The 57529-nt window shown below is 35.7% G+C and overlaps 1 protein-coding gene and 1 pseudogene across 1 annotated transcript; one reads left to right on the top strand and one right to left on the bottom strand.

Annotated features, from left to right (window-relative positions):
* Positions 1-12836: 12836 nt before the first annotated feature.
* On the bottom strand, positions 12837-13659 carry LOC101976086 (large ribosomal subunit protein eL30 pseudogene; annotated as a pseudogene).
* Positions 13660-18255: 4596 nt separating this feature from the next.
* On the top strand, positions 18256-35780 carry LOC101976375 (cytochrome P450 2C21). The gene is made up of 9 exons (XM_005335297.4): positions 18256-18455; positions 19763-19925; positions 22001-22150; positions 25182-25342; positions 27018-27191; positions 28295-28436; positions 30474-30661; positions 34126-34267; positions 35368-35780. The coding sequence occupies exons 1-9, from the start codon at positions 18288-18290 to the stop codon at positions 35547-35549; spliced, it is 1470 nt and encodes a 489-aa protein (XP_005335354.2). The 5' UTR covers positions 18256-18287; the 3' UTR covers positions 35550-35780.
* Positions 35781-57529: the final 21749 nt, after the last annotated feature.

The raw sequence follows: 57529 nt of genomic DNA on the forward strand, positions 1-57529 counted from the left end.
CCCCTTAAGTTTTTTTTTTTGCCATTTGCTGAGACATAATTTATATGTACACTGTTATAGATCCCAAAATGGATGGATGGATCATTTATTGATGCTTTTTTCTTATCTGCTATTACCTTCTCCCTTGTAAGAAACCTATATTTAATTAACTTTGTACCATCCTTGTTCCTTCTGGAACAACTGCCCCTGCAGGAATTGCCCAGGATATTCCTGACTAAATGGGTCTTTTCACCTTTGGCACACAGATTGCTTGGAAACCAAACCTTACCTTCTCTACAAGAACTTGCTTGTATCAGATATGTACACCACTGATATTGCACTATTGGATTAGGATTGTTGATCATTGCTTATCACAAAACTATTCTTCCAAACATGAATGCTCTGTAATACCTGCTGTAATTTATTCTGTTGATGTATGACTCCCCCTTCACTCAATGCTTGATGAAGAGTCAGGGGTGGACTGATATGAGTACCAGAAAATATTATAGGATTATTGACTGTGGATTATATTAATTAGTGTGTGTGTTAGATAAGAATGGTAAGCATTATAGTAATGTTGTAATGTAAACTGCAAAAGTTAAATAAACTGCAGAACTTAGATAGACTTAAGTTAGTGATGTAAGACCATACACTTGGGCATAGATCCTAGAGCTCACCCAGTTATCAGCTGTAAGCACAACTGAACTAGAATTTAAAAACCCAGACTTCTGGGGTGGTGGTGGGGCGATAGGACTAACAGGACCCAGACAGACAGATGGAGGCCTCTGTCCCTGTTGTGCCCCTGTACCAGACTCCTTTGGCCCAGGTAAAGTTCCAGCAACCCGGATTTAAGACATATCACAGGTGAGCATCTGAGACCGCTGAGTGTAGACTCAATTAGGACTTAGAATTTAGGATGTGTGCCTGAAGTGTGATGAGCATCAATAAAATAGATTTAATTGAAACTAACTGCACCTGAGACTGAGTCTGTAGGAACTGCCTGTGACAAAACTCCTGCATCTTTGGCAACAACTGTCTGTACTTAATTTTTCACAGGTTGATAAAAGATAATTCACAGCCCCACCAACAAGTTTCTCTGAGGAATTTTCTTTATAGCTATAGTGCTAAGGAAGAGTTGCAAAAAGGATTGTAACATTAACAAGAGATGTTCTACTTATTTCTAATACATTAATTTTTTTAGGGATATTATGAAAAGTTAATCTGACAATTATGAAAACAAAGCCGACAATCTGAAATATTTTATTTCACAACATTCTTATAATTTCTAGATTTTTATTTTTCTGATTTATAAATGTGTATACACAATGATTATATTTACATTATAACTGTATTACATGATATCAAAGTTAACATAAGTGAGTGCACTCACAATCTAAAAATAAATATTTTTAATTCATGTGATTTGATAAGATTTAATTCAAATTGGGTAACTGAATAAAAATAAACAATATCTTCAATATTATTAATACTACTTTTTCTAGCTGGTTAAATGATCTATATATTTTCTAATTTCTATAATAACTAACACTTATATCTATTTATTCTAACAGTTTTCTTCAACAGAAAAATCATAACTAATATCATTATTTACATTTACCTGATGCCCTGACTATTAAATTTAGGGTAAATGACTTTAATTATATAAATATTCATTACAGGAGATACTTATTGATTTACAAAGTCAAGATGTTAACCATTAGGCAAAACGTCAAATAATCTTAACTCCTTAAATTTTATGGGGTAAAACACATTATTGGTGTTTTCATAAATTGGTAAATAAACAAAGGATTTAAAATTACTAAAAACAAGGTTACTAAGAATTAAGTCCCAACAGGTATAATTGTATCTACTTAAACATTGTTACACAAAACTGTCCAAAAGTATTGACTACATCTCAACTGAAATATTTTCTCTTATTAAAATATAATAATTTATCTAGATTTAGAGATTTAAAGGGTATGTTCCAAAATGTAAGCAACAACAACAAAAAAGATTCTACAGATGAGAAAGAAAGGCTGAAAAATTCTAGCAGGGAAGAAAGAAATGCTTCTGCTGAGAGGGAAGAAAAACTGGAGAGTTCTAGAAGGCAGAAAGAAAATGTTTCTTTATATTTGGAGACTTTAATGGTAGGAAGAAAAAGATTTTCCTGAATGGGAAAATTTTTGTATGGTTATATACAGGAAGATCTAAATAAATGATAAAGAATGTTTAGGTATGTAAAGAACAAATTTGTATGTAACTAAGTTGTTTATGAATATATGGAAAATCAATTAAAAATATTTAACACTTTTCCCCAAGATCAAATATTAATATGCAAATGTAAACAATATAGATTAATTTCTTATGCCTGGTAAGTTTTACTATCTAAAAAAGAGCTAACTTTAAAGAAATTAAGATTTGTACATTTTGATTAGATAAAACTATTATTTTTAAATACCACCTTATTCCAAATTTCAAGGTTTTTTTAAACAGGTAAACTTGATTGACTTAAAAACATCAATGTAACTGATAATTATTGTTAAGTTTTATTTATCAAAGTATAAGGTTTAAGAGAACATCTTACTAAGCTGATGCTCTCCAAACTAAAGTTTTATAAAATGGTCTCTCACAAACTTATAAAATAATAACAAATAATTGGAAATTTAATTCTATCATTTAATCTTTTATAATTATATAAATATTTTATAAAACTTTTATGTTACTCTCTACACTGAGAAGTAAACTAAGCTATATTTTTAAAAGACAATAAAGAGACACTAGCTTATTTATAGGGTAGCAAAATGAGGTATAAAAGTGTTTTAACACCTTTCCTCAAGAAGGGGTTAAGAGTTCTCTTAACTCGTCTGTTTTATGTTTTGGATATGACATTAAATTATATGGAATAGTTTATATTGATTCAAAAAATTATAGTCAAAAGTTTATAAAGTAATATCCAAATAAGAAACTAAGATTAACTTCAATATTAAAACACCTAACCTAATTTTTGCCAAGTGACCCATTGTTATAAAACTTAAGAAGTATACATGAGAATCTCCTAAAAGTCTACTTACTGTCAATAGATAACTGCTGTTAATATCTCAACTGTTTTCTATACATAAAGGTATACATATTTTATAAATATGATATCATTGATATTTTCAAAACAAAATCATTTTAAATTATACATAATTAGTGTTCATTTACAATGTTGTTTTTAATGCCAAATTTTGAATCTTATAATTCCTTTATCCAAAACCTTATATTAGACATTTACATCATTTTTACTACCTTAAAAACAGTTATTAAAGGTATTCATGCAGCTATGTCTTTATACATAAAAATATTGATAATTTGACAAAAGTCTCTTAAGATATCATTGCAAAATCAATGCTATATAAAATTCTAAGTTTTAAAAATAATTTATTAAATCACTATCCTAAACAATACTAATGATTCTCTTCTACCCATAAATATTCAAAGTATTAGATCAACATAAGATTTGATAATAATAAAATTTTTTCTTAAATTGGTAAATAAAAGGCTATTCATTCTTCTATTTCACTTTTTATTATTAGTAATAGATAAAAGAATTTTTTTTCCTATGCTCACTGAACATAGATATTTCTTATTCTGGAAATGTGTCTATTCATATCTTCTGTGTCCTTTATAAAGGTCATATCTCCTAAGTTAAAACTGTCACTTCATGCCAAGATACCATTCAAGTTCATTTAAAGTTAGATTCAAAGGATAAATTTTTATTATACAAATTTCTCTCTCTCTTTCTCTCTCTCTCTCTCTCTCTCTCTCTCTCTCTCTCTCTCTCTCTCTCTGTGTGTGAAATATACATTATATTCCTTAATTCATAACTATTATAATAATTAAATGTTTTTACTTTTGTCAATTTCATATTGTATTTCCCTTACAAAACTTGACAATCATTGTTTGTTTATAATTTACAGCGGTACCAATTCTAATATAGCAACTTAAGTTATTTTAAGATAATAAGGCCATTACCTATAAAACAAATTGTAAAACTGTCATTCAACATCTATATTGATTCCATTTTATAATTTTGTTGCTCAGCCCATTAATAGAGACAAAAATCAAGTCATACATTTGGTAAAAATAAGCTTTCTTTTACTGAATGCCCTTTTCAGCTCAATAATATTGACTTTAATGATTTTCACATGCCTAACGAGTAACTTTTGCCAATTTTCTTGGGCACATAAAAATATTTATTGAGTCATTTCTTATTATTTAAATACTTGTGCTATAATAGGCCATTGTCTGCAATTTAAGGCTAATAATATTCTGACTTATATCAACTTTTTTCTTTGATTTAAAATAATAATAAAGGAGGAAAACAGAACCCTACATGTCCCCACTAAATCTGGTAAAATTATTTTAGAAAAAAAATTTCTTTAAATTGTGATAGTAAAAGTCTCACTGCTGCTGAGCAACACATGGAGCCATAGAATGAATCAAATTCCATCAGGTAGAGTCTATACATATTTATTTTCAGAAAAAAATCAACCTGTCAGTGTGGAAACAATGAAAACACCTGACACTTCAGGTTGGACAAACAGTTCAACAATGGAGAGATAATAAGACTTCAACTACAATGTTTATAGCCATGCTGGCTTTGAGCTGTCAGGTAAGTAGAATCCATGGAGAGACTTCAGTAGACCCGTTCCCAAGATCCACCTTTAATGTACCTAGTGGTGTGAATTCATCCAAGTGTTTACTAATGACACTTACATGATGGGAGATTTTACAGATAAACATTACACTTATTCATGCTGCTGGATTTAATTATACTGGCTACAGTGGGAACCTACCTATATGTTGGTTCCATGATGAGTATGCTAGCTATTTAAAGGTAACTTTTGAGGAAAAAAAAACGCGTAAGAAGAACCTAAACCAGCCTACCATACTGGTCCTTGGAACTTAAGGTTATATGTCTGGACTGTTATTAAAATGGGATGATTATTGAAATGGAATTTTCTCATAACAATCCAGTTATTTCCATAGAAAATCCACCAATATTTTACTGCCCTAATTATTCTGCAATAAAATTTGCTATCTTTCCTAAATGAGTGAAATCTACAAATGCTTTTCCAGTGCAACATAAAATCTCTAGAGGTGATAGATATGTTTTGGATTGATCTTCAAAAAATTAATAAAAGACAATCATATCAACATTCCAATTCTTACAGAAAACTCAAAGCCAAGAAGGCTTAACATGGAAGCAATTCTACTAAGTGCGTTTTATTTTTACTTCTTAAAAAAAAATTGCAAGCAACCATGTTTAATTTGGATTCTTAATTTAGTAAAAGATAGAAGCTAAAAGTATAATTGAGTTATCTGGAACTATTTTCAGAATATAAAAATGAGATTGAATATACAATCATTCTGATTCTTTAAAACTTCATGTGATTTAGATTACTCCCTATTGTTTAGGTATTACTTTGCAACCATGAAATGAAGAATAAATTAGAGCCTGGAAAAACTGATTGATGTTATGCTAAATACATCACTAATTCACATTTGGGTTTATAACAGTTATTTCTTATGTGATGATAATTTGGGTCTTATATATATCTTAATGTATCCTTTCAGGTTTCTATTCTCATATTGACTATATTTATGGACATACTCCATTCTCTCATGATGCTATGATTCCTGGAAATTTCATTGGTAATATTCTAACTTTCAGGGAGGATGATATTTAAAAAGATCTCTGGCATTTAATTACAGCCTCAGATATTCTACATTATACAGATGGCTCCATACCTAACTTTATAGGCAGAAACTACAATCAGGGTTCCTGCTATGGCCTTTAAGCCCATATTTAATCCTCTTATGTGTAAGTAAAACAAAAGGAGGCAGAAGCCAGGTGCAGAGGCAGAATGGCAGAATGGAAGAGAAGCTGAAAGGCAGAATGCCTCCTCATCCAAGCTTCCAACTTTATAACAATAGGTTACTTTAGGTCACTGGCATCATCAGTACACTATTGTTCATTGTGTCATTAGGCAGATTACAGAGTTAGCAACTTTATGCAGCTTATTCCTCAGTTACATACTACAGTTGCAATGTGCAATGTTAGGAGCTTTGTGTAGCTCTCAAGAAAGTCCATTGTTTAAAGTTAATATTAAGTGGACAGGTTCAGACTCAGCAGAGCTTGATGAAGCATTGTGGTTGTCTAACAAGAGAGTTTCTTTCTTCCCAGGAGCTGTGTGTCTGAGATCAAGGTCAAGGCTGTTAAGACTCTAGCATAGAGCCTCTTCATGCAGGGCATTGCTAGAGCAGCTAGGCATCCTGTATTCTTGTACAGAAAACTTTCCCAGACACCAAGTATGCCACAGCCATGAAGTTATCAGAGACTCTAATCCCAAACACAGAACCCTTACACTTATGTTTTAGTTATTGGAAATGTAATAATAAGAAAACGTAGATGATAAATATCCTGTAAGTTATAAAAAAAGTAACCAAAGCTCATTTTCTTAATAATATGGTTCAAAATATTCCCAAAGTCCTATAGAATTAGGTAAGTATTGATAAAGAAATTGAGAGTGAATTATACTCTAAAAACTATTGTTACAAATATTGATAATGAGCTTTATACTCTAAAAGCTATTGTTACAAATATTAATAATGAAAAATGTTTTTTTTCAAACAAAGGATTAAATGCCATGCTAACTATGTGTGTTACTGAAGCCAAATATCATACTTCCCAATGAAATTCAAAAGAAATTAGAAATCATCTAATGGATGTTTGGCATAACAATAATAATGGCTTAAACCTCATGGGGATACATTAGAGCACCCAGAATATTTAGAATATTTTGACCCTGCATCTCTGGCTGATCAAATACTTTATAAATTAATTGACTCCCATTCTGGAAACACGTTGAAACATTCTACATGATATATTATTGAAATGATATGTTTGATACTAATTCTTTTTTATATCATAATAATAGATTGTGATGCCCTCAGATCAGGGATCCAGTGACTTGAAGTAAGCACCTCCCCCATTTGCATTTAAAAATTACAAATGGGGAGATATCAAGAGCCATCCTTGGGCTATGTGTGAACCAAATGTCAGCATCACAGCCAGTGAATAGGAGAATCTGGTGTCTGGAAGCTTCCAGTGGAAATTTTCTCTGGCTAAGACTGACCAGACACATGTGAGCCCTATTCAGCTCTGCCCCAGGTTCCACACAGCACTGGACATAGGGTGACCTACTGTAGCCACATAATTTCTCAGAAATGAGTGTAACCTGCCAAGATGCCAATCAACCTGCTCACTTCAAGACATCAGGAAGGAGACTCCACCCCTGAAACCTTATCCCTGCATTTGATGTACCCCTTAAATAAACCACAGGAGGAATTATCTAATTGTTCAGCCACAGTTCCCCCGTGGACTGATCTATCAGGCGCTCTGCTTCAAAACTATAATTCTGACTCTGTTTCTTATCTCTTCACTATTTCTGACTTATCTTATCTGGGGGCTTATATACTCCTGGGTACAAGAAGGAACCCCTAACAAGGTGCTGGTTGCCTCTCCATAATGACCTATATGGTGCTTGCTTGGACAAGGGATGTACATGATGACTCTGAATGTCATCTTACATTTCAGGTTTTCTCCACATTATTTGAGGCTTTTGAAAAAATCTAAATGAGTGCAGAAATCAAGTGAAAAATTGTTTTTTAGCCTGACCATCATAACAGTTTATTTTGCAGATGTATCTATCAAATTTTTTTCTCATTCCTAATAAGCTTGTCTTTAAAATAAAAAATTGAGTTAAATTATGGCCAAATTTGAGAACATAGGAAAACTCACAGCTTTATGTGGCAATATGTTAGGATTCAACAAGATGGTCTGCATTCCCTTATGAAAACAGAACTTTGAAACTGAGTGGGTGAGACTCTCTAGAAAGCAGACTTGCTTTTTGTTTCATTGAAAGGAAGAAATAAGATCTTTCCCACCTTCATTCTTTACACATGATTGCAGTTTGAAAAACTTATTTTCTTTTAATGCAAAATGTGAAAAACTCGCTTTTAGTAACATCTATTCATTTGTTTGTTTAGTTTTTCTTCTGGAGCAATATGTACAATGTTTTCTTACCTGTAATCTTCAACTCTCTGGACAGCATTTCTTTCTCTTTCTCTGTATTCTCTCTAATCCTGCACATAGTTATTAATAGTTCAGTGTATAAAAGGGTTTTATGAGTCTGAATTCTCATGTTCTTTCCTATATCAGTGCTTAATGACCTCAAGGATTTGCATACAGCTGATCTGAGCTGATTGCTGTAATTAGCATGTATAATGCTTTATTTAAGAGTGGTCTCTTTTCATGATTTTTTGTTCTCCTTGCTGAAAGTATCCAGTTCCAGAATAGTGTAATCATGCAGCTGTGTGAATGAGCATTTGGAAGACCATTTGTAAAGGAGACAGAATGAAACCATTAATTCAGGTTTGAGGGAAAGGTGATTGATGAATACACGTTAATTTTCTAGTAATATGGCATTCTTTTGATTTATTCAGAGCTTTTACAAGTTAACATCGATCTCAAAGATAGCATTACAGTGCATGCTTTATTGTTTTTAAAAATGATTTCCTACTATGGGCATACTTCAGAAGCATTGTGGATTCAGTTTAAGATCTCTGAAGTAAAGTGAGTCACATGAACATTTTTTCCCAAAGCATATTAAAGTTTTATTGGCCATATATTGGAGTCAATATATTAAGTGTGTAATTGCATTATACCTAAAAATGTACATGTTTTAATTAAGAATACTTAATTATAGACCACAAAGCAACTCTTGGCAAGTACATCTTACCAGATCATAATGGAATGAAATTAGAAATCAATACCAAAAAACCCGAAGAAACTATATGAACACATGGAGATTGAACAATAACCTTGAATGAGGAATGGGTGTTAGAAGAAATCAGGGGAGAAATTAAAAAATTCTTAGACTCAAATGAAGATAGAGGTACAACATACCAGAATATCTGGAACACTATTAAGGTCATATGAAGAAAGAAGTTTAAATTTATGAGTAACTATATAAAAAAGTCAGAATGATCCCAAATAAACAACATTTAATGATGCATCTCAGCATTCTTGAAAGAGAAGAATCAGTTCCAAAAACAGTAGAAGGAAGGAAATAATTAATCAGAGCCAAAATCAATAAAATTGAGAAGGAAAAATCAATACAAAGGATCAGTGAAACGTCTGTTTTTTTTGAAATGATAAATAAGATTGATAAGCCCTTAGCCAAACTAAACAAAAGAAAGAGAAAATTCAAATTAATAAATTTAGTGGTGAAAAAGAAGAAATCACCACAGAACATCACAGAAATCCAGAGGATCATTAGGCAATGTTTTGAAAACTTATACTCCAATGAATTGGAAAACCTAGAAGAAATGGACACATTTCTAGATACATACAACCTGCCAACACTGAATCAAGAGGACATCAGAAACCTAAACAGACCACTAACTTGTAGTGAGACACAAATAGTAATACAAAACCTCCCAGTAAAGAAAAGCTCAGGACCTGATAGGTTCTCAACGGAATTAAACCAAATCTTTAAAGAAGAACTAATGCCACTTCTTTTCAAATTATTCCATGAAATAGAAAGGAATGGGACACTTCAAAATTCATTCTGCGAAGCTCGTATAACGTTTATACCAAAAACCAGATAAGACCACATCAAGGAAAGAAAACTTCAGATGAAATAGCCCTGATAAACTTACATTCAAAAAATCCTTAATAAAATGTTGCAAATCATATTTGACAACATATTAAGAAGATTATTGCCAAATCTTTAACATAGATGAGATGCAAGGATGGTTTAACTTATACAAATCAATAAATAGAATTCATCACGTAAGTAGAATTAAGTACAAGAATCACCTAGTTATCTCAATAGTTGCAGAGAAGGCTTTTGACAAAATTCAGCACCAATTCATGATAAAAACATTGAAGAAACTAGGAATAGGAAGAACCTACTTTAACATCATAAAGTCTACATATGAAAACCCCAAAGCCAACATCAGGGTAATGTGAAAGAAGTGAAATCATTTCCTTTAAAATCCAAAACAATGATATTCACTCTCATCATTTCTATTTGATATAATGCTAGAAATTTTAGCCAGAGCATTAGGCAAGAGAAGGAAATAAAAGAGATAAAAATAGAAAAGGAAGAAGTCAAATTATCGCTGTTTGCAGACGATACTATACTATACTTAGAATATCCAAAAACTTCTAGAACCAATAAACAAGTTCAGGAAAGTAGCAGGTTACAAAATCAACATACAAAATTCAATAGCTTTCTAATATACCAAAAATGAATTTGCTGAGAAAGAAATCAGAACACTCCCATTCACAATAGCCTCAAAACCACAAACAAACAAACAAACAAAACCTTATAAATAAACCTAAACAAGGAAATGAAAGACCTCTACAAAGAAAACTACAGAACACTGAGGGAAATTGAAGAAGACACAACAGTAAAGTCTTCCCATGTTCATGGCTATGCAGAATCAATGTTGTTAAAATTGCCATACTACCAAAAGCAATACACAGATTTATTGTAAAATGCCAATGACATTCTCCATAGAACTAGATAAAAATGTCCAAAGTTAATTTGAAAGAATGAAAGATCCAAAATAGCCCAAAACAATTCTAGACCAAAAAAGGTAATGCTAGACATATACCTGACTCAAATTATACTACAGAGCTATAGTAACCAAAACTGCATGGTACTGGCATAAAAACAGATATATAGAACAATGGTGAAAATAGAAGATACAGAGATAAACCCACACATATAGTCATCTGGATCCTTGACATAGGTGCCAAAAGTATACTTTGGAGAATAGAGAGCCTTTTTTAACAAATGGTGCTGGGAAAACTGGTTAGATACATGTAGAAGTATGAGACTAAGTCCTCATTCTAAGGGTCTAATGTACCATTAAAAAAAGTGTGGAAAAAATAATTTACTGCTAAAAACTGCTAATGAACCCCTGAACCTTTGGCAAATCATAATATTTTTTTGTTGGCAAAGGGTTTTCTTTAACAGTTGATGGCTGCTGATAATTACTCAAGATTAAGATGGCTGTGGAAATTTCTTAAAACAACAGTGAAGTTTGGTGCATCAATTGACTCTTCCTTTCATGAGAACTTTCTCTGTGTAGCATGTGATGTTGTTTGATAACATTTTATTCACAATAGAACTTCTGTAAAATTGGAAAAAAATTCTTGCAGACACTGCCACTGCTTTTTGAGGTAAATTCTAAATGCTTTGTTGTCATTTTGTCATTTTTGGGGAAAATCCAAATAAGCTCTCTAGCTTCACTTGTTGTTAGTTGTCTTTTAAAATCACCAGTTCTGGAAGTGACGAAACTCAACAATCTGTACCTTAATCTTTGGGTCAAATTTCTGTTCAGTTCTACATGTAGATGTGTTAATTATTCAAGGACTGTTTGTCTGAGACTGTTGATATGTGGTTGGTTATTCTTAAATTACCTAATCTTTCTCTCCTCCCCCTTCTAGGCTAGAGATGCCAAAGTAACCAAAATGTTTTCAAGATTCATAGCAACGTCATTGTCATCCGATTACCAACCACCAGATCTCAAAATATCTTATTCCCTACCACCAGAGCAGCATTAGAAGTCGCCAGTCATCAATTCTTTCCTAATCTAACCCTACCTTCTCTTTCCCCCTCACTAGGGATAAAAGAAACTTACAGCCCAGGATGAGTTAAGATTCTTTGAGGATGCTGAAAACTACAAAATGGTCATGGTAATTAAAAAATCTAAATAATGGAGGACACATATCATGTTCATGGATTGGACAACTCCACAAAGGAAATGTCAATTCCTCCTAAAGTGATATGCAGGTTTAATGTAATACCTGTCAAAATCTCATCATCAGTTTTTTTGTAGATACAGAAAAGATTATTCCAAAATTTATCTGAGAGTAAAAGGAAGTAGGATATCTAAAACATTTTGAAAAATTAGTAAGGGGAAATCTAATATTGCCTCAATTTTCAAGACAAAAAGTGTTAATAATAGATATGTAGATCAACAGAACAGAATAGATTAAAAGTAGACCACACAAATATGCCTAACTGCTTTTTGAGAGATGGTAAGCCCAATTTGTTAAAGACTGAATAATAATAACACTTTTTTTTTAAAGGTCACTCATCTTAATGAGTTGTTCCCTCATGACAACATCTAAACCTAATTATTCCCAGTGCCTTACTTACAAATACTGCTATTTTGGAGTTAAGGTTTCAACATATGAGTTTTAGGGAGACACAATGATTCATCCCATAACACATAGATATGCCTCTCTAGGTGCTGAAGAACTTTGAGCTTCTTAAAGTCTTCCAGGGAAGGTTCTTTCAAAGGCACTTTGTATTCTGGTGAGTATAGGCCAATAGGTCTCTAGTTATTTGCCTTAATATAACTAGTTAATACTGAGGATGAGTTGGAGGGGTCCCTCAGAGCCCCAGCCAACATGGTGCATTTCTTTCTTTGAATCCTTAAAAAGCACAGCATGATCGAGGGAGTCTGAGGTCACCACCCTCATCGAGGGCAAATTGTGATAGAAAATATCTTCTTGTATTTCCTGAACTAACTTAAAAGTGCTTCACCCTCCTCACCATTGGCTTACCCCTTCCATGGGAATTACTCTTGACCTTGTTGCTTACTGTGGACTTGTATGTTTGCCCTCAATTACCTTTTCTCTTGTTCCAAAAGCAAATTAGAATCACCAAAGGAGAAAAGGAGTTTTAAACAAGCTCTGACAAGTTTTATTAAAGAAAAATGTTGCAGATTTACTTTTCACCAGTTTATTCTGGCACACTTCTAAGGATATCCAAATCACCTGGATCAATGACAGACAGTGTGTATCCTCTGTAGTATTTTTCCCATGCTGTGCCCCGTTCAATAGCATTACCACTGTAGTGATGGATGCCTATTTTGGCCAACATGGCATAAAACTCTCTTTCAAATTTCCTTAAAATTGCACAGTTGGCGAGAATGACAACTTTTGCTTTTCCCACACTGATTGTCTTCAACACAACAGCACATACTTTCCACCTTTCAAAACTAGCTGGAGCCTAAAGTTAATTAACTTTAGAGACTTTTTTTGTTTTTTTTCTTTTTGGCTACCATCATCTTGTCTTAGGTGAAGGATGGCCCCCAACCTAGAGCAGCTATCAAATGGCTGGAGAGCTATAACGGCTATCGGAAATTTAAATAAACAAAAATAAAACATCAGTGGTGGTAATCAAATATAACTCAAATATAACTAGTTCACACTTAATGTGTAATCTTAATGTGTAATCTTCCAGTATGTTTTTTGTGCACTTATATATATAATCTTTAGGAAGGAGAATATATTTTACATAGTGTTTTCTATTTTCTCTTTTACTTAAAAATTAAATCACAAGTATACTTTTTATAAAAAAAATATTTTTTAGTTGTTGATGGACCTTTATTTTATTTACTTACTTATATGTGGTGCTGAGAATCGAACCCAGTGCCACACACATGCAAGGCAAGTGCTCTACTGCTAGTTTATGACTCCAGCCCCATGAGTATACTTTTTTATAATTAAATATTCTTTTAAACCCCCACAAGGTACTGTAGACGCATACGTGTAGAAATGTCACTTAGGCAGAGCCAGGATGCAAGCTCCTTAGGCAAAGGGACTGATTTTAAGACAGTGACTTGTGTGTGTGTAAAGAATATATGTAATATAGATATGCTATTTATTATACCATAACTCTAATATAATAATCATACATAACTTTATGGGTATATGTATTTATATTGATAGATACATATAGATATGTGATTGTTTTAAAATCTGCTCTTTTTCCAGAACCAGATATGTGCTGGGGCAGTATATGGTGTTGAACATCTAGTAACTGCACTTTCTTGGATGTTTTTGAATTTTGTCATTCCAAAGTTTCAAAGATTACAAAAGACAAACTTCTTTGAACTCTCATTTTTATTTGTTCATAGGGAAATTATTGATCTGGCAACTGTTTAATTTCATAAGGATTAAGATTCTAAGAGGTTGTTGGTACATAATAATTAACTAATACTTGTGAAATATCTTTGAATTGAAATTCTTTCCAATGTAGAGTTCACAAGTTATAAAACAAGCATGGGAGTTTTACTTTGCCTTAGCAGTGGAAGTGAATTTTCTTGGTTGTAATTTTCATTTTTCTCATATGTAATATAGTAGATAAAATAGCTACCTGTTTCATGGGTTGATTATAAAATAATTACAAAGTCCTTCATGAGTTTCACAGACTCTACAAAAAAGATTTTTTTTTTAAATTTGGAAAAGCAATTTATTTTGTTTTTAAATACCTTAAAATCCTGCTTTAGGGCTGGGGCTATACCTCAATTTGTAGAGTGCTTGCCTTACATGCACAATGCCCTGGGTTCAATTCCCAGCATCAACACACACACACACACAAAACAAAAAACAAAAAACAACAACAAAAAAAAGCACCAACAACCAAGACACAAATCTACTTTAAAAATTCTATATTCTTTATTTAAAAATCTAATAGTAGCACTGCAGAAGACTGTTTCTAAATTAGGAAAATTAGATATCCACATGCAGACAAATGAAAACTAGACCCTCTGTGTCACCAATTACACATAGCAACTCAGAATGGCTTAAAGACTTAAATATAGGCAAGTGCAGTGGTGTACACCTTTCATGCCAGTGGCTTAGGAGGCCGAAGCAGGAGGATTGTAAATTCAAAGGCATGCTTCAGCAACTTAGCGAGGCCCTAAGCAACCTAGCAAGACTCTCAAAATAAAAAATAAAAAGGACCAGGGACTATTGTTATGTTTAACTAAAAAGAACAAATAAAATAAAGGATTGAAGATGTGGCTTAGTGGTTAAGTGCCCTTGGGTCAATCCCTGGTAAGAAAGAAAAGAAAGAAAGAAAGAAAGAAAGGAAGGAAGGAAGGAAGGAAGGAAGGAAGGAAGGAAGGAAGGAAGGAAGGAAGGAAGGAAGGAAGGAGGGAGGGAGGGAGACTCACACGTAAGCCCTTAATTTTCTAATCTAATTAAATAAAACAGGGCAATTGCTTCAGGACATAGTACTGGGCAAAGAATTTTTGATATGACCCTAAGTGCACAGGCAACAAAAATAAAAACTTACAAATGGATTACATTGAAGTAAAAAGCTTCTGTGTAGCAGAGGAAACAATCAACAGAGCAGTAGATGATATCTGTAAGCTATACATCTGACAAGTGGTTAAAATCCAGAATAGATAAAGAACTCAAAAAATAGCAAAAATAAAACAAAACAAAAACAAACAAACCAAAAAAATAACTCAATTAAAAAGTGGGCTAAATATTTGAATAGACATTTCTCAAAAGAAGATATACAAATTACTACCAGATATATGAAGAAAAACCTCAATATCATTAATCATCAGGCAAATATAAATGAAAACCACACCTTACCCTAGTTAAAAAGGTCATTATCAAAAAGGGAAAAAATAGCAAATACTAGTAAAGATGTGGAGAAAGAAGAACTGTTAGAACACTGTTGGTAGAAATGTAAATTAGTACAGCCATGTGAAAGCAGTATGGAGGTTCTTCAATAAACTAAAAATGGATGACAGAATCCAGTCATTTCATTATTGGGTATAGCCCCAAAGAAACACAAACAACATGTCAAAAAGATATCTGCACTCGCATGTTTATAGCAGTACTATTTACAAGAGCCAGGGTATGGAATCAACGTCCATCAATGGATGCATGCATTATATATATATATACACACATACATATACACACACACTATTCAACCATAAAACCATGGAATCCTGCCATTCTCAACAGCATGGATGAACCTGAAGGAATGTTAAGTGAAATAAGTCAGGCACAGAAAGGCAAACATGGGATGATCTCACTAGTAAGTGAAATCTAAAAAAACTGAGATTGTAGAAGTCAATTAGAACCAGGTGCAGTGGTGCACACTTGTAATCCCAATGGCTCCGGAGGCTGAGGAAGGAGAATCCCAAGTTCAAAGCTAGCCTCAGCAAAAATGAAACACTAAGCAACTCAGTGAGGCCCTGTCCCTAAATAAAATACAAAATAGGACTCGGGGTGTGGCTCAGTGGTCAAATCCGGATGAGTTCAATCCCCAGTACCCCTCCCCTGCAAAATTGAAGTCCATAGTAGTTACCAGGGACTGGGGAGAATAAAAGGAAAGAGGCTTGGGGAGAAGTCAGTCGTTGGGTACAATGTTTTAGTCTGGTAGGAGGAATAAGTTCGGGTGTTCTATGGCACAGAAAGGTGAATATAATTAACAATAAAGCATTATGCATCTCAATATTGTTAGAGAAAATTTGAACATGCTTGCCATAAAGCGATGATACAACTTTAAGGAATAGATATGCTGAGTTGATCACTACCCAATGTATACAAAATGAATCAAAACATCACACTGTAACTCAAAAATATATAAAAATACATATTAAAATATTTCCTTTACAGAAGTGGTATGAAGAGTGGCATTTTGACTTTATTTCATTTAGCTCCTGATCTAATCTATATCATGTTTTTATCTGTGGAATCTGGACATGGTGGTCTTTCTAGAGGATGGCATTTTGATGTGGTGAGGTCCCCAATCCTTGGTGTCCTGTATGGGGCTCTGTGTGTTCATGGCCAATTCTGGGGTCTTCTTCCTTTTTGGGCTGCTTCTTAAATTATAATTGGCAGATATGATGTGTCAGCAATCCTTCTAGTTCAAATGGTCATTCTTTGTGTATCTTGGCCAAAACATTGCTATTACAATATGACTTGTTTGTTTGGTACTGGGGATTGAACCAAAGACTTCTTTCATCCTGACAAGCACTTTACCACTAAACTATAGACTCAACATTTTAAAAAATATTTATTTTAAGACAGGCTATCTTGCTAAATTGCCCAGGTTGGCCTCAGACTAGCAATCCTCTTGCATCAGCCTCTGGAGTAGCTGGGATTACAGGTATATACCACTGCATGGGGACACAAAGTGATTTTTGAAGATTAAATGATCCAATCAGATGGAAAATGTCTGGTGCAGAAGACCCACTGAAAGCCACTTTAATTTTATGGTGTTGATTATATGCTTATTATATATTGAAGTAGCAGTGCTGTGAAATCAAGCTACTCAAACCTTTCAAAAACATATTTTGGATTAATAGATGATTGATGTTTGCTAACAGTATAGAAACTTCTAGAATATTGCCCATAGTACATAACTTTGTAGTTTTCATCACTGTTATTTTGAATTTCATTTTAGATATACAGAATTCTCTTTTACTCTTCGTATTTATTTGGTCTATAGTGAGCATTGAGCGGAAAGTGCACACTATACATGCTTTGAAATATACTGGATCCTTAACATTTCCAAAAAATTCATGTTAACGAAAAATAACATATTTAAAGAAATTCTGTGAATCTTAAAGGTTTTTTCATATCTGCAAGTTTCTAGACACTTTTAAATATTTGCAGGGTTGAATAACTGGAGTCTATTTCTTCCCCAGGGAAGAGCAGGCAATGCAGGCTAGGACTACAGGACCCTGACGGGAATGGATATTCAAGGAAACTGAGGAGGGGCACAGCCAGGGGGCTTTCCTCTGTTGTGTTCAGGCAGTTTCTTTCCATTACGGGGTTACGGGGTAGATTCCCATCAATTGTCTATCTGGTATCTTCTGGTAAAAGTCACTGAGAGAATGTTTGTTTCTTCTGCTTGTATGAGGATGACTTTAACAGAAGGGATATCATTTTTTTTTTTTTTTTTGCCTTGTGGTACTGGGGATTGAGCCCAGCCCTCTGAGCTCCAGGCCCTTCCCTTTTAAAGTTTATTTTGAAACAGGGTCTTGCTAAGTTGCCCAGATGGACCTAGAACTTGTGATCGTCCTGCCTCAGCCTCTGAATTATCTGAGATAATAGGTGTATCCTATTGTGCCTGGTGGGATATTCTTATAATTTTGTCAATTTCATAGGCTGAAGCCATGTTGAAATCAATTATAGTTTTCAACTTTAATTGTTTTAGTTGGAATGACAGTTAAAACAGGAATTTATCAGTACTTAGCGTCTTATGTTTGTTCTCATTTCTACCAGCAGGCCAAAGTGTACTGAAGATAGACAACATTTACCGAAAGTGCAAAGGGCACACAAGTTTGTTGACAAGAACCCACTATATTTATAGAATCACTGGAGTCTAAGCTTCCAGTTGCATTTGTGCAGCTTACCGATGGCTCTCTTCATTGTCTTGGTGGTTTGTCTTTCTTGTTTGATTCTTTTTTCCCTGTGGAATCGAAGGCATGCCAAAGGGAAGCTCCCACCTGGCCCCACTCCTCTTCCAATCATTGGAAATGTTCTACAGTTAGATATTAAGAATATTGCCAAATCCTTAAGCATTGTAAGTATGATTGATTCTCTTTCAATTTCGTTGCAACAAGTGAATAACATAGCCTTAGAGCTAAATAAAATATGGTCTTGGGTGCCATGTTTTAAAGGGGAGTATCCACTGGCTACCTGGATATGATTTTTTGAATGTATATAACTAGAAGAAAATGGCATCTATGAGGTGACTGTTGAAATTGTCAAAAGCAGGAATTCTCTATCTTTATTGTGACCTAGGTCTCTATTTTAGTATTTATTCTTTGATGACCTCTAATGGGAACGAAACTGTTTTCAGTTTTAGCAAAATCTACTGACTTACAGAGCTCCAACACTAAATTTTCCTGAAGCACATATCAACTTGAAGTCAAAGAAGTGACTAAGGGCTCAGGAATTCTGACAATTCCTATTACATTTACCAACTTAAGAAATCAACAACTTTCTGCCCCAAGTTTACATAGTGATACCTCTCCAAAGGAATTATCTGAAACTTATCTTTTCCCAGAGATAGCTCCCTTGCTGTAGCATTGCCCTAGAAGCTCCTTCTTCCTGTGCCTTGGGTTCTGGATCAAGATTGTGTCAGCATCTGTTTTACCCATTTGTTAATTCACGGCTTTAGGCAGGTTTTAAGATTTCTCTGAGCTTTGAGCTCCATTTCCTTAAGATGTAAATAATAATGATTTTGCATGGGTTATCTGAGTATATCATACACTTAGCAATAATTAATGACTACTTTGCATTAGGCACCATTGTAGTTGAATACAGGGGATTTTTAATGGTAAATGAAAATTTTAAAAGCGTTGCATTATAGAATTTGCAGTCTGGAGAGTAGGCAGATACTATGACTAGTTTGCCAAGTTTTCCCGTATTAGTAAAATGTACAGATCTTTGGTGCTAAAAGGATGATATTGAAAATGAATAACAAGGATGATTATCAGTGTAAACATGTATACATGGGGCAATTTGGAGGAACTTTTTTAAACAGTAAGAGAAATAATTTTATTATAAGTATAGTCAGGAAGGTTGAAATTGATGCAATTCTAGGTTTGCAGGAAAAGTTTATTAAGTCATATAAACAGATGCATAATATAGTCTCTGTCACATAATTGGAGCTGAATAATAACAATAGCAATCTTACTAATAGTATCATGATAAGTACCATTTAAATGTATTTTCTTATTAAATTAATGGTTCTAAAAGTTGAATTCCTTCATAATTCCTTTATAATGGTACTAATGAGACTGTACAAATAAAAATATTTCTTTTAGTTCTTTACATTTAAGTATTGAAATTCTCACTTTTCTGCATCTCCTGCTTCTTTTCCAGCTAGCAAAAGATTATGGCCCTGTATTTACTGTGCACTTTGGCATGAAGCCCACTGTGGTATTATATGGATATGAAGCTGTAAAGGAAGCTCTGATTGATCGGGCAGAGGAGTTTTCTGGCAGAGGCAGTTACCCAGTGATTGACCACATTTTCCAAGGATTAGGTATGATTGTTTTTGGGGGGAATGTCCTTGGGTTGATAAGTTGCAAGAATCCAAACAGGTGAAGAAATTGAGAAATTAGAAGCACTTGAGAAAATTTTATGAAATACACATTTCAAAATTCTAAATGAAGCCTATGAATAAATTGTTTTAAAGTTTTATTAAATTTTGAATCAACATATATTAATTGTACATAATAATGGGTTTTGGTGTGGTATTTCAAAATATGCATGCAATCTGGACTGATGAAATCCATCCTTCTTTTATCCACCTCCTCTGCTCCTTCCTGACCTCTAATAATCTCTAATAAATAAATTTTCTCTAAGGTGTTGTTATCTCATTTCCAAAATTTATGAATGTGACATAATGTCCTCATGAAACTTTAAATTCAGTGAAAGTAAACCATCTGACCACTAATGCTCTATGAATTTGTGCTTAAGACACTTTTAATTTAATTATGGCCAGTTGATATTACGAGCAAGTGACTGAAAGAGAGCAGGGGAGGTAATGACTATAGCATTCTATTCACCAAATATTTTGCTTCTTGGACTGAAGCATGGATCTATGAGGCTCTGTTAGAAGCCTGGTTAGTATTCATGGAATCATTGCGGGTTTGGACTATTTCCAGACCTGCTTTAATCTTTTATTCTTCTAAAAAACCTAAGAAGTATTCAAATCCAATAGAATACAAAGCATAAAGCACAGATATGCTCTGATAAAAGGATCAAGGAGAAATGCATAGGGATTATACATTGGATTGAAATTATAAAAGCTTTTTTAAAAACTTAAGTACAGATGCTCCTTGATTTATGATGTGGTTATATCCCTATAAACTCATCTAAGCTGAAAATATTCTAAGTTAAAATACATTTTGTACACTAACATCATAGTCTAGCATCAACCATTTACCTCCATGATTGCAAGGCTGACTGGGAGCCCTGGCCAACTGGGGCTGCTAAGGATCAGCACTGCATGTCAATAGCCTGAGAAAAAATTAAAGATTCAAAATTTGAAGTGTGATTTCTACTGAATATGTGTCCATTTTGCACTATTATAAAGTAAAAAAAATCAGAGATTAAAACACTGTTAAATTGGGGACTGTCTATAGTTGACCTGTCCAGTTTGGGAGCTGACTTTAAATTATTTAGCTTTCTGGTGGATCACTGGGTTCTGGAACACACAGATAAATGATCCTTTTCTTCTCTACATTGTGTGCTAAGAGCTTCCTATGCAAATTGCCTATAATTTTGTCCCCCTTTCCCTTCTCCTCTGTATCTTGTCTTAAGTTTGGAAGTCTGATTTTGAACTTACTGATGCTAAGACCACATTACGTGAAAGAGATTAAACAAGTAGAGGTGGGTATTAAGATGCGAAGAGCTATCTTAATAGTCCATGACTATTTCCTTTTTGTGAGGAATAGATTATAAGGAGATTCCTTTAAATGCAGAAGAGTTGTCTCACATTCTCTTGAGAATTGCCACCTCTTGATGATTCTCCTAAAATTCACTTACAATCATAAAAGTCATGCCTGAAGAGTCTTATGTTTTGTACTCACTCTGTTTTATTTATTTATTTATTTATTTAAATATTTATTTTTTAGTATTCGGTGGACACAACATCTTTGTTTGTATGTGGTGCTGAGGATTGAACACAGGCCGCACGCATGCCAGGCGAGCGCTCTACCGCTTGAGCCACATCCCCAGCCCTCACTATGATTTATTAACTGTGTGATCATAACAGCAAGCATTTTATTCCCATAATCATCAACATTCTTTCCAGTATAATGGGGACAGAACACTGATTCACAGAATTGTTCTGAGATTTTGAGGAGCTGATGGGTGAAGAAGAGCTTAATAATATGTAAGATCAAGTGTCTTGACAGTCAAATACTAGGTTAGGTGACAAGAGGTGGCAGGTGAGGTGGGGCTTAATGGGAATTTCTGAAGCTGCCACCACTATATTTACATTCCTGGTTACGTGTCACTGTCATTTCCTGAGATGAGTGAGATGAGTACTCCGGTAGAACTCAAGACCGTGGAGGATATTCATCTGTGCTCTTTTTCCTTTTGTCTTGATAGGAATTGTTTTCAGCAATGGTGAAATATGGAAGCAAACTCGACGTTTCTCCCTCACGGTTTTGCGGAATATGGGGATGGGGAAGAAAACCATAGAAGACCGAATTAAAGAGGAAGCCTTGTGTCTGATAGATGAATTAAAAAAAACCAACGGTGTGTATAATTATTTGTATAATTAACAGTAATAAGGTAGACTAATTGCTATTACAAGTAGAATTTTAGATAAGGATATGGAGTACCAAGTAAACTAGAAATTTACTTTTTGCTCAGGTGACAGTAGTAAGAAGTGGAGTGGTGAGGGGCATAGCCACTTTTAGGGTTGACAGGTCTTTAATATCATTACCCTTTGGCTTTCAATGTCAAGCAATATTCATCTCTTTGGTAGTGGAAGGAGAAAAGACCAAGGAAAACAGTAAATAACATTTAGGTCCTGCATGGATGTGTCACAGAAAATTTCTTCCTATTCCATGGGCTCTATCTTGGTAACAAACAGGGTCACACCTAACTGTGAGATAAACTGAAAAATGTGATTAATTATGTCCAGAGGAAGAAGATGAGAACATGCATTTTGGGAATTAACTAGCAGTCTTGGCCATACTAACTTTAAATCTAAGTAACTTTTCTAGTAACTTCTTAAGAAACGTTACAGAGTCCACCCAATTCTTTCAATGTGCATGGTGCGATTTGTCTCATATGGAAGAGTGTAGGAGAGAAGGGGGAAGCAGCCACTGTACAAATCTCAGTGTATGGATGTGTGTATGCACCTACAGGCCTGGGGGACAGGGGAAAGGAGGAGAAAGAGTGGGCAGGAGATCAGGCAGTAAGGGGTAAGGTCAGGATCATAAGGCATAGGTTGTTTTAGAACCTTATTATTTAAATATTTTAAAGCACATTATTAAATTAATAATACTTTATTCCTATGGTGAATCGCTGTTGTGTTTATTTATATAAATCTAGTTTCATTCTTAGAATAAATTTTTGGAAATGGATTAAGAGTGCCAATGAACATTTTTTGATACCTATTATGCAGGAAGGAAAGGAATGAGAATAGGGGCATATACTGTGCATATTGTTCTGTAAACTTATTTTAGATATAATATATCGAGTTGATAGTCTTGTATATTTGATTTTAAAGTACTCTCAAGACATTAACTGAATTCTCTTATTTCCAATGTACCATAATTTAATTAGCCAGCCTTCTACTTTTGGTCAGATGAGTTATTGCTGGTCTTTGGTGCTATTAATCCAAAAAAATGAAATTTATACAAAACATTGCAGATCTTTGACTATTTCCTTAGAATAAAATTTTGGAAATGGAATTAGCAAAATAACTTGGTTTTTAATACATATTAAATAGGAAGTGACTTTTTTTATACTTCATTTGCATTTCTTTTCTTTGTCTTTTGTCCTACTGAGAATGGAGTGCAGGGGTGCTTTGTCACTGAGCTACATCCCTAGCCCATTTTACTCTTTTATTTTGAGATTGTGTCTCCTTAAGTTGCATGAACTGGCCTTGAACTTGTGATTCTCCTTCTTCAGCCTCTGAAGTAGCTGGGATTTACAGGCGGGTACCACCATGACTGGACTTACTTTGTATTTCAAATAGAATTTACATTGATGGGTTCCACTTTCCTATGGTGACCATGACCTTTTCTCAGCTTTCAGACCTATGGTGACTGGCATTCTGCCTCATTCCACCTACTATTGGGGACCTCAGACTCTTGGGGACACCCATTTCAACATCGGATGATGCTAACTGTTGGAAATGTCTTCCATAGATTGAGAAAAAACAGTGTGTCTTTGAAACTTCTACTTTTCGATTGAGCTAATTGTTTCCTTGTGGCGTTATAGGGCTGTGTTGTCACTGCACAGAGGCAGGGTGCAGACTAATGCTGTGACACAGGCTGATAGGATATGAAAGTTTTATTATTATGTCATGGTGCTTTCTGGGAAGACAGTGATTCCCAAGCAGTTCTGAAAATGGTGTGAGAAAGAAGGTAAGTGATACTGGCTTGAGGGTTTCATGATGTTTTTTTGGAGCTGTGGCCAGGATGGGGTCCCTGTGCAGGGCAGGACTTGCATGGATTAAACTTCCTGCTTGTGCCAAAGGAGTGAGCACTTGGGATTTTTAATCCGCTTGTATAGATGTGGGTAGAAGAGGAAGACAAAGGAATAAAACTTAATAGCTATGGACTATCAAACATTAAAAAAAAATGGAGATTGCTGGGTGTGGTGGTGCGTGGTGCATGTCTGTAATCCCAGTGGCTCAGAAGGCTGAGACAGGAGGACTGGAAGTTCAAGGTCAGCCTCCTTGAACTTCCTTCTGTCCTGTGTTCCCTGCAATGTGATCGCCTTTGTCATTTTCCAGAATCGTTTTGACTATGGTGATGAGAAATTTCATACCTTGATTCACTATTTTCATGAAAATTTCCGACAGCAATTTAGCAAGGCCCTATGCAACTTAGTGAGACCCTGCCTCAAAATAAAAAAAATAAAAAGTGCTGGGGATGTGGCTCAGTGGTTAAGCACCCCTGGCTTAATCCCTCAGTACAAAAAAAAAAAAAAAGAAAAAAAAAAGAAGTTGTATTCTTTATTATGTAGGAAACCTGCTTTCAAAATTATAGTGGATTTTTTTCAAATATCTGAGTATGACTGAATTTATTTCTTATTACTCTCTTCTATAAGAAAATTATACTTGGATTTCCAAGGAGTGTTGTGTTAAATACAATTTCAAGTTCCCTCTTTTTTTTTAAACTTAATATTTTTTTTGTATTTTTTGCTTTTTAGTTGTAGATGGACATAATACCTTGTTTTATTTATTTATTTTAATGTGGTGCTGAGGATCAAACCCAATACCTCACATGTGCTAGGCAAGCACAGTTTTCTACAGGCAGCATGAGAAAGTGTCTACATAAAATGATTTTCATGAATTTTTCTTTTTGTGAGTTAGAACATTTGGAAAATAATGAAAGGAGTCAGATACCTGGGAATGGAAATTAACAAACAAACTGGAGCTTATTAGTCACTTTTGTTTGGGGAAAAACAATGAATTGATTTTTAAGCATGTGGAGTTTGTAGTGATAATGGCCTGTCTAGGAAGTTCACCCTTCCAAGTTATTTTAAATCATACATTTAAGATTTATATGAGAATTGTGTCCTAACTTCTAATTTCCATTGTTTTTAGGATCTCCATGTGATCCTACCTTCCTTCTGTCCTGTGTTCCCTGCAATGTGATCGCCTCTGTCATTTTCCAGAATCGTTTTGACTATGGTGATGAGAAATTTCATACCTTGATTCACTATTTTCATGAAAATTTCCGACTTGTAAGCACTCCCTGGATACAGGTAAGATCCAGTTCTATTTAAATGTGAAATTATCATTGGATCCAAGTCCATCTGCTCACTACTTAAAAGCCAATACTTGGGAGATAAGAGTTGATGGGAAGGAAATCTGGTTTACTCAAGGGATACCATCCTGAGAAAATGGAGGTGGGGGGCTGTGATACCTTAAAAATAAAGAATTCATACCCCATTTGAATCAAATGTATGATATGTCAAGATCATTATAATGTTTTGAGCAACTAATAAAAAAATGAAAAAAAAAAGTTCATCCTAGAGAACTCTGGTGCAAAAAGACTTTCCTGAGCAGGAGAGGGGATCACAGACTTCAAGGCTACATGCCGAGTCATACATGCAGGTTCATTAACCATCTGCCTCCCTTAGGGGTGTTTCCTTCTGTTTTACTGGAACATCTTTGTGATAATAACCAACTTGCATCTCCTAGGCCAGTCCTTAGAATTCTTTAGGCAGACACTTTATTTTCCTGCAAGTTAAATGAGATTCCACTTTTTATTTAAGGAGCTGGATTAGCAAATCTTTAGCCCATACACTGATGTTCCAGATTCTGAAAAACTAAAGAAAGAGAACTGGTTAGAAGGTCTTGGAACCTGTATTTTTCTTATTCCTTTTTCTTGCAATAGTTGCCTCCAGCAGTTCAGTCAGTCCCTTAAAGATGGTTTTGTTTAGAAATCATAATGCTGGGCAAGGGAATAGACAAAGAACGACTTTTGAAGGGACAGTTTTCAAGACAGGGTGAAATATGACAAAATGACGTAGCCATTATTGCTGCTACAATTCCCCTGTAGTCAACCATTCAATCATTAAGACACTGAACAGGGGAGAAGAGCAAAAGGCAACTTTCACAGAACAGTTTTAACCTGTTAAGTGGCTTCAGTTTCGGAACCTTCGGATAGTGGGAGATGAATGATATCACCTCCAGAATTCACAATTTTTAAAGTGGATTATAAGTATGTGGAGCTAGAGTGTTGATTTAGGTTTTCCTTCAGTTACAAAATAATTTTCTAGCTAATTTATTGCCCATACCTACCTCATCCCTCGGCCCTATTTCAAAATGGCTAAAGTGATGTTTATAAAGCTATTATTTGTAAACTGTTTGTGAGATATGAGGTTAATTTAATAGTTCAAATGAAATTTATAACATGAAGTAAAACAGAAAGAAAAATACAGTAATAGAGTAATTCATTTTAGAAAATTCATTTGAGAAACTTTTTTTAAAAAAAATCTATAAGTATAGAGCTTGATGATGTAAAATGTATTTCTTACTATGGTATGGTACACTGTCAAAAAATTCTAGTAGATTGTGTTGAACACTCATTAGCAACTGAAATTCTGTGTGGATTCATAAGGTCATCATATGCTCTATCTGGGAAAAATCTCAGAGAACAAGTAGCCTACCCCTTCATTTAGCATCCAGAGGTATTAAGTATTTCTGAAAGTAGCTTTGGCAAAACAACCAGTGAGCTACATCTGAAATCTAAATTTCTGTACATTTGTTAACCACAGACATTTTATTTGTGTCCTCTCCTTTAAATTCCATGTATGTTTTAGTGTAGGAAGTGGGTCTTACTCATTTGTACTCAGCATGTAGCAAAGTGGGTGACATCTAATAAGGGCTTATAAATGCTTCTTGAGTTAATGAAGGATTTTTTTCTTCTTTCAGCTCTATAATTTTTTCCCTAGTTTACATTATTTCCCAGGAAGTCATAATGAGCTCTTTAAAATCATTGCTAACCAAAAAAAGTTTATTATGGAGAAAGTAAAAGAGCATCAAGAATCTCTGGACATCAATAACCCTCAGGACTTTATTGACTATTTCCTGATTAAAATGGAAAAGGTATAATGTGACTCTGTCTTTATATCTCATGCTTGTGGGTAATGTCACTCAAAGATGAGCTTTGTTTTTCCATTGCTTGTGCAACCTTCTGTTAATGCAAATCATTGAGTGTCTTGCGATATTTTAAAATTCTCAGTGGTGAAATGACATGAAAGGATTTGTATTTACCATGATAAAGGCTGTTCTTTATTTGGGGGTGAATTGATACACATATACAGTCACATGTTCAAGACTGATGATAATGTCACTGTTCATAAAATCACCTCCATGAGCCAGGGGTAGTGGTGCATGCCTGAAATTCTAGCAGTTTGAGAGGCTGAGGTAGGAGGCTCACAAGTTCAAGGCAGCCTCAGCATCTTAGTGAGGCCCTCAGCAATTTATCAAGATCCTGTCTCAAACTAAAAAATAAAAAAGGCTTTTGGTGCACCTCAGTGGTAAAACACCATTGGGTTTAATCCCCAGTACCAAAAAACAAAACAAAACAACCAAACAAGAAACCATCCATGAATGGAAGGCCTAACAATTAGTTGGACACAGGAATAGATAGAAATCTGGGGAGGCTTACCTTTGGAGAGATTGCAGGAGACTTCACAGTTGAGGTAGGTTTTGAGGAAACTCTGCCTTAGATTAACAGGGAGGGTAAAATAGTTCCAAGGAATGATAATTGTAGTGGTTAAGTGTGTGGAAATTTTGAGGAGGTAAATTTAACTTGATTTTAACTGAGAAATGGTGGTGGGTATGATGACTGATGAAATTGAGAATAGTGATGAAGTTGGGGTGTGTGTACCACTGGAGGTCTGAAGGGTAGATTTCGACATGATGAAACAGACAGGGAGTAGCAGTGGATGACATAATAAAAATTACGTTTGCAAGACATTACGGGGTAACTGATTTACTCTAGTGGGTGGGAAAGTGAGGACTTAGAAGTTTGTAACTGGTTTTATTTTAACAGTTTAAGGGAATTCTAATATTCTTCTTTCTTCACCTTCAGCTATAGCATTAATGTCTGCCTTAATTTACCAAATACTTATGTTATATTGAATTATTTTATGTTACCTGGAAGATATTTTATTTACCAAGAAACTATCACACATCATTTCTAGGAAAAACATAACAAACAGTCTGACTTTACCATGGACAACCTGATCGTCACCACCTGGGATCTGTTTAGTGCAGGAACAGAGACAACAAGCACCACAATGAAATATGGACTCTTGCTCCTGTTGAAGCATCCTGAGGTCTCAGGTATGAGCACAGATGACAGGCAGATTGAAGTCCAGGTAGGTATTAGCAGACAACACTGTTCCACTGTTTACCTGCATAGATAATGTGCTAGAGATACTTTCATCATTTGTACTTTTTCCTACCACTGGATGGATTCAATTGAAATTAGATCACTGGAAAAAGAATGAAATGTTTAAACAACACAGATCAGAAGGGCCATGGTTGTTATTCTTGCTATGGTGCAGAATCCTTGATTTGGTTTGGGACAGATGCAGTAACATTTGTCAAAGGATCTGGACATCCTATAAGTAGTTTCTGACCACTTTATATGACCCCTTTGTTCTAGATAAAACTCCAACTCCCAAACCGAAGAGATAGCCTCTTTCTTTCTCTGCAAAAATCTCTTTTGATGTGTCTTCCATGTCCAGATAAATATACCTTTGTCAAAAGATATTTATACTCAAATGCATTAACAATGTAGGGATTTGCTCAAGAAACTTACAATATTTCTCAATCAGAAAGGCTAACTCTCCAACTAAAAAATAATTGTACCCCAATTTAAAAAACCCTTTCTTTGCCGTTTTAGAAAAATAAAAATTTCCTCACAAATATAACTTCTCTTGCAAATGCAGCTTTTTCATTTTCCCACCTCTTTTGTGTTGTATCCTCATCTACGAGGACATTTCCTTCATTGCTATATCATGACTTTGATCTCATGCATTGCAACACATTCAGTAGAAATAAACCTCATGAGACTTACCTCCATGATATCAGCACTTTGTTTTAGGTCCTTCTACCCTCCCATTGTTTATAGGGAAAATAAAAGCAAAACCTTAATCTTCCTTTACTAGTGTGCATTGTGAGATATGGTGCTCCTGTGTTTCTTTCACATGACATATACTCTCTCATGAGCTTTTGCAAAACCTATGCTGAATATGAGCAGAAACAGTATGTATTATTTTACAAACCTTTAAATCTTGTGTGTACTTCACAAGATGTTATTGTGTCATGTTTCCCCATCACTTCCATTTGGATTTCTTTTGCATCATGTTTGTATATGTTTTCCTTTCCTTTCTTCCCATCACAACTCTTACTGTGCCATTCTATGCCATTCTGATTTTATAAGTAGTTCCTGACCAATATATATGACCCATTTCTTCTAGATAAAACTTTAGCCCCTAAATCAAAAAGTGAAATTCCTTGTCTGAAATTCCTTTTTTCTTCTTTACAGCTACCACATGCTCCATTACAAAGTTGCATTCTCCAGGTGGTAGATAAATGTAACCTGACCAAAGTGGTAACATGGCATTGATACTCTGGAAAATGAGTTTAGACTCTAATAGTGGTGGCTTAACATTCTGATTGTACTTGTGAGCAGCTGTGTAACTTCAGCCTCCTCACTACCTATCCATGTTCCGGATCTCTTATCTGTTGTTTCACAGGGATGATATGGGAAAGACCACATATTACCTGGGTGTCTTTAGGAAATACACTTACTTCTCTGGCCAGGTTTCTTTCTAGACTAAACAAAATAATACCCAACACACAGTGCTCTTTTGAGGAATTATACTGTAATGAATTGTGCAGTATGTCTGTCATATATTACATTCTAAATAAATGTTAATTTTCTTCCTGTTCCCTTGTGCTTAATCAACCAAATATCTTATTCTGTTCTTCTCTTTATTAAGCATTTACTGCACCGAGTACTTCTTAACCTCTTGGAATTTACAATAATATTTATAATAAACGCTGGCACACACAAAGTGGTAAACTACATGGTTTTTAATGACGTTTTAAGATTCCAGATCTTTGAGTCTACACAAAATAGAGAATCTGGTTTGAAAGCTGAACTTTGTTGGACAATTATGTTTTATATGTGTATATATTTAGGTAATTAATTGACATCTAATTTCCCCAGGAAGTTAAAACTTCTATTTTTCCCTTATGGAGGTAATGATCCATAATTTCCCTATCTTCCACCACAATGATTAAGAAATCAAATAAAAGTTATTTCACGTCTTTGTCATTTCATATAAATTATCATTTCTTCCTCTCCAGCTAAAGTCCAGGAAGAGATTGAACGAGTGATTGGAAGAGACCGCAGCCCCTGCATGCAGGACAGGAGCCGCATGCCCTACACGGATGCTGTGCTGCATGAGATCCAGAGGTACATTAACCTCGTTCCCATCAACCTGCCTCATACAGTGACTCAGGACGTTAAGTTCAGAGAATACGTTTTTCCAAAGGTAAGAGATAATTAATCTGTGCTTCTCCTTAAGAACCTTAGGCTGTCAACGATTCCAATGTGAATTTCCTAAACTTCTAAGGGAACTCAGGCATCTCACCCTCTGTCCATGTGCTCCTTTCTTTCTTGTTTGTTGACACATTTTCTAAATAGAATAATGGTAGCAACCTCAGTATACTGATAGCTCCACCCTCTGCCTGGTTGTTAGTGCAATCTGCTTCCTTGCTCTCCCAGGTATGTTTTATTATTCTTGCCAATTAACCCGTGTCTTATATTCCCATCTCCCTCCCTCCCTGCTTTCTGATTCACTTATTTATAAAGAGCTTGATCCAATAATCTCCTTCCTCCTCCCTGACTTGAACTATTGAACCCAGTCTGCCAGAGAAGACTCTGCAACCCAGCAGGTTGGTCTTATAATCACGAACCCACAATACATGGGTATAATATTCACCAATTCTGAATGTGTCTCAAAGGTACTCAGAAACCCTGTTTTATAACTTTACTCATCTTGGGTCACCCGTGCCACAATGACTCTTTTAACCTTGAATTTTCCTCAAAACCCCAACTCTCTACCAGCTCCTTTATTCCAGGTGACTTGGTCTTCCACCTGACAGAGGAAATCAGAGCACTGGGAGGAAGTCCCTCAATTCCCTTCCTCTAGATACACACACTTAGCTGCATCCACACAATTCTCTTTCATGTCTGTCACTGTGAAAGAAATCCCCTTTTATCTAAAGTAAACCCTTCTAAACTGCTGCATAGCCCCTTTCTCCTTACTTTTTAAAAAGATCTTCCTTAAATAATAATTTCTTCTTGCCTCTTCATTTTTTTTCTTTTCTTTTTTCTTTTTTTGGGGCGGTGCTGGGGATTGAACCTATGGCCTTGTGCATGTGAGGCAAGCACTCTACCAACTGAGCTATAGCCCCAGCCCCTTCTTGCTTAATCTTCATCTTTTCCCTCTCTTCTGGCTCCTTTCTATCAGCAGTTGAACATACTCACATCTCTTACATCTTAAGAAAGATCTATCCTTAAACTCTAATCCCTTTTGCTCAAACTTTTCTCAACCATTTCCTCAAATTCAAAATTCCCAGAAAAAGTGGTTCGGTCTAGCCACGTAAACATTTCCCAATTGATCATCTATTCATCAACCCACTGAAAATTATCTTCTGTTCTAGTGATGCTGTGTTCATCCAGGTCATAGATGGCTGCCATGTTATTAAATTTAGCAATTTAATAACAGGCCTGATTTTGCTTGGCTTATGGCAGTGCCTATATTCTTCTGGTTGTGTCACATTGTGATCCACCCACTTTCCACAACAGTGGCACAATCTCTATTTCTCATGCTAAGTATTTATTTTCAATATTCTTTATCTTGTAGAATGTTGAATAACATTTGTTGAATTCTAAATGCTGAAGATAAAGAATGATATAGTTTTGTCTGCCTGAAAATGTCTTTATAATTAGCTGTTAATCTGTAATTTTGTGGGGCAGGAAGGTGATTTATTTCTCCCCAGATGTTGGAGTTTGGCCAACAAGTGTCTAATTTGAGAGTGACCCAGAGATTCTGTAGAGTTCACATGTAGAATTTAGGGCTCTTCTTGTCTGGCCCTCTCTTTTCTGGGATTCAGCCCCTTTCTTTTCAGCTTCTGTGTGGACAGCATAGCTGAAGCATGTCACTAGTTCTTCAAGACAGTGAGACTGATTATTATAGTCACCCAATATCCGCCCCCCGTCCCCCACCATGCTTGCCCTAGAGGTAAAATCAGTTCCTTTGCATTTGGGATCACCCCACAATATATGTAGGTATATGCATTTATATCAGAGATTATCTGATAGGATTCTCTCAACTTTTCCCTATTAACATTTCTTTAACTTTGCTGACTTATTCTTTTGCAGTCTCCTTGATATTAACACTATCCAATAAATTTTAATTTCTGCTCTTTTCAACTTTATAATTTTTATTTACTTATTATTGTTTCTTTATAGAACTTAATAGCATATCTACTTTTATATAGGGACATAATAGCTACTATTTATTTCTTTATAATTATTCTTTAAATACTTGGGCACATTCATAATATCCATCTATTTAGATGTTCTTGTGTGATAATTCTAGGATATTATGGAGTCTTTTTTATTGACATTTTTCTTTATGGGTTACATTTAGATATCAAAATATTGTGAAAACTTATCATTATCATCATGGTAATAAAATCTCTCTCCTTGAGCACTTTCACATGTGGCAGTATGTATGTAAAAAGTTTTTTGGGCTGGGGGTGTAACTCAGTGGCAGAGTCATCACTTCCATTAGCAGGACACTAAGTTCAATGTCCTCCCTAACGTCAATTATAATAGACTATGGTGGGTTGTTTGCATTTTACTAGTGATGGAAATGTAGTACTGAAATGTTAGACAACTTACATGTGGTAACATAACTTCATTAGACAGAGGCAAAGATTCCATTGACTCTGAAAAATAAACTGAATGTCGAAGTTGGAAATTCTCTCTCCTTTCTAAAAGAATATGCCGCAATTCAATTAAAAGAACATACCAACAGGAGGGCATCTGTTTTAGTCAGCTGTTTTGCTACTCTGAGAAAAGACCTGACAAGAACAATTTTAGAGGAGGAAAAGTTTATTTGGGGACTCATGGTTTCAGAGGTCTCAGTCTATATATGGTCGACTTTATTGCTCTTTGCCTGAGGTGAGGCAGAACATTAAGGCAGAAGGGTGTGATGGAGGAGGGCATCTCAGGACTTGACAGGAAGCAGAGAGTGAGATTAAGATCAGCAGATCAGGGAAAAATATATATTCCAGCGGCTTTCCCTCAATGACCCTCCTCCTTCAGCCATACCTTACCTGCCTAGTTACCACCCAGTTAATCCATGTACTGATTAGGTTAATGTTCTCATAACCCACTCATTTCACCCCTATACTTTCTTGCATTGCCTTACACGTGAACTTTTGTGGTGCCTCATATGTAAACCATCACAGCATCCTTATCAGTTTCTCATCTTGATGGGAAATTAAATGTTTTTCAAGAATATGGACATTCAAGCTACTGAGGTTCGAAGAAGACTTCAAGTCAGTTCTCAAGAAAATAAGTGGGATTTTCAGTGACATCAGCTCTGTTAGACAATATTGCAATTTATTCATCCAGAGCAATGCACTTCAGGGAGTTTCCTTGATCTTCTGCACAGGAAATGCTGTGTCAGACTACACCCTGCTGAGGATGGCCTTGCAGTCAGTGGACAGGGCCCTGGACCAGGCATTACATGGTTAAGATCTGTTGGGCTTGGCTGTTCATTTGTTATGTGACATGGAGCAAATAAATTCTCCTTTTTGTGCCTCCCACTCTCCTCCCTCATCTACAAGATCTATAAGAAGATTAGGTGAGGGATTTCTAATTGTTTTCAAGTTCCATGACTCATTTATAAACTAATTCATGTGTTTCTCTTTCTGAAAGGGCACAGAAATAATGGTGTCTCTGACCTCTCTTCTGTATGATGAAAAAGAGTTTCCCAACCCACAGAAGTTTGACCCTGGCCACTTTCTGGATGAAAGTGGCAACTTTAAGAAGAGTGACCACTTCATGGCTTTCTCAGCAGGCAAGCAAGCTCCATTTTCATGTGTGCACCAGGGGTCAAGTGAGAAGGGAGACTTCTCTGTCTCTGGCCTGCACGAATTGCCATTTCTATGAGGCCAGAGGCATGTTCAGGTTGTTAGGTTTTTCTCATTGGGTTGGAGGCTCTGCCCATTGATTCTGCTTCCTGACCCTGCAGAGATTCTGAAGAGCTCCTAGAAGACCAGTTCTACCAAGAATTTTCTCAGTTACCTTGAGAAGTCAGTTTAATCAATAACATTACTGAGCACCTTATGTGTAGCAATCCCACACTGAGATCCAGGGATACGAAAGTGAATAAGAAACAGATCTTCCCTCCAAGAAAGAAGAAGATTAATTCACAGGCAATGAAGTTGCAGTGTGACCAATGCTATGCTAGAGGCTGCTGTGAGAGCATAGTGAGATGAGCTCCTGACTGGTCTTTTTGAGGCAGGGGAAGAGCATTTAGAGGGTAAGGGAAATTTTTTTTTTCAGGAAATAACATTTGAGTATTTTGTCTTAATTTATTTGTAAGGGTCTTTGTAGGAAACAGGTGGCAAACACTCAAAAATGTTAGTTGAAGGGTCTAATGAGGAGGCTGTTTTCGGAGGTGTGCACAGGACAAGGGAAGTGGCCAAGTGTGCTATTAGGGACTAGTATCAGCAAGAAGATGTTTCCATCCCAGGTTGGAAGGTGCAAGGGAAGGAGGGTGTCCCTGGAAACTAAATAGACATTTAGCCAAGATACAGTGGATGCTTAAACTGCAAATGGGTGTATTGGTAGATGAACAAACACAGTCACTGCCAGAAGTCGGAAGTGGGAGGGTGGGACTGAAGCACTAAGTACTCTAAGCTCTTTAACACCCAGTTGTACGAATTCTAAGGAACTGGGTCCTGGCTTAATACTGTCCCTAGAAGCTAGTTTCCAGGAAACAGATAGACATAAGGAAAGGAAGAAAGGGAAGAAGAGAAACCAGATTTGTGGATGAATAGAAGCCAAGCATTAATTATTCATTGATTAATATATTCATTAATTCTGTATTATTTAAGCCTCCTCGTGTGATAACTCAGAAATAGAATTAATAATTGATTTGTGTGTCATTTTTAGGAAAAAGAGTTTGTGTGGGAGAGGGCCTGGCCCGCATGGAACTGTTTTTAATCCTGACCAGCATTTTACAGCATTTTACCTTGAAACCTCTGATTGATCCAAAAGACATTGACACCACCCCAAGTACAATTGGGCTAGGCTCTATACCACCCTCCTATGAACTCTGTTTCATTCCAGTCTGAAGAAAGGGAAGGTTGCCAAATTTCTGAAAGAAACCCTACAGCCTCATCTGAACAAGTCCCCCACCCTCCCAACGGCTGGTGTGTCAATCATTCTGTATGCCCTAACAGGAGGAATAACATCCATGAGCTCTGTGTCTTCTAATTTTCCCCACCCTTCAAAATTCAGTTCAAACTTCCTGCATAAGAGAAACCTCACTGTTGAAAATCTAATAAAATTCTTGTTGTAATACAGTTCTGAGATGATAAGCTAGAGTGCATCTTCAGTGTATACCAAATACAAAGAAACTTATAAATTAAATAGTTTATTTTAGTAAAAATTAACAATAAGAAATTATTCTATGATTTAAAAAATATTTAAAAGAAAATACAGAATTTATGCATCTCTCACTTCTATGTAACTCTCTAGGGGAATGATTTCTTGACAGTTTGTTCAATAGGCTTTTGTCTTTTTCCATGGTTATTAAATTATAATTATGTGTGCACATGTACATGTGTTTGTTGTACATGTTTATTCATGTATGTACAGGTATATGTATGTGTACGCATACAGGGAGGAAACATGGAAAGATCGTTCCAGTCAGAGGGAACAAATAACATGAAGTAAAATCTGAATTTGCCAGTTTGTCCAAGGATACCTTTTCTTTTTCCCTCTAATGTTAAACACTACCCTCTCATGCACATGGACAAATAGGACCTAGACAAATTAAGGCAAATGAGAAGGGAATATGTATATTTGGTGATATTTGAACACACAGAGGAATACTTACATATGTGTATGTTTAAGGTAGCTAGGATTTGGAGATGACATTTATATACTGTTATAGATATTTTTACAGGCAGTATGAATAAATGTCACTCATAATGTCACATTATCTGGATATTCCATAATTGCCAAAATTATTTCCCTATTCAAATCTCTATAGTTATGTGATATTTAGATTATTTTTTGAACTGTTAATGTAAAAATGCTATGTGCACATATACTTTTATTCCTGTACTTCATCAGGGTGGTTTCCAAGATAGTAAATGACTGCACAATAGTGTATATGAGCTTTTACTTCAGAGATGGTGAAACATAGTGCATTAAATATTATAAAAGTGTTTACTTTTCTATTATGCATGTACCTAAGGACTATGTTGTTGTAAATCATGAGGATCTAATCCTTTGGTAGATTTAGTAATTTTTGGTTTCTTTTCATGAATTTTTTGAAGTAGAAAATTCTATCATGTGAAAATAATATTTCATTGCAATGATCAGAAATTTCTAGAAATAATGTCTTTATCTATGTTTCTGTATTTCTGTCCATGTCTTGTTCCCTCAGTGACTACACATACACATGCATACAAACATATACACACATATGTAAATTAACATTTTTTTTGACAAATGTAAAGCTTTGTAGGAATAAGATAACAGAGTGATTGGAATAGCTACATGGGGAAATCTGATAATTTATGTGATTTTACCCTGGAAGTGATTGTGGATTTGAAATCAGGATGTAAAAGCTGGAAATGTTGACTACAAAATGTCACATAGAAAATTTAGAACTTGAAAGGAATTTTTGCCAGATTCTCAGGGATACAAGAAAAAAATGGAGTTTAGAGAACATCAAATAGGAAAGATAAATATCTTGACTTCAGTTGAATCCTGAAGGTTAGTATGAAAGTCAATATCTAATATTAAGTGTAGGCCTAAAGTTCAGGAGTCTTAACACCAGAGTTCTGGTTTAAGTAATTGTAATCACTGACTACATTGATCCACTCCTAAACATGCTTCTTAAACACATACTCTTGACTAAACAAAAGTAAAGTCATCCTGAGCCTCAGATTATCATGACATTATTTGATGTACAATGTGAAGCAATATTTGAAGAACTCCAGACAAACATGTGATCATGTTATATCTGATATGAGGCATAGACATCTTCTGCAGTTTCAGTTTTTGAAGATTTTTGTTCATCAGATCAACCCAAATTTTCTATATCTATAATTTGATTGTGAAATTAATAATTTTCTAATTCAGTACCACTTTCAAACTTTTTTTTTAAAAATCTGATGATCAAAGAGACTTATGTTTAATTATTGTTTTCATGGATAAGAATACAGAATGGAAATATTGCAGTACAACAGACTCCCATGAAGAGTACTTGCATCCCCAGTTTGCTCCCAGCCAACACGGATCTCACCACCTAAGGGAAGACTCAGACCTCTGACCCTTCTTTCAAAGATGGAGTTTCTGGGTTGGGTGCTGTGGTACACACCTGTAATGCCAGAGGTTGGTGAGGCTGAGGCTGGAGGATAGTGAGTTCAAAGCCAGCCTCAGCAAATGTGAGGCACTAAAGAACTCAGTGAAACCATGTCTCTAAATAAAATAGAAACTAGGGCTGGGGATGTGGTTCAGTGGTTGAGTGCCCCTGAGTTCAGTCCCCAGAATCTTCCCCGCCAAAAAAAGAGTTTCTGTTCTCCAGTCACACTGAACCCTCACCATGCTCTAGTGCTCTAGGCATGGATATTCTACTCCAGCTGAATACCATGTTCCTCATGAGGATTCTCCCATTACCACCACGAAAGGAAATGTGAACATGGAAGGAGACACATGTGATTTCACGGAGAACACAGTTCTGCATAATGGGGCAATAAAAGCATGTGTGTGTGCATAGTATGTGCACATGCAGATGTGTGAGAGGTTGAGTTGAGGTAGTAGGCATGTCTGTATGAGAGGGAGTGAGGGAGGGGGATGGGGAGAGAAGTAGGGAGGATTAAGCTCATTTAAAAAAACTTCCTTGGAATTTGAGGTCCCCTTAAGTTATAATTAATATTTTCTTCCCCTGATTCCTGCTCTGATGTTTATGGTGATTTCTCTTCTTTTTCTTTTACAACTTAAGAAATAATTTTCCCTAGATGTAGGAAAGGCCTTTTCTTTCATTTCTTTATTTCACCAGAAGAGTCTAGATAATTATCATCAATTCAATTCTAAACCCTCTGAATTGTGAAAATCAACAGTGACACAATCAAATCCATTACATAGTCTACTGATCCATCATCTACCAGTTTTATCTTTTGGAGAGCAGTGGAGCAGAAGAAGGGATTTAAGGGAGAAAGAGGAGGAAGGATGGGAAAAGGGAGAAACTGAATGAAATTGAGCAAATTATGGCCTGTAAATATATGACTATGTCACAGTGAATTTCACGTTTCTGTATATCTATAAAGCACTAATTAAGAAAAAAACAATAATTAATAGGAGGAAGACCCGTAGAGTAGAAGAAGGGGAACTGGGGAGGGGGGATGGGAGGGAAAGGGAAAGTACTTGGGAACTGAAGTGGAGCAAATTACATTCCATGCATGATTATGTCAAAATGAACCCCAATATTAATGCATTATGAAAGCATAAAAATCATGTGACTTAAAAAATAATAACAGAAAGCTCTCCAAGCTTCTGAGGGCTCATATAGGTCTGGAGGCCTGGAGCTCAGCTCTCCTCTTATGAGCCCAACCTTTTAGTTTGGCTGAGGTTTTCCCTTGGTCGTCTTCTTGGACTTCCTTTGTGTGTATTCAGCTTTTCTTTTGTCTTAATTTGCTCTTTTTGGCAGAACACATACCCCCAACCGCCCAAAAAAAGGTGCATGGGAGATGTCATGGTTAATTCTGGGTGTCCATATGGCTGTATTAAGGGAAACCCAGGTACCTGGTAAGGCACGATTTCTGGGTATGTTTGTGAGGGTGTTTTCAGAAGGAAGGGCCATTTGAATCAGTGAACTTAATAAGGACGATTTCCCCTCGACCAACATGCATGGGCACCATCCCATAGGCTGAGGGTTTGGAGACAACAAAAAAGCAGAGGAAAGGCAAATTTCTGTTGACTTTCTCATCTCGAGCATGGACACCTTCTCCTGTCCTTGGACAATAAAACTCCAGGTCTTCCAGACATGGATTTTTAGACTTGCATCAGTTATCCTCAATTTCATAGGTGTTTGACCTCAGATGGAATATCACTCCATCAGCTCTGTCAGTGCTCATGTCTTTGGACTTGGACTGAGTTACAGCACCTGTATCCTTGGTTCTCCAGACTGCATATGTTCTACTGTGGGACTTTTCAGTTTCCATAGTCATTTGAAAGAGACAGTTCCTGTAATAAGTGCCTTTCTATTATCTATCTATCATCATTTTGGTTATCTCTGAAAAACAGGAAATCAATTTTATGATATGTCATTATTTAGCTGAGAGTTGTCTGGACATAGGTTTCTGGGTTATAATTAGTTTTTCTTATAGTCCTTAAGCCTTATCTTTAGTGAATTCTAGTGTGCTGTACACCTTTTGGAAAGTTGTATTTCCGCCTGAATCTCGATCCTTCATATGAAACGTGCTCTTTTTTTTTTTTTTCCTTTTGAAATCTGGAAATATCTTCTTTCTTTATTTAACATTAACAAAGATTAAATGTATATCAATTGTCTTCCAATAACCCTTTAAGATAAAGAGCCCAATAAAAGTTAAAAGCAATTGATTAGAAATCTATATTTTCTAGCCAGTTGGTTCGGGCTCACCTCCTGTCTCTGCCTATGTGATTTTGAACAAGATACTTAACAAAGCCTTGTCTCAGTCATTTGGATAGTAATTGGATATAATAATAATGTCATAGGCTGAATATATGATCCTTGAAACCCATGAATTTTTTTTTAACTTTATAAGATCTGCCACGCGTTCAGCTCGGGCTTCATGAAAGAAGGTTCAGTTCATAAGAAATTGCTAGTGAGTTTTAAATTAAAGAGACAGACTCTCATTACCTTTAATACAGCTCTGAGATGGCTTCTCCTAGCTCCCACCTCCAACCACCTAATGGAGTGGCGAGGTTTACAGAAGAGACTAGCGAGAGAGGGAGAGCATGCCAGGGAGTGGGCTTTTATTGGGGAACAAAAAATTCCAGGGAAAATCCCATCCAATGAAGGTTAAAGAGGGCAGCATCCCAAGTCAAGGATGACGATTGGGTCTTCAGGTCAGTGGCCAGGCACGCCTCTGCACAGACAAGCCCTCGGACCTGGGAAAGGGTGGGGAAGGCTCAGACACAGCTGTGTTTAAGTGCCTCTCACCCAGCCAGGGAGGTAACCTGGATGGCCTCCCACAATAAGATAAAACTGACATTGCAGATGTGATTATTTTCATTTACCAATTAAGAGGATTAAAAAGGATCATGAGATGGACAGATTCTACTGAATGATCCAGGTGGATCTAATAAATATAATCCCAAGATCTTTATAAAAGAAAGATAACAGGATATGAGGAAGGAGCAGATATGATGACTGAGGTTGGATTGACATGAGAAAGGGGATCCTGGCAGCCTCTGCAAGTTGAATAAGATAAAAAAAAATAATGGATTCTGCCTTGGAGTCTCCAAAAGGAACCATCCCAGCTGACAGAATCTTCTTATCCCAGGGGAGATAACATTAGATCTTTGAACCCCGAAACTATAAGATTTCTAATTTGTATTGAGTTAGTTGTTATATTTGTGGAAATTTGTTAGGGTAGTAATGATGACTAGTAAGTAAATAAAAAAAATAAAAAAGAAAAAAAGAAAGCAAGAAAGCAAAAGAGCAGAGTGCCAAAAGCAGGGTGAGAGGAATCAGAAGTTAAATGATGGGAAGGTGGTGGTGAAGGGAAGATTATAAATTTTAGAGTTGGCAGCATTGAGAAATTGACCTTCCATTAGGACTTAAGGCTGCCTGTTGTTCTACACTTTTGTAAACAATTAATTAATATATTTTCATTTACCAATTAAGAGGATTAAAAAGGAATACAATGTAATTTTCATTTGCACTTTTAATTTTCCTCTATTTCTTATGTTTTTTAGTTGACATGTAGTTCCCATACGTATTTATGGGATAATTGTGATACTGTGATACATGTATACATGGAAGGAGGATTAAAATCAGGCTAATTAATGTGGTCATTTTCTCAAATACTTGACCTTTCTTTGTGAGGAGGACATTTAATACCTCTTAAAATATGCAGCCCATAATTGTTACATGTAATCACTGTGTTCTTTATTAGATTATTAGAACTCACTTCTCTTGTCTACCCCAATCTTTGTGCCTTTAACTGGCTTCTCTTTCTCCATCCACTTTCACTGTCATCCCTTCCCAAGTTCTGGTAACCATTGCTTATCATTACTCTAAAAGTTTGACTTTTTAATATTACATATCGGGGCTGGGATTGTGGCTCAGCAATAGAGAGCTCACCCAGCACGAGGGGGACCCAGGCTCGATCCTCAGCACCACATTAAAAAAAATAAAATAAAGGCATTGTGTTGTGTCCATCTACACCTAAAAAGTAAACTATTTTAAAAAATTACATATGAAAATGAAATCATGTGGTTTTTATCTTGCTGTGCCTGACTTATTTCACTTCATGTAATTTCTCCCAGATTTACTTTGCTTTAATAGAGAAATCACAGTGATAACTCACAAGCAAATTAAAATAAACAGTGTCTAATGCAAATATTACATTATATGAAGAGGAAGCATTTATTTTTTTTGAAAATGGAAGTTTGTCCAATGGGGGTTGGATGTTTACTGGACTTCAAAGAAATATGTGATGAGTAGAGGTCAGAGAAGGCATGCCTGATAGAGGAGGGGGTGGGTTAGTGGTGACACCACAGCAGAATGATAGACCCACTGCTCTTCTTCAGACAGGAACAAAGCAGACCTGGTATGAGGGAGGCGCAGAAATACATTCATTCACAACTGGGGTGGTATCAAGATCCTTTGTGTCAACCAGAGATTTCAGGTGAAAGTTTTGTAAAATGGTGGTCAGGAATAAAAACAGCTCTATGTGGGCCAGACCTTCTCCTGCACACCTCCATTTTCATGAAAATAACCTAGAGAGAGAAAGAGAGAGAGAGAAGGAAAATACTCCTTGAACAGTATATTTCTAACTAGAACAAGAAGAATGTCGAGTAACTATTTGATGAATGTTTGGATGAATGATTGCAGATGAGTAGCAAATAAAAAGGCTGGATGATTAGACAGACCAAAGGATGAACACCTTGGATACCCACCTAATATTTTTCCAGCACTTTTCATTCAACCAATATTTATTGAGCACCAGCTTTCTTCCAAGAACTTTATTAACCATGTTCACATTAAAATCATTGTTTTGACACTTCATGTTTCCATCAATCTTCTCCCAGAAACAAACGTTCATTGCTTGCATTCCCTGTTCCCAGTCTGATGTGCCATGATCTTTCCTTCCATTCATCAGATCTGTTTAGTTCCATCAGCTTTAAACATACTATGCAGTTTCAAGCTTTATCATATGCTATTCCTTTTGACTAGGATGCATTTCATACTTCTCTCAGATCCTTGATCAAATGTCATTTTTCTGTTACACTCTTTGTGATTCTTCCAGGCTATAGATTCTCATTCTCTTTGGCTTCAATCAGCAATGAAGCACAGATTATTTGAATCATTGTTCTTTATTTTTCTAGTCTGCTAAACATGAGTTCCACTATGGCAGAGCTTAGATTTTGTCATATTAGTATCTATAGTGCCTTATTTAAAAGCAAGTCTAAATAGTCAAAGAATAAATTTAGGCAATTGTATGCCAGAGACTCAGCACACACTTTAGGTGTGGAAGGCCCCATATCCTAAGGAGGATCTAGATGTAGGAAGTTCAAGGTGCTTCAGTGTCCTTAAAGATTAATGTGCCCCACTCCCAAGGTTTTCTGACCCTCATCTACCAGTCAGAGGCTCTGGAATTTTTGACTAAGTGCAAATATTCTGTTCCTATGGTTCATTGTCTTTGTTAAAATGCCTACCTATCTTCAGTCCTGTTTCTTTGCCTCTTATGAGGCAGCTCAAATGTCCTTTCTTCTATTTGAATGTCACTCAATCCATTTTATGCCTCACCATTTGGTATGAGAGAACAGGCAGGAGACATTTTCTCCCTCTGCCATCATGAAAAGTCAATCCTTTCTTCTCCTCCCATAGGATTAGTCATATTGGATTACAACAATCTGTTTATTCATCTGCTTGGCTAACTGGGGTGTGGGACTCTTTTGGTGGTCCATTCTGTGCTGTGGATACTTACAATGTCCAGAGCTCAGCAGAGGCACTACATAGAAGACACTCAACAAAGCTGTGGGGTTAGATACATTTCACAGGGCAGATGAGGACAGTGTAGATGAATCTAATCTTCTAAGAAGAGTTCTGGGAGGTCAGTGTTGTATTTTGTGGCATGACTCAATTTTCCCTCTCTGTAACTTTCTTACTTTGGAAGAACTAGGTCAATTTTCCCTAAGCCCTAGTAATCAGACCCAGTAACAATGTTGTAGCATGGTCTTGCACAGTGCATGGGCACTGGGAATGTTGCTCTGATTGTGTATAAAGATCATTTCTACCAGCCACTAAATAAGCACTCTGCAACTTTAACTGATCCCATGAAGATGTCTTGACCCCTGAAGTACCAATGGAAATAAATTTCTATTACCCGTTGAGAAAGGTATGAAGTACTTACTCTTTTTGAATTTGCCACTCTTATCCAGGAAACGGCCAGGGTCAAACTTCTCAGGGTTGGGAAATTCTTTGCTATCATGCAGCACAGATGTCAGTAATATTATTATGGTTGTGCCCTGCAATAAACAGACGTGGATAAACCAAGTTGTAAAGAAGTTATGGAGACAGGGGAAATGTTGAAATTTACTTAGTTCAAACATTATGATCTATAGATAAGAAACCCTTGTTCAAAGAAGAGCAGTGTATTTCCAAGTAGGCAACCAAGTAATAAAAGGCATGAATTTAATGCCAGTGGCTACAACCTTGCTGAAATGCCCCCAGTAGCTTTTGATGTAGTGAGTACCTGTACACCACACCTTTTGTTCTCCTTATCATTAAGCTTGGATGCTCGTGTCTGCCCCTACTCAATATTCTATCACTTCAGTTTTCATACATCTTTGTATAGGATTCTACTTTAAAATGGGCCTCTGTTGGCTTTTGAAATGTCCAGGATATTGTTTATAAGACCTTTCTAGGATAATAAAAATATAGCAAAAACCAACTGAATATTTTACATTTTCCCAATATTTGTTTCTCCTATTTTAGAAATGTGGGTGGGTGGGGGGGCTCTTCTTTTCAAATGGTTCTAAGATGGTGCAACGAGGGGAACATCAGAGTTTGGTTGGTGGCTGCAGTCAATTTTTAACTATGTTGTGAAATTCTGAGTCTGGGCTGGAGGTGTTAAAGCATTCTCACTACCTAGAAGTGGAGAGAATACCTCTTTCCTGGAAGAAGATGAACACCTCCTGAAATGGCAGTACTTTTATATAACTTTACTTAGGCAAATATTATTAGGTATTTCAAATACAAAACTAAGAGGCCACAAAAAGAGGAAGGATAGAAAGGCAATAAAAGTAGTCCAAAAGTAGGGAATATGATCTCCTTCACTTATGAGCCCAAATTTCTTTGGTATCAGAAATGTGACAAGGAAGATTAAAGAAGCAAAACTGGAAAATAATCTATCACAAATAGAAATACAGATGTCCTTAACAACCTGTAGAAAATCAAATCCTGCTATGTGTGTATGTAATAATATGTATGAGAAAGGGAGGCCAAAGCATATGACAATATATGATCAACAGATGCAGAGAATCCATTTGATAAAATTGTACCCTGTGACAAACAAAATTACATATTTTAAGAAAACTCCAAACAAAAACAAGACAAAGCAAACATTCTTCATCTAATAAAGAATATCTGCCAAAATGTACATAAAACATTACACTTAATAGTGTCATGTTAAACTTCACCCCCTACTAGATACACACAAAAAAATAAGTTCAACACACAACTTCTTCTTTTTTTTTAAGAAATTATTTTTTTTAGAGAGAGAGAGAGAGAGAGAATTTTTAATATTTATTTTTTAGTTTTCGGTGGACACAACATCTTTGTTTGTATGTGGTGCTGAGGACCGAAACCGGGCCGCACGCATGCCAGGCGAGCGCTACCACTTGAGCCACATTCCCAGTCCTCAACACACCACTTCTGTTCAAAACTGTTCTGGAAATCCCAGCCAGTACAATAATGTAATAAAGAGAATTAATTTCACTAGATTTGGAAAATAATAAATAAAACAAGTGCTAATTGTTATGGGTCAGGTTATATGGGCAATGACCAAACAGACTCCATTTACCCTGAGGCTCCATATCATGTAAGAAATGCTTCTCTCATGGGAAAGCCCCACCTCTGTACCCATTAGTAGTTACTTAGCTTAACATACTCAGAAACACAAAATAGAAATTCTTATATAATGTAAAATTGTTCTCTTTGTTTCCCATTTTTCTTTGGCAATGTATCTTGTCAGAGATTGACTGGACATTAGTAACCATTCTCTAACTTGTAGTGATCTAGGGTCATTTTGATCCACTTCCCTTCTGCTTGCTTGCTGCTCTGCCAACCTGGAAAGTTCCATGGGAAATACTAATGTACCCATTGCACTGTCTCACTATCTGCCTAATTCAGCTTCTGTACCTGCTTGCTTCAGCTACATCAACCCAGATGTGGTTTTTGCTTTTAAATATACTAAAGTACTCAGGCTCAGAGCTGTTCCTTGCAGAGACAGTTATGGGTCCTGTGGGGAGCAGTCTCCAGCCAGCCTGCTAAACAAAGACTCTTCAATTTGGACAAAACTGGGACTTGGTGTGTTTTCTGAGCAAGCTACCCCACAACACTAACCTAGACAGCAGGATAATGTACATAAAAATTTCAAATTCATTTAAACAAGTTGTTATCCATGATGACTACATTTAAGAGTTCTAGATAAAGAGTCATTAAAATGAAAAGTATGTGTCCATATGCCAAGAAAAACAAAATTGAAAAGGCATTATTTAAATGGTACAATTTATATTAGCTTTTGAAATATTAGTTACCTATCTATATCTACAGATTCATGAACAAAAATATTTAACATGTCAATTCTTTCAAAATTGGTCTGTAGATTTAATGACATGTTGAACAATAGCCCAGGAGAGAGTTTTAGGAAACTAAAAAACTGATTCTAAAATTTGTTTGGAGAGTAGACAAAACAAACTTGAAGGAGCAGAAGAAATGGGGAGAGTTCACCCTGCTGGATGTCAGGAACAGTTAGGGAGCCTCATGGCCTAGTCTGGCCTAGCACTGAGTCCATCAGGGTGCTGCATGGATGAGTTTTGTACTTCTCTCATCTTGTGTTGGCAAGGATTGGGACCATACTACAAAGTTGGGGACTTCAAGATCACTGAAGTACAATGTGGGAGAAATAATATTACCTTGGGAATGTAGTGGTTTCTGAAGTTAATGTCACAGGCCACTGTGATGGTTGGGAGGAGGTCTACGTATCTCTGGATCTCATACAAAACAGCTTTGCATAGGACATATGGCTCTCGTCCTGCTTGCATGGGATGTGGTGTCTGCCAATGACATGGTCAATTTATTCCAGGACTTGAGCTGATAAGATAAAAATAAGAACTCATGGAGGGTGCTGGAAGATGGCAAAAGCAAGCTAGGCAACAAGTCCTGGTCTCCTCACAACACAGAAGAAGGCAGTGAAAGAAGAGCAGAATGAAGAGGTGGGTGAAAAAAATAAATGCTCTAGAATGCAATATCTTTTTAAATCTAATTTGTTATATATGAAGGCAGAATGCATTTTAATTCATATAGAGCACAATTTTTCATATCTCTGGTTGTATACAAAGTATATTCATACCATTTGTGTCTTCATACATATACTTAGGGTAATGATGTCCATCTCATTCCATTGTCTTCCCTACCCCCATGGCCCCCCTTCCCCTCCCACCCCTTTACCCTGTCTAGAGTTCATCTAATCCTCCCATGCTCCCCATAGTAGATGAATGGATAAAGAAAATGTGGTATATACACACACACAATGGATATTACTCAGCAATAAAAGAGAATAATATCATGGCATTTGCAGGTAAATGGATGGAGTTAGAGTCTACAATGCTAAGTGAAGTTAGCCTATCCCAAAACACCAAATGCTGAATGTTTTCTTTAGGGTTCAATATTACAAGCCTGAGACCTGGATAGGCTAGAAGATAGATTAACAGAGTAGGAAACAAACTCAGATTTCCCTAACCCAGAACTAAACCTATGGATGAGAAGCGGGTGGGGCAACAGAGAGAGAAAGTAGGGGAGAGCAGACATCATCTTAAGCTCATTCACTTAAAAACTTTTGGAAAAACAGACAAAATTTAAAGTGAAATAGCAATAGAAGGCTACTCCAAGCAGCAAAAACAACTTCAAAACCAAATTGTGAAAAGAAAGCTGAGCCAGGAAACTGCAGTCATCTTGTGGAGCTCTCGGCCAACCAGTTACCCCTTTAAATCTTCCCACACTCAGGCAGTTGTGAATCAAATCAAAGGGAAGTCCCTGGCAGTGGGAGTTCTTAAGAGTCTGTTCAGAAACAACTTCTAGAAGTACCACTACTAGTCAAAAATTTATGGATCCCCCTTACTGTGAACAGTGGGAATGAACAGGCTGGTGGGGTCCTGTGCCAGAAAAGTGTTCCTAACCCTGCTCAGCATCTGCTACCCAGGCAAGGATGTTAAGCTCTGTGCATCATCTGCTTGCTTGCTTAACTCAGACAACAGTGAAGCATCTTTGGCCCTGAAGAAAGAAAGCAGATTCACCTTGGGAGGATTAGGGACAGTCCCCATAATTACAGAGCCAAACCAGAGGGAAGCTGCCTGGCTATCCAGTGACATAGAATCCTAGTGGGAAATTGCCAGAGGCTATGCTGCAGAAAGGGACTGATGCAAGCCTTATAAAGAGGTGCACAGCCTGAACCATAATCACAACTGGCAAGTGACAGGATACTTGTGGTATATTCTATCAGACTTAGTAGGCAGAGGAAATCAACATCTGGAATACACAACCTGGGGCTGTGGAAACTAGAGCCCAGGTGAACTATTGGAGACTCTTTATTGCAGTACCTCAGAGAGTGGTGCCAACCTGGAGAATGCTTCTTTACCACAGACCTTCTGTGGAAAATCCACAACCTAATTTCCTGCACTCACAGACAGTCATCAGGATCTTTACTACTGTGAAAAGGACCTATTAGATGGGTATAGATACTTCATTACCCACACAAACAGTGGCATTTCAGAGCCCTGAACTAAGCACACTTGGCCAAACCACAACACCGCATCCTCTGATCAGTGAACTGCAGTCCCCTGAGCTGATAAACAAGAAGCTATTAATAAGAGGTTCATAGCAACTAGGGAATTGGATCCTATTCCCGTGCAGCTTGGGAGAGATGTATAGTCAATACTGATGGACATCTGCTAAATGTTCAAACCCCAGTGAAATGCAAACCCGGATTCAACAAGAATTTCCTTTATCTTGAAATGGTATGTTATACATAATGCTAATGTCAACTTTGATCACACAAAGAACTTTTAAAAAATATTTATTTTTTAGTTGTAATTGGACACAATATCTTTATTTTATTTATTTATTTTTATGTGGTGTTGAGGATCGAACCCAGGGCCTTCCATGTGCTAGGTAAGCATTGTACCACTGAGCCACAATCCCAGCCCCACATAAAGAACTTTTTAATTTGAATGATAATTATTAATCCAATAGTCAACATGATACCTTCAACCTATTTGAATGAATTTCATATAATGGTTTAAAGCATTAATTGGAATCAATCTTCCTATCTTTTTTTTTTTTTAAACAGTAATTTGTATCTGGATTCTCTTACCTCTTACACATCCTCTGGCACCATTTTCTACTTCTTCATTTATTTCTCCTTTCTGCATTGGTGTAAATTACCTTTTTTTATAGTCTGTCTCTCTCTCTCTTTGCCCCCCCAAAATTCAGTGGAAAGTATCACCAATAGATTTACCACTTTGAAGATGGATTTTCAGGCCTTGACGACAAAGTATATAATCTTAAAAAGTAACATTGACCATAGAGAAAATATGTAAAGAGACAATGAACAGAATATTCAAGAAATCTGGGATAACATGAAGATGCCAAATTTAAGATTCATTGGGGGTAGGTAAAGGCTCTGAAATACAAATTAAAGAAATGCACAATCTTTCCACTGAAATAATATCAGAAAAAATTACAAAACCTTAAGAATTAAATGAAAATTCAAATACAGGATGCCCATAAGACTCTGATTGTTAAACCTGATTATTAAAATGTTCAATAAATGAAAAGAAGACCTAAGATGAAATAAGAAAGAAAACTAGGTGTTGAAAGACTATTTCAACAAAGAAATAGAGATATTGAGAAGAAGTTAGTCAGAACTACTGGAAATGAAAGACACACTGAAACAAATAAAAATTCACCCAAATCATCACAAACATATTAGAATGTGCAGAACATAGAAAATCACAGCAAATGACAATGAAACAATGAAGAGCAGGGGTACTCCAGACTTTTGACATTTTAATGTTGCTGTCATAATTTAAACTTAAATGTTTCCTTTATCCCTGATGCATTGTTTTATTACACTACCTTTAACAATGGAAAATTATAAAATGCAATAGAAATGTCAAAATTCACCTAGAGTATTTGCTGTGCAACAATGTTTTGATAATTTTTTGTGCATATATTTAATTAAAAATTAAGGATTAATTTATTTACCCTTTACAAGTCATTGTCAATTTATTAACCCTTTACAAGACATGAGCATTGACATACTTGTGTTAGTTAAGGATTTGCATTGATCTGCAGTATATTTCCAAGAATTAGGAGAGGCATGGGTCCGGGTAAGAGTTTCCAGCTCCCAGATCTCTGTCTCCATAGTAAGAGGAGAAGAGATAGAAAGAGGCTGATCACCAGGACCACAACTGGATCCATTGAAGCCTTCTCCTTTTACTGAGACAGCTGTGACCTTGCAATCATGGTAAAACTTTTGTGGTGTTCCCTGCTAGTTCAGAATATGTCCTATTAACATGAAGTACTGTACCAACCAACTAGATGAGTTCCAATCCCTTCTGATTGTGCATTGGTAACCTGGTAGGAACAAAAATATATTGTTGTCTAGTGTTGCTCTCCTTTGCAAACTTCTATCCATGACATTCTAGTTTAGCCACTCTGGGAAGATCCTAGGAATAGACATTTTAAAAACAGGCAATAAAATGAACACACAATCACACAATGCCTGGTGGTTCCAAAGTGCTGCTACGATTAAGAAAAGAGCATTTTTATCCCAAATACTGCTCAACGCTGGATTCTCAGAATGATTGACTGTTTGGAAATTCATGACTTGGGGGGAAATAAGGGTATCTCTGACTTCTATATAAAAATATTGAACATGTAATACTTCATCAAACAATAAGATAGTTCGGCTTTGAAAATCAAGTCTTTTTAGTACTTTTAAGTGCTGAACTAACATCACAAGTGCCTAAGCATAAACTAGGTAATACAATTTAAACATTTTGAAATACCAAACATACACCATCATGTAACTAAGTAAATATACATAGCATTTGCTATTTAGCACCTCAAACCCCTAAATCCTGGGGAGCACAGGGCAGAGGTTTTTTTTTTTTTTTTGACAAATGAGGAAATAGAGACTCTGTGAATGTGGGAGACCTTCATTCACACACCTCACAGGGATCAGAACTGGAATCTGAATGAGCTCTAATGCCCAGAATGGTGTGCTATGGCTTACATCAGAGCTGCCTCCAAAGCCACCCTAGAAAAGTAAAGCAAACACCTCTCTGACTCTGTTCATAGACCAACAAGCTTCCCCTCAAATCAGTACCCATTATTTCACTGCAAGGAAAACTGGGTCATAGATTCTACAAAAGGAAGAGGCACAGAAGGGCTTCTCCCCTCGCTGTCGGTACAGAGGTGAAACTTAGTCAGCAGAACCAAGGAAGACACAATCTCAGAGAACTGAAGGGAGAGGCTTGAGAATCTATGGCTCTGCCAAACTCTCACCATTTCCAGTTGCTACTCGTTTTGTTGCTGTGTATTATGTGCTTGTTTGATGTAATGGAATGAAAAATATTGAAACACAACCAATGGTATTATAGACACAAAGACAGGCCTGCACTTTAGAGGCAGATGGGAGGCAGGGACTATATCAGACTCCCAGCACAGAAGAAACAATATGTAAATTGAAATATGAGACTTTATTTGCATATCATTGGATTGATGTACACTCCTAGATCACTAATGGTAATGCTATATAAACATGAGTCCTGTAAAGATATCGTTGTATTTGTTTTAAATTGGCAAGCATTGTTATTTATAATCGATTTAGTAAGGAAAATTGCTATCAAGACCCCAGTTATATAATGTTTAATGCTCATGAGTACAGTTATTCTCAAAATTAACATGCAATTTCTCACATATTATATCACTTTTGATTTTCTTAAATTACCTTTATCGAAAGTGGAATTATTCCCATTTTAGAATTGGGAAGCTGACCCTCAGAGATCAAATGCCTTGGTCAAGAGCATACACACTGCTCCTGGTAGAGGAGAAACTGTAAACCATATGCCCTATTGTCATAGAGTTTCCTCAAAGTAGAAATATAGTTCAAACCATTTCAGTGTTTATGAATGTGCCTTATTTTGTAGTACTGCCTGATTATACTAATCTTTGACTTTCAAAACAGTTATGACAGTAATTGCAACATTTATTGCTTAAAAGGGGGTCAGAAGAGTTTGATGTTTTAACCTTTAGAATTTGCCTTAACTCAGGAGTAGAAATATAGTTCAAACAATTTCAGTGTTTTTGAAGGTGCCTTATTTTGTAGTACTGCCTGATTATACTAATCTTTGACTTTCAAAACAGTCATGACAGTAATGGCAACATTTATTGCTTAAAAGGGGGTCAGAAGAGTTTGATGTTTTAACCTTTAGAATTTGCCTTAACTCAGGAGTAGAAATATAGTTCAAACAATTTCAGTGTTTTTGAAGGTGCCTTATTTTGTAGTACTGCCTGATTATACTAATCTTTGACTTTCAAAACAGTCATGACAGTAATGGCAACATTTATTGCTTAAAAGGGGGTCAGAAGAGTTTGATGTTTTAACCTTTAGAATTTGCCTTAACTCAGGCCTTGATGAACTATTAGTCCATGTGAAGGTGAAGCAGTAATTTGCTATGTGACTCAGGCCCTGAGAAATGAGGAAAACACACTTTTTTTTTTATTTTTGATAAAATAAAATTGATGACTTTCTTTAGATCATTAGCTTCATTCTCTATGAGATGAATTTCTCTCTTCTTCTTCTTAACTTCTAAGAACCTCCTGCCTTACCCATTCTCTTTTTATGATACAGTCACATACAATATCAAAATTATGGGACATAGCAAAAGCAGTGCCAAGAAGGAAGTTTATAGCAACGAATGCCTACACAAAGAAATCAGCTTCAAATATATAACCTAATGATGCATCTCAGGGACCTAGTAAAGCAAGAGGACAATAAACCCACCCAAAATTAATAGAAGTAAAGAAATAACAAAGATCAGAGTAGATATAAATGAAGGTGGGGTTTACAAATTCCAAAAAGGTCAATGAAAAATTTTAACGATAAAATCAACAAACACTTAGCCAGACTAAGAATAAAGAGAGAAGATATGAACAAATCAAATCATAGATGAAAAACATACATAACAATTTATATCACAAAATAGAAAGCTCATTATAAAAAAGCATAAGATGATTAAGGGAAAACGCAAAGGTTAAATTTCTGAACACGTATTACCTAACCAGATTGAACTATGAGCCATGAAATCCACAAACAGACCAATAATCGGCAGTGAGACTGAAGTAATAAATATTTCCCAACAAATAAAAGTTCAGGATAGAATCACTTGACTATGGAATTCTATCAAACTCTACAGAAGAAATAACCACGTGGTTTTTTTTTTTTTTTGATCAAACAATTGATAGAGAGGGTACTCTATTTAAAACTCATTCTAGAAGACCAACATCATACTGGTTAAAATGGGGGTCACAAAATTTGATTTTTATTCTTTAGAATTTGTACAAACCCAGGTCACAATGAACTCTTTTTTTCAGAGCACACAGAAATTAACTTGTTTCTGACTCACGGAGATATGAAGTCCAAACCAACCAGACTCTAATTGCTGAGAGAAACACACAGGCTTATTTAAATTAAAGAACATCTGATTGATCTCTTTGCATCATGAATTTTATTCTATTGGGATGAGTGTGTTTCAACTTTCCTCCTACAGAGGATTTGCCTGAAACTTTTCTCTTTTTATAGGAAAAAAGAATCACATAACAAATCAAAAGTTATGGGATAATGAAAGTGTAACACTAAGGAGGATTAGCAATAATTGCCTGCATCAAAAGATTAAAGAATCAAACAAATAACCTAGAGATGCATCTCAAGGATGTAGTAAAGAGAACTAAAACTAATAGAATAAATAAAATAACAAATATCAGATCTTAAAAAGATGAAATAAGAAAACTCAATGAAATAAAGTTTTTGAAAAGATGGACAAACTCAACAAATCTTTAGCTTGATTAAGGAAAAAAAAAAGGAAAAAAAATAAGTAAAATCATAAATAATACAAGACATATTACAACGGATACTACAAAAGTAAAATAGAATATTAGAAAATTTTCGAGAGACTATATCTTAAAATAAGGGAAACTTAGAAGAAATAGATAAGTTTATGGACACATAAACTACACAAATTGACATATATGAAGGCATAAAAACACAAACATACTCCAATGGATAGTGAAATTGAACCTGTAATCAAATATTTCTCAATAAATAAAGGTCCAAGATAGAATGGCTTCATTGCTAAGTTCTACTAAACTCACAGAACTAACAACATTGTGTTTAGTAAAAAGTTCCAAACAATTGTAAGAGAGGAAACTCAAACTTATTCTTCAAGTTCAGCATCATTTTGGTACAAAAACCATAGAAGAACACAGCAAATAATTACAAATAATGTTTGTAATATATAGGAAAAATTATCAAACAATACTAGCAAATAAAATCCAACACTATATCCAAAAGATCATTCACCATGATGAAGATGGATTTTTTTCAAAGGATGCATAGATGGCTTCACATTCAATAAATGTAATACATCACATCAAAACAATGAAGGATAAATGTATTTCATAAAATTCAACATCACTGCATGATAAAAACTCTGAACAGGGGCTGTGGCTGTGGCTCAGTGGTAGAGCGTTTGCCTGGCATGTGTTTGATTCTCAGCACCACATGTAAATGAATAAAATAAGGTCTATCAACAACTTAAACAAAACAAACAAAACAAAGAACCCTGAACAAAACCGCTATTGAAAGATTGTACTTTAACATAATTAAGGCAATGTATGGAAAAAACACAGTCAACATGAAAATAAATGGGGAAAATCATAAAGCATTTCCCCTAAATCTAGAACAAGACAAAGGAATCCACTCTCACTGCTCTTATTAAATATAGAAGTAGAAGCTTTAGCCAGAGGAATAAACTAGAGATAGGAATAAAAGCTGTAAATAGGAAAGAGAGACTTCAAATTTTCCATGTTTGCAGATCATATGAATCTAAAAATAGAAAAATGTAAAGACTCCTCCAAAAAGCGACTAGAATTGATTAAAAAATTTCCAGGATACAATATCAATATTAAGTCAGTAGAATTTTTCTATACTAATAATGTAAGTTATGAGAAAAAAATCATGAAAGGAATCCCATTCATAAAACCTACAACAAAAATTAAATATCTAGGAAAGAATTTAATCAAAGAAGTGAAAGATCTGTACATCTTTACAAAACACTGAATAAAGAAATTAAAGACCGCGCGCGCACGCACACACACACACACACACACACACACACACACACACACACACATGCAAAAATGTAAAGACCCCTGTCTCATTTTCATGCACTGGAAAAATTAGTACTGTTCGAAGGGTTATAAAATTCAAATAAATTTACAGATCAAATATGATACTCATGAAAAGACCAATGGAATTCTTTGTGTAAATGGAAAAAAGAAATTTATAAGGAAGAATTTATAAGGAAGCATAAAAAAACCCAAAAAGCCAATATCATCTTGAACAAAAATAAAAAACTGAAGGCACCTGATTCCTAGTTTCCAGACACACAATAGAGGCAGAGTGAGCACACTAGCATGGTGCTGGCATAAAAACAGACACATTGACTGATGGAAAAACATAAAGGCCCCAGAAGTGAACTCATGCATCTGTGGAAAATGGTTCTTAAAAACAAAAAAGCCAAAACCATATATTGGAGAAGGTCACCCTTTTTAATACAATTGTGATAATTATAAAGCTACATGCAAAGGATTGAAAGTTGACTCTATCTTTCATCTGCACAGAATCAATTTTGTGTCAAAGACATAAAAGTAAGGCAGGAAGCTCTAAAACTGCTGGAAGAAGATATAGGGGAAATTTTGCATGAAATTGATAAAGGGATTTTTCTTTTTTGCATAGGATCCCAAAGCACAGAAAACAAAAGCAAAACTGCACAAATATTTTACATAAAATTAAAATGGTCCTACATAGCAGAGTAAATAAACAATAGAGTGAAGAGTCAGCCTACAGGTTGGGATAAAATATTTGCCATCTAGGATCTTTTAGAGGGAGAACACCTCACAATCAAAGGATAACAAGGGATATCACTTCGCTGAACATATGTAGCCAGAGGAAATGATATTAGCATACTAAAGAAATGCCTGCATGTTCGTGTTTATTGTGGCACTATTCACAATAGCTAGGATGAATCAATTTAGGTAGCCATAAACAAGTGAGTGGATAGAGACAATGTGGTATATGTACACAATGGGATGCTACTCATTGTTAAAGAAGAGTGAAATTCCATGATTATAGCAAAATGGATGGAACCAAGCCATTATTTTAAGTGAAATAAGCCAGACACAGAAAAACAAGTTCCATGATATATTGAATCTAAAAATGGGTTAATATGAATTTACAGTAGTGATTACTAAAGGCTGGGTTGTAGTGGGAAGGAATAAGAGCAATAAAGGGAAGTTGGATTTAATGAGATATTACTGCAACCAGGCTAATATGTAGAATTAATGCATGTTAAAATTTATAAACAGAATTGCAAACAGAGACAGAAGTAATTTCAGAGATCCACTGGCCTAGTACCTTAATTTATGATTAGTAAGAGGGTATTGGTGACATAGCAAGGTCAAATATCACCAAAGATTCAGTACAAAATCTTTTTTTTTTTTTTTTTAAGAATCCAAGTCTTGCAGATTCTTAAATCCACAAGAACACAAGCAACAGAAGCAGTCCCATCTGGAAGAGGTGAGAGATTGGTGGAGCCATAGTTTCTCAAGCCTCTCCCTTCATTTCTCTGAGATTGTGTCTTCCTTGGTTCTGCTGACTAAGTTTCACCTCTGTACTGACATCCAGGGGAGAAGCCCTTCTGTGCCTCTTCCTTTTGTAGAATCTATGACCCAGTTTTCCTTGCAGTGAAATAATGGGTACTGATTTGAGGGGAAGCTTGTTGGTCTATGAACAGAGTCAGAGAGGTGTTTGCTTTACTTTTCTAGGGTGGCTTTGGAGGCAGCTCTGATGTAAGCCATAGCACACCATTATGGGCATTGGAGCTCATTCAAATTCCAGTTCTGATCCCTGTGAGGTGTGTGGATGAAGGTCTCTCACATTCACAGAGTCTCTATTTCCTCATTTGTCAAAAAAAAAAAAATCTCTGCCCTGTGCTCCCCAGGATTTAGGGGTTTGAGGTGTTAAATAGCAAATGCTATGTACATTTACTTAGTTACATGATGGTGTATGTTTGGTATTTCAAAATGTTTAAGTTGTATTACCTAGCTTATGCTTAAGCACTTGTGATGTTAGTTCAGCATTTAAAAATACTAAAAACACTTGATTTTCAAAGCAAAATTATCTTATTGTTTGATGAAATATTTCACGTTCAATATTTTTATAAAGAAGTCAGAGATACCCTTATTTCCCCCAAGTCATGA

This window comes from Ictidomys tridecemlineatus, chromosome 1, assembly GCF_052094955.1.
Source record: "Ictidomys tridecemlineatus isolate mIctTri1 chromosome 1, mIctTri1.hap1, whole genome shotgun sequence".
Lineage (NCBI taxonomy): Eukaryota > Metazoa > Chordata > Mammalia > Rodentia > Sciuridae > Ictidomys > Ictidomys tridecemlineatus.

Coding starts and splice junctions, on each gene's coding strand:
- LOC101976375 (XM_005335297.4), top strand. CDS start 18,288: ATGGCTCTCTTCATTGTCTTGGTGGTTTGTCTTTCTTGTTTGATTCTT. Junction 18,456..19,762: donor TTGCCAAATCCTTAAGCATT/GTAAGTATGATT, acceptor CTTCTTTTCCAG/CTAGCAAAAGATTATGGCCC. Junction 22,151..25,181: donor TGAATTAAAAAAAACCAACG/GTGTGTATAATT, acceptor CATTGTTTTTAG/GATCTCCATGTGATCCTACC.